The sequence below is a fragment of the Thamnophis elegans genome, chromosome 11 (genome assembly GCF_009769535.1).
Source record: "Thamnophis elegans isolate rThaEle1 chromosome 11, rThaEle1.pri, whole genome shotgun sequence".
Taxonomy (NCBI): domain Eukaryota; kingdom Metazoa; phylum Chordata; class Lepidosauria; order Squamata; family Colubridae; genus Thamnophis; species Thamnophis elegans.
In genome coordinates, this window is record NC_045551.1 from 71014956 (window position 1) to 71085050 (window position 70095).

General features: G+C 49.8%; 3 protein-coding genes across 4 annotated transcripts in view; 2 read left to right on the forward strand and 1 right to left on the reverse strand.

Moving 5' to 3' along the window:
* The first annotated feature begins 241 nt into the window (after nucleotides 1-241).
* DRGX (dorsal root ganglia homeobox) lies at nucleotides 242-21012 on the forward strand. The gene is made up of 6 exons (XM_032226093.1): nucleotides 242-275; nucleotides 2095-2192; nucleotides 2296-2397; nucleotides 5458-5630; nucleotides 7361-7473; nucleotides 20741-21012. The coding sequence occupies exons 1-6, from the start codon at nucleotides 242-244 to the stop codon at nucleotides 21010-21012; spliced, it is 792 nt and encodes a 263-aa protein (XP_032081984.1).
* Nucleotides 21013-28794: 7782 nt separating this feature from the next.
* Nucleotides 28795-33086, reverse strand: C11H10orf71 (chromosome 11 C10orf71 homolog). The gene has a single exon (XM_032226280.1). It carries the CDS (start codon nucleotides 33084-33086, stop codon nucleotides 28869-28871), a length of 4218 nt encoding a protein of 1405 aa, XP_032082171.1. The 3' UTR covers nucleotides 28795-28868.
* A 36105-nt stretch (nucleotides 33087-69191) lies between these two features.
* Nucleotides 69192-70095, forward strand: part of VSTM4 (V-set and transmembrane domain containing 4) — an 18229-nt gene continuing 17325 nt past the window's right edge. For both annotated transcript variants that reach the window (XM_032226149.1, XM_032226150.1), the window contains exon 1: nucleotides 69192-69401. In XM_032226149.1, coding sequence (XP_032082040.1) covers nucleotides 69353-69401 — 49 coding nt within the window. In that variant the 5' untranslated portion in view covers nucleotides 69192-69352. The remainder of the gene's footprint in view (nucleotides 69402-70095) is intronic.

A 70095-nucleotide genomic window follows, 5' to 3' on the forward strand; every position in this document is an offset into this window, starting at 1 on the left:
TCTCGGGCCACGGTTTCTGGAGCGAGGGCCCGGCGGAGGCGAGGCGGAGGGGAGCGGGCGCGAGGGCCGAGGAGCTGCGGGGAACGGCTAGCCCTCTGCTGCCGGCAGGGTCGCCTTGCCGAGCGAGCCCGGCCCGCAAGGAGCGGCGCCGTCCCGTCGGGCCAACCTCCCTCGTTTCTTCCGCAGTTCCAGCCACTTCGGCCGCCGCCGCCGCCGCCTGCAGCTCCCAGACCCGCTCGGCATGTTCTACTTCCATTGTCCGCCGCCGCTGGAGGGTGAGTGTTCGCGTGCGATCCCAACCGTAAGTAGGCGCGCAACTTTCTCGGGTGGGCGAAGCGCTGCTGGGCAGCAGCTGGGCTCCCTCGGCCGAGCCCAGGAGGCGAGCAGGCCGGGGCTGCGCTCAGGCTCCCGGCCTCAAGAGAAGCGAGCTGGGCCGCTGGGCCCGAGGCCGTTGGGGAAGCTCGACCGAACGGGGCTCGCCTGCCGCTCCGGCCCGGCCTCGCACGTGTCTGGCGGCCAGCGGCCCACCTGCTTCCGCTGCAGCCGGAGAGCGGCGCGCGGGCACCGAGAGGCCAAGCCCGGAGGCTCCGGCCGCCTCCTGCCGCCCAGATGCTCCCGCTTCGCCTGTCATCGGGAGGCGGCGGGGTTGGGGCGGCTGTCCCGGGGGCGACATAAATCTGCCCTTCTGGGGCCGGCTGGGAAGGAGCCGGAGAGGGGAGGGAGGCTTCCCGCGGGAGGAAGGCGAGCCCTCCGGCTCTCTCTTGGCGGCAGAGGGACGGGGAAGAGTCCGAGGGGAAAACTTGCAGGCTCTGAAGCCTGGCGGGCGCAGGCAGGAAGGAAGGAAGGAAGGAAGGAGGGAGGGAGGGAGGGAGGGAGGGAGGGAGGGAGGAAGGAAGGAAGGAAGGAAGGAATGGGCAGGCGGGGCCGCTGGCTTCCAGCCATCCCGAAAATCATGGCCGGTGGGAAAGGCTGGCGGGGGTCTCCGGGAAGGAGCCTGGGGCTCTAAGTGCCTCGTCTCCCGAGAGGCGTCGGCCGGAGTGGGGAGGCTTCTCCTGGGAGGGGCAAACGGCACTTCTGTTGCCCGGGTAGGCGAGCCGCGCGGAGAGAAGGGGACGCCGGGGTCAAGCCCAGCCTAGCCGCTCCGTCCGCTTAGACTTGGCGGCTGGACAGATGTGAGCGTGGGGAGCTCAAGGGCTCCCCGGACCAGCGCTGGGCCCGGCCTTCTAAGCGGGCGCTCGGCGTCCCCTCCTCCCCGCGCGACCCCTTTGGGCCGGGCCTCCTTCGTAGGCCCCGCTGGAGCGTCCGCAAAGGAGGCCGGAGGCCGCCCCGAGGACCCTTCCGCATCTGCGGCCGCTGCAGTGGCGCCTGGGGGGGCGGGCAGACCTTGGGCTCCCCTGGAAGAGGCGAAAGAAATGTGGCTCCTCCGCGGTTTGTAAGAGCCCAGAGGAGGCGGGAGAAAAACCCCGAGGGAAGTCGGAAAGAGGCCGAAGGGCGACTCCGATGGGCTTGCAGGGCATCTCCAGGCTAACCGGGGCCTTTCCTCGGAACCCGGGCAAGAGCCAGGCCCCCTGCGGGAAGCTCCCCTCGGCCTGTGGGATCGCTCGTCGGAGGGCCGCGGGGACTTTCTCCCGCACGGAGGACAGGAAGGAGCGGTGCTGGCCTGGACGGGGTCCCGGGGCTTCCCTCCGACCGCCCCCAGCGCCGCGGCTCTGCTGGTGGGGCTTCGGCCATCGCCCCAGGGCGCCCAGCGTGGAAGCTCGGCCCTCCCCCCGCGGCCCTTCCCCCTGGCCCTTCCCTGGCTCCCCTGGCCCGAGGATCGGCCACCCGCCCTGGGCCGGAGCGCAGCCCGTTTGACCATTCCTCCCGGGAAAGAATCGCGGAGCTCCGGCTTCCTTCCCGGGCGATTTCAGCCCTGTCGGTCCTTCCCAAAGGCGCCCAGCGGAGAGGCCGGCCCCGCCGCCTCTTTCTGGGTGCGGCTCCTTTGCCGGGACCTCGACCGCGAAAGGCCGGGCTTCCCTGCTCGCTTCCCTGGGGCGAAGCGCTCCGTTGCGCGCCCGGGAGCCTCCCTCTGAGCGGCCCTTTCTCCTGGCGCAGGTGCCACGGCCTTCGGCGGGCCCTCCACGGCGGACTTCGAGGACGGCTTCCTCCGTCGGAAGCAGCGTCGGAACCGGACCACCTTCACGCTCCAGCAGGTACCGGCCCGCTCCGCCCTTCCGCGGGGGCCGCCGTGGGCCGAGGTGGGTCGGGGGCCGCCCGGGAGCCCCGCCCGACGCACTGCTTGTCTCCCCCCCACAGCTGGAGGCGCTGGAGGCGGTCTTCGCCCAGACTCACTACCCGGACGTCTTCACCCGGGAAGAGCTGGCCATGAAGATCAACCTGACCGAGGCCCGCGTGCAGGTAGAGGCGCCCCGGCCTTTCCCCCCTTTCCCCGCCGCCTCCGCCCGCCAGGGGCCCCCTCGGCCCATTTGGCCCAAGGAAAGAAATGAAGCCGATCTGTCATTTTCACGATGCACTTTAATAACATCAACATAATGTGGAATATTAGATTAGGTTGATTAATCGGTCATTCATAATTAAGCAGGGATAATGTTCTACACTAATTTGTCCGTGTCTCTCAGGCACTAAATTACATCAGCGCCCCCCCCCCCCATTTCCCTGCCGGGGAGGGGGAGGGGAGGGGCGGCCCCGGGGAACGGGGGGAGGGGGCAGAGGCTCTGGGGGCTCCGGCGGAGCTGCTATCCGGGGAGGGGACCGCGTGGCAAAAGCCCCTGGCCTTCATCTGGACGAAGGGGGCACCGAGAAGGCCCTCCGGAGCCGCCCCGGGTCCGTTTCCCGCCCAGCGAGGCTTTCGGGCTTCGCTCGGTCCGGTCCGTTTCCTGCGCCTCTGGGCTCCTCCGCTCCCCTCCATCCTTTTGGGGGGAAGGGGCGAATATTTTTTTCCACACCCAGAAGAGACACCCAGAGAGAGGCTGTTTCCCTATCAATTCTGCGGAAGTTTCCTGGCTTTCCCTCCTTTCTGGGTGTCAGAAGGAACGAGGTGCGTTGAAATAGAGCCCCGTTTAGCCAAAGGTCTCCGGCAGCAGCTGGTCGACTAGCGGAATTGCGCGTGTTTTTTTCGTTGGATTGGGCTTTGGCTGCGGCGGACTTGCCGCTTTCTCTCCTGGATGCGGGAAGAAGCCTTTTCTCTGCATGACTCGTACGGATCCCTTCTCGGGAGCCTCCCGCCGCAGAGACGCCCGCTCTTCAGGAGCGCTTCGGGTCTTCGCTTGCGGGGAAAAGGTGGCCGCGTCCTGGGCGACACGCAGAGACCGAGGGTGTGTGCAGGCTTCCCTTTAAGGCCTGTGCGGAAATGGGTCCCTTGGTTTCCGGCTGTCCCGCTCTCAGAAAACCTGGGCGGACAGAAGGGCCCGGGGTCTTTCCAAGGTACGAGGGGGGGGGGGTTGCGGGGGCGGGGAGAACGGTTTCATTCATTCCAGCGGGTGGGGCAGAGTCTTCCTAGGGACGGAGCCACAGGGGCCCCATTGCCTCTGGGGGCCTAATGTCGTTTTTTCCCTTCAGGGAAACCAGGGATGGAATTGCAGCAAGAACATGGCAGGAAACCCCCCCCCCCCCGTTTTCTTAGTGCAAAATTCCAGAGTTTGGGTAGCCTTCCCTTTAACTCCCCCACCTCTGAGATCAAGGCACCAAGGAGCCTGGATACCAGGGAAGGCTTTCCCCAGGAGAGCCCGTGTTTCTTTCTGCCTTTTCTGGAGGCCAAAAGGTGCCACGTAGCCTTCTCCTTTCTAACCCTGGAGCTGAAGAGGTAGAGCCTTGCTTAAGAGGGTGCCCCCTCCCTCCCCTGGACACCCATCTGGTTGGGCCTTCGCTCTCAGGGGGGAGGACATCTCCATTTGCAAAGACCCCGGAAGAGGGAACCAGGTGCCTAATAGCTCCACATCTGCAGGCGCGTGCGCACAAATGCACAAATGCACACACGCACACACACACACACACCTCTTATTTAGCAAGAGCCAAGTTTTTTTTAATGCCCACATATGTTATTTATGGGGCTTTTCCTGCCTGCTGTTTCTGTCTTCTTTTTATGTAGGTGCTTGGGGTTAGGATTATGCAAAGATCTAATTGTAGGAAATATAATAGCATGCCTCTCCTTCCCCTGGGTCATGTTAGTATCTCTTAAAACCCAATGGCTGAGGAGAGATAATGGAATTCACTGCAGTAAATTGGGGATTGTAAACAAATTATTTCTTCCATAATCAGATTATGCAACCATGATTATTAAATCTGAACCTGAATCACTGGTCATGTGCAGGGAAATTAAACTTATTATTATTATTATTATTATTATTATTATTATTATTACTATGATTTGGACATTGAAATCTCCCTTTTGCCAGTACACAGGAGCTACGTTGGTTTGAAGTTTTCCCTCCCACCATTTTAGCAATTGGTGCCTAAAGACTGTGCTGCAAATTGAGATAAATGGGACAATTACGGAGCATTCGGAAGATCATAACTTCTCCCTGAAAGGTGCAAGGGCGAGATAGGGGCGGTGACAATTACCGCGTTTAGCCTTGTTGCCGAGTCTTAGGAAAGCAGACAATGGAGCTGGGTGTCTGCTTTCATGCCGGGACACCCGGAGAGGAAGCTCTGTTTACACGCCTGCCCTCTGCTCATTCAAATGTGATTAATGCGCTGAAAGACCCTGCCTTAATCGAAGATGATGTTGTCAAACAAAAACTAAATACGAAAATAAACGACTTCATCAGGCCTTTTCTTCAGAAGCCGGCAAACTGTCATTGCAAAGTCATTAAAATATGATAATGAAAAATAGCTCAATTAAATGTTGTTATAGCTGTGACCTTCATTCAATTAAGGCACAAGGAAGTGTCTGCAATTGGCTTTGCGTTTAACTCCTAAATTTGGAATGCAGATAAAATCATTATTCAGCCTTTGCTGATACATGCAATTAAAAGCAGGCTAAATAAAAATGGAGTGATAATAAGAACAATGATACTCAGCACACTGTAATCATCTTTTAAATGGTGGCTTTCCTTGGCCAGTAGCTAAGAAAGCTCCACTGCCACTAATAAATGCAAAAATGCACAACCGAGTTAAGCCAAATTCTCCGTTTAAAATAATCACACTCTGATTTGCGGGACCGGTTCTTTTAGTAGCAAGGGATTCAAACTACATTTCAGCCTGCTTTTTGCAGACATTTTAAATAATTTTGCAGTTGTGGTGGCCTTACAATTGCATAGACACATGTACGCACATACACGCCCAAATGCTCTTTGTTTTCCTCCTGTTCTTTGGAGATGACTAGGGCACATGAACTCGACCTTTTCCTAGAACCTCATTTGTCTTAGAAGATTGTCAAAAGAAGACAAATCCACAAGTGTGGTTTGTTTTTTAATGTTCACACAAGGATCCTCGGTGCTTCTCTCCCACCTGATTCAGGTCTGGTTCCAGAACAGGAGAGCTAAGTGGAGGAAAACAGAGAGAGGGTCTTCAGATCCAGAAGGTTCTAAGGAGGCCGTGACCGAAGTGACACCCCCTGGAAGAAATTTAAGCTCCCCCTCCCCCGTTGACCAACCTAGGAATAAGAAGGAGAGCCTGGAGATTCAGCAGAGGTAAGCTTTGCTGCCAGTTCCCCCTTCCAGCCCTTCCGGAGGGCTCCTAGGCAGAGCAGGACAGGCGGGGAGCTGTCCAAGGTCCTTCTAGTCTTCCTGGGTCCCAAACCTCAAATTAAATCTAAGGGAGGCAAGTAATGTGAATGAATTGATGTTATGTAGATTTAAAAGGAGGGGTGTCCTATAACAGAGGAGAAGATGTTCAGATGGCTCCAACACAAGGTTATACTCAGTGGGCAACACTAATGAAGACATAACCCTCTATTGTCTGCTGAGCTTTTTAGTCCTGGAAACATAGAAGAAATTGAGCCCCCGTGCTTCTATGGGGCAAGGGAGGAAAGGAGGGCAGCATTCATGCAAAGAGGGATCTAGGCAGAAATGGAAGGAGAAATGGGGTGGGGGCTTCTGAGCCCTTTCTCCAAGCACCACGGATGGGTTCTCTCCTGGCTTCCCTATAAGACGACTTGCAATTGTGTTGCACGAGTCTTTTGTGGTTGCACAGAGGGGAGAAATCGATGAGGCTCAACATACTTTCTCATCCTTCCCATGTTCCTACAAAGGTGGAAAGTGGGAGGCAGGACCAGTCCTCCTCCTCCTCCTCCTCCTCCTCCTCCTCCTTCTGGAATTTCTTTTAAAGTTGAACTTCATGTTGTTGTCATTGCTGTTGCTCCCCTCCTGACAACAGCCTTCTCTCTCCTTACTTTCCTTCTTTTTCCTTAAGAACCGTCCTTCTTAAGTCAGATGCTTCTGCCCCTTCTCATCAGTGCTTCTCACAACTTCCGTCTCAACTTTTACACCGGGCCCGTGCCTGTCTCTCTGTCTGTCTTGGAGTGTTTGGTGCTTTTGCAACACCTGGCGGGCTTTTTACCTGGTTCGCCATGGGGACAAATTGGCTGGTTACTTTATGCCCCATGGGGAGATGCCAAAGGCGTATAAAGTACATGGATGCCACAGGGCCTCATGTAGTTGTCCTAACATGAAAACGGTGGTTTTTACAGCTGATAACCGAGAGGAGATCGGAATGAAAGGGACAATGGCCTCTTTCAGAGTTGCACAGAAAAAATAAGCCCCCGTTCTGACTGGGGAATTCTGGGAACTGAAGTTTTAAAGCCCTGCTCTAGCTCCCCCGTGCTACAGTGAAACTGCTCTTGGGGACACTCCAGCACGGGAATCCGCCATCCTGTAAATTCAGTCCATTACTCCATATCCCGCACTCTGGAGAGAAAGGGAGCCTCTTAGTAGATCCCCCTGCAAACATATAAATAGGCCGAACAATTAAGCACTAGATTAGTAGCAACAGGCAACCCAAAGAAGAGGAATTAGCCGGTTATCTTCCAAAAGCTTAATGGAATTGGTAAGTTACCATTTGGCTTTGAAAGTCCAGCTCTTGGAGAGGAGGAGGACCTGCCGTCTGGAGTGATGGGACCTGGAGAAGAAGAACTTAATGGTTGGCCATGAAGCCCCAAGGGAGACCTAATGGAGGCGCTCTGGTTCTGGGCCACTGAGCGTTGAAAGGTCAACACCTCGAGTGAAATTCCAACCCACGCTAGCAAGTGGCCGCTTTGGGTCTTCAAAGGAACGTGGTGGTCAACCTCCGTCCAGGGACAGGCCACCATTTCTCAGGCTCTTGCTGTTCCTGAAGGCGGGTGGATGATGCTGAGAGGACAGGGGATCGATCCATCCTTGAACTGCTTGCTTGTCATCTTCCCTCCCCCCTCCCCCCACTGCAGCCTCAGCAGAGCGGTTGGTCCTTCTGGATCCTTCTTCCCTTCCTGCCTGCCTGGGACCCTCCTCAACACGGCCACCTATGCCCAGGCCTTGTCCCAAGTAGCGTCCCTCAAAGGTAAGAGGCTCTATGCGCAGCCGGGCACCGTCTGCCCCTTCGGCTGAGCCGGAGTTCGCTCCTGGAGTGCCACGGAGCTGGCCGGGCTTTCTTGGCAGAGCCGGTGTTTCTGAACATCAGCCTCTGACTTCACGGTTAAATGTTCAATTTTATTATTGTATGTTTGGGACCCAACTCTAAATGAAATTAAATTTTATTAATTTTTTAAGATGCAATCTTACTTGGGAGGAGATACAATTAAAATCGATGGAACTATTCCTTCTGAGTCAACGTTCGTGCTGTTACTATATTTGGCTAAGTGCCTTCAGAGAAAATGGGTTCTTGGAAACGGAGGCCTGGTTTGAGATGCAACCGGTTGAACCCTGGGCTGGAAAGGAGAAATCCTATCAAGCCTTGGGAGGACAATTCACCTGCCCCGCCGGGCTTAGAAGTTTTAGGCTGCTGTTTAAAATTTGCTGAGAAAGGACCAATATCCTTTGTGCTGAACTGAAAAGGCCGAGGGGGCCTCTCTGAATCCATGCTCCCCCTCAGAATGACAGAGCTGGGAAGGGCCTTGGGGGCGGGGGGGGGGCTATCCTCTTCCCCTCTATACCATTCCAGACAAATCCTGTCCAAAGTTCCCCTCTATCAAAAATGGATTTCCGTGATGAGGGTTCTCTGGCCGAGCTCATCTCCCTCTGCCCGCCTGCCGCCCTCTCTTTGGGCAACGCTGGACGTGCAGAAGGAAGAAACGAAGGCCAAAGGGCTAGCCAAGCGCAGAACACGTGCACACACACACCCGTGGCCTCAAGAGGCTCTTTGATTCAGTGAAACGTTATTTCCCCCCCAAAGGAACGTGGCCCTCCGTGGCCTGTTTCTGGTGGACGTCTTTCCCCTGCTTCTTTCCTGCTTCTCTTCAAACTGTTTGAAAAGTCACCTTTCCCACCATTCCTCTAAGCAGCGTTTCTCAACCCTGCTAACTTTCAGATGTGGGGACTTCAACCTCCGGAATGCTGCCCATGCTGGCTGGGGAATTCTGGGAATTGAGGTTCCCGCAACTTATCATTGACAAGGGCTCTGAGGGAATTTCCCCCGGAGCTTCCATCCAGGAATTCACCTGACCCCTGGCCTTTCCCCCCCCAGCAGGCTTGTACAATAGATCCTCCAAAGGTCCTCAGTCTCCCATAACCTCTGGATGTTTTTTGAGTGGCTTCAGGTGGTTTTTATGGCTGGTGTCAGGCAGTTGGGGAAGGCCCCACCGACTCCGAATCTTTCATTGTTTTGCCCCTGTCAATAGGAGAGGGAAAACACAAAGGAAAGTAGCAGAGTAAGAAAAGGAAAAGAAAATTGAGCGAATGTGAAAGAAAATATACTGAGAGAAAGAAAAAAAATGATGATTTTAAGTAGGAAAATGTTTCCTCCCATTCGGAGGTTTCCAGAAAATGTCCGTTTGTTGAATGAAGGGAAACGTCCTTTGCAGCCGAAGAACAGCTTGCAAAAGACAGAGCTTCTCTGCTCCAGCAATGTCGAGCAGGGACTGCGGCCCCCGCAGGACAGGCCAGAGGGAGGAGGGCCTGAGCCTCCAGGGAAATGCCCAGCTGCCTTCCTAAGTGGGGACGGAGGGAGCTTCCAGCCTGTTTGAATCAGGAGAGTTTTTCATCTTGTTTGGTCGATGGAATAAATTGGCCTTCTTGTGACGTAAGGAACAGAAGGAACAATTTTTGTGAAGGACCCAAAAACCATAGTCTTAGGGTTCCCCCCCTCCCTATTGACGCCAGCTTAGCAGCATTCTTGATGGACTTTAATGGAAGTGCCTGTCCTGCCGGGTGGGGGGGGGGGCTGCTGAAAGTTGAAGCCCCTCCCTTCCAGCCGGCTCCCTGAGTCTCCCGCTGGCTGCTTCCCCTTTTCAGCATGGCCGGTGCAGCCCTGGGATTTGCCCTGGAGACGCCCCTTCCCTTATTTTGCCTCCACAGGATGCAACCCTCTCGGCCACCTTTCTGTGCCTGGGGAGGCGAGCTGCATCTCTGGCATCGTCAGGACGGAGGTTTGCAGGGCCTCTTCAGGCCGCTCGGCAGGATGGCCGGGCGGCTCTTTCATGCGCACGGCATTGTTGGGTTGCCCCTTTAACTTCCTTGTCTCATTCCTTGTGGACAGCTCGGAGTTCCTGGCTTGCCTTGCTTGTCTTTATAAACCTTTGCGCATGTGAGAGATAGAGGAGAGCCGCCTTTGCTCTTGGGAAGAGCTGGCTTTGGGTCTGGATGCTTCCTGTGTCAACATGGGAGATCCAGAGTTTTTCCACAGTTGATAAACCCCGGTGGGTCAGTTAAAGGTTAGATTGAAGGCGTTGCTAAAGTCCGATCAGGCGGGTCGTTGTTTGCATGAAAGTCTCTTGTGGATTTGATTCCCTTTTACGAACCCTTTTTGCAACGTGACAGGAGTTGCTTGTGCTTAGAGAACGCAGCCACAGGGCTCCAGTGTTTTGATTGGGAGATCTGCTTTCACTTTGAACACCTGAATTGAAGTGGCAAAGGGAGTCAAAGCGCTGGATCAAATTGGAGGCGGCTGGATCGATGGGGGTCGGCCTGATCCTGCTGCCTCGGTGCATCTGGACTGAGTCAGCCGGATTCAGAGGATGTGATTCAAATTGACTTCAAGGATGCGAGTAGAGAACTTCATCCAGGAAATTCTCTCTCTGGCCTCCAGTCTCGCTTCGGTGCCCTCTGGGGATCCAAGCCTCTAACTCCTATTAGCTGTGCTGGCTGCCTCTGACCGTCAATAGAGTTGATGGCTGTCCACAAGGAGAGAGAAGGCCGGGATTTAGACAGCGGCTGAAGGATGGACGCCAGCAGTGCTAGGAGTTCATGCTGGTTCTAGCTCAACCCCCCCCCCCCCTGTTCTCTTCTTTTCTGGGTACATAAAAGTAGGACAGCACACACTTTCTTCAAATGTAATTTTATGCACACAAGCAAGTCCTCCCAGCATTCTATTCATACTACGATGCAGCGTGGAGGTCGCATCTTTCAGTGGCACAGGGGACCGTGGCAGGAGAGGCAGCGTTTGATGCCGGGCAGTGTGCAGGCCAGTCTGGTTTTGTAGGATTGTTGTTATCCAACATTGACATAAAGAAAGAATGGAGAGAGGGATTCAGACTGTACTTTTAGACAAACTTCCCCAAGACTGGTGCATCTTGAACAAAGCTGGTATTTTAAAAATGTAAATATAGATAAAATGTTGCTGCAGATACATTTGCATGTAGCTGCTATTAAGGCTGACTCAGCTGAGTGGTGTTTTTAGCCAGGGCGGCTTTAGGGGCCACTCAGGGCCCTGGACCCTCATGCGGGGTGGGGGTGGAGAGATGGGGCAGACGAGAAGCCTTGTTGAAATGTCGACTGTTCAGAAAGAGTTTTAGAAGTTGATGGACTTCAGGAGTTGGCCTCCATTTATCTTCCTTTCCAACAAAAAATCCCTCAGTCAGAACTGAAGGTATCTTGTCTCTTTCATAGGCAGAGAGGCCTGGGAGGTACAGATATCGATGATGGTGGCAGAGGTGCTTACTTTGAAGTGGTGGGAGTAATTTGTGAGAAGGTTATATTTTCCCAAAGATTTATTTTAATATTTACATCAAGAATTTCCTTCTTTTTAGCCTAGAGGCGGATTAACGCTGGGAAGCAGGGCCAGGCTGGGATATTCCCATGACTATCATAGATGGTCCATTGCAGGGATCCAAGCAGGGCCAAAATAACCACATTTCTTAGCCCTTTTTAAAAACACAACCTAAAGTTGCAATCAGATGAGTTTCCAAGTTAGAAAAGAGCTAATTTGTGCATCCCCAGAATTTCACAAGAGCTGGACTGATGTTTCCCTAATTCCGGCCTTGTCCTTCCAAGGGATTGGCCAACCTAGAAGGCTCTGGAGGAGAGGCCTTCAGGGGAAGAGCTCCTTGGCCAGGGTTAGGCCCCAGGTTCACACCTGTCCAGGAATGGATTGGGTCTGGTTTCAAAAGCTCTGCTGGGAGGGGGGGGGGGGCAGCTGTGGGGGGGGCGTGGGGGGGTGTCTCCTGCTTAATCCTTCAGCCATCTGCTGCTTCTCTCGGCAGAGGCCCCCCCGGGGACTTCCCTCTGGGTAGACTGGAAACAGAGGATTTAATAAATGGGCTCTAAGGCTGCAATCCTTCACTTACGTAGCCCCAGGATGTCTCTTGGAAGGGGGTTTCCCCTCTGAGGAGACCAGGTGCCCTCCTCCTCTCTCTGTGACCACGCCCAGTTCAGGTTTCTCTTCCAAGTCAGGGTTGGCCTGGCCCTGCTGAGCTTCTGAGGCCAGCCACGGCGGTCCAGGCCCAACATTTTGGGGGCATCTGAGGAATGGGGGTGGGGCGATCAACAAAATCAAGACAGCAAGTGTGACTCCGCAAAGGGCCGCCCTTTGGTTACACGTGGGCGTTCCTTTTTCTCAGAAGGCCTGCCAGTGAAATGCAGAGGTGGGGGCCCAGTGGGAAGGGGCTCCATCCCATAGAAAGCCTGGATTGGGTTCAGATTGCAAAAGGAAGGAGGGGAAGGCTGAGAAAGGGGGCCAGTGTTGCGCCTGGTGGAAGGAAGGGCCCCGCGTGGATTCCAAAGCACGGGAGGCAGAGGGAAGGGTCCTGGGGGGCTCAGCAAGCAAAGCAAGGCCCCCTTTTCATATCTGAGACCACCCAGCTCCTCCTCTTAGCAGTTGACCTTCTTTGCCATCCCTTGTGTGACGTTGGCGCTCTCCCTGGAAAGGAACAGCCTGGCACGGAGAGCAGGTGGGTGCGTGGGGGCAAAGTGTTTGCTTAGCCTCCCAAAGCCACGGAGCCACGTCCCCCCTCTGCCAGGCAGCGTGGCTGTCGCCCCTCAAAGGGAGAATCCTTTGTGCCGATGTTTCTCTGCCCCTGGAAGACTTTGTGGGGTGGACTTTGAGTCCCAGAGTTCCCCGGCCGAGCAGGCTTCAACCCCACGCGCCTTCAGGTCGCTGAGGCTGAGGAACTTTGTCTCGCGCCCCTTGTTTTATTTATGCTCTAGGCAGAACAAACGATCAGGCTTAAAAGCTACTGCCCAGCGCACTTCCTGAATGGACAGAGGCAATTCATTAATTGCAAAATGATTAATGGAGGCCAACAGGAAACTTTGGTTTCCCAGCTCTCGGAGAATGGCCCTCTCCTCACCTGGAGCGAATCGGAGGGCAGAATTCCTGGCTCAGGGCAGGACTTCCACAGCCGTCCCCTCCCCCACCTCATGGCGGCTGCTCCCGTTCTTTTGCATGGCTGCTCCTTCCTGGGTAGAGCCGCCTCCTCCTCCTCCTCCTCCTCCTCCTCCTCCTCCTCCTCCTCCTCCATTGATGGGAAAGTAGCTTTTGCATTATACATCAAAGCAGCCGTGGGGATCGATCAGGGCCATTCAGGGATGGGGAGCTGCTGCTGGGGTTGCAAAAGGGCTGCTGGAGGCTCCATTGTGGGGCTTCCGAGGAAGAGGAAAGGCTGAGCTGTAAATTACCCCGGCTTAATAGAATTTGTCAACTCCTCCGACTCTTTGCAGGCGTCCTGGGGGCCTCCGGGTGATTTTGGGGGGGGCAAAACCAAGCAGGATATTTTTTTTTCTGGCCAGAGTTTTTGTGGTCTTCCAGCTGAGGCTTCCTTGAAGGCCGATTGATGCCCTCAGAGAAAGAAAATATTTGGGGTGGGAAGTTGTTTCACGATCTCATAGGCATTCCAGAATGCTTTTCCTTCGCACTCCTTGCTGCTCGGTTCAGAGCATCTTCAGGCCTTGGTTACGTTCTTGATCCTTATGGAGACGTCTTTTCTGAATGGATCCATTTCCCCCAGCTGGGCTGTTGCAAAAGCCGTTGATTCAGAGTCTTGGTCTGTTTTCAGGAGTCCCACTGAAACGACAGAGACGTAGAAAGGGAAGTTGTGTCAGTTTAAAAAAAACAGTATTTTATGAAGTGTGATGGCTCATATTTCTGTTTTACGAAAGAAAGTCAGTTATCTTAGCTATCTAATCCTGCCATAAATGGAAGCAAATTATAAAAATAGTAAGCCACAAGATGGCTTTCTACTTCACGCTAAGCCAGCATGTGGTTGCTTTGGTTTTGAACATCATGTTTCAGCCCAGCTGCTTGAACAGCTGTGCAGCTCTTGGCTTAGTGCAGGCAGAACATTTCCATTCAAATCAGCAGAGTTACACACGCTATATATACAATTTATAATATAAAATTAATAATACAAAATTAAATCGTAATGAAACATTGAATACCTTTATTTACATGCACATGTTTAATTAAGTAAATAGTTGAATACATTTCTAATAAAACAATTTCCAGTTCTATATACTGATCTGCATTTCTTTAACCTGGTAAATTTTGTATATTTGGCAGTTACCCTCTTTTTGTTTTGTTTTAAACTTCCTTGTAACTTCCTTTGTTGCAAAATAAAAAGAAAGAAAAACCCACACGCACAAAACATTCAGCCACTTTTGAAAAGAATATGTTACAAATCTTGACGTACTAAATGCTGTTCACCAGTTGTCTGCTGTGCATCTTCTTCATTCTGTAATCCCAGATTGAAGGTCTGTAATATCCTTTCTACTTTTGACTAATTATCTTCTTTGTTATCCCCTTGCTTGATATTAATTCTTCATTCAATGATGCATTCCAGAGTTTCACTGTGTAATTCGCATCTTTGCAATACCATAAAACATGTTTATGAATGTCAAACCAAAAAGGGATATTAATTGAACAAACTGATATCGTATGTTTTAAGTATTGCCTCATCCATATTGTCCTTCTACAAAATGGTGCATTTCCGACATTCTCTGAAAAGTTCAGTAGACGTGGAAGCTTTAGTTGAGTTAGTAGCATAATATACTTCCTGTTTTAAAAATGTATTGCCCTTATTTACTTGTATGGAATATTTTACCTCCTTATTCCAAAGTTTTAAAGGATAAATACTATCAATTGTAATAATAATGTATATTATAAAACATTTGGACACAACTAAACCACTTTTCCATATTGATGATATTCTAGGAACTGTGGATGTAGCCAAGGCTTCAGGACCAAACTGCAAATTCAGGAAGGGTTTAAATTGAATATACTGTTGTTTTGCAGTTTTAATTTAATTTTAAATTAGTTGGGTCTAATTTAGCATTGCAGAAAATATCCCACTTGGGTGGAATAAGAGGCAATCTTGAGTGAGAAGCCAGATTTGGGAAACTGAGTTTTTCCTCTTGACTAGAAGGAACCATCACAGAAAAATTTCAGAGCAGATGAAATCTCCAGGTAGAATGGGTGGAGATGGAACTGGGCCAATATCAGAAAAGGCAGAGGGTAATTTTGGAAGGAAGCGTCCAGTGGACGTCTGTTTGGGATAAAGTGAGTGGGCAGCCCTTCTGTGCCAGATGGATAAATACAAGGAGGAGCAACCGGAACGGAATGGTTTTCTTGACTGCCTAGTAGAGACACCCTGTGGTATGTGGCAGGAAGGACCCGGATCTCCTTTATATGACGTGGCTGTCGTTGTTTGGGCATAGGATCCCATCACTGGTGCCTTTGGGGGGGCCAAGTATTCAACTTCACATTCCCCAAGCATGACGGCAGGGGGGGGGGGGGCTCTGATCCACTAGGGCCTGAGGTGGAGGCTGCCTTTTGCCGATGTCCTCCTTGCCTGCCTTTTGCCAGAGTTGTGGGCTGAGTGACCCTCCAGCCCCTCCAGCTTCCCTCCAAAGAAATCCGGTTTCATCTCCTGAGGATGAGAGAGGCTGATCGGAAGCAGCTCGGTTCACTCTGAGGGAAGAGGGCAGCGCTTGGCTAACCAGCCATCCCCATGAAATACCAGTTTGGGGACCAGTTTGCTCCCTGCCTCTTTGGGCCTTGGGTGGAGATTGTAACCCCAGGAGGACTTTTGCCACTCAAAGCTCTCCTTATCCCAAGTGGCTTTAAGTCAGAGACGCAGAAATCCCACTGGCTCTTGAACCACCTGGGGGCTGGGCTCCCAAACTCATCGCTGCACAGACCCCCTTTAAAAACTCACCCTTCTAAGGCCTGTAGCGCCCCTCTTGCCGCCTGAAGCCCCCCTCCCTCTGAGCCTTCCCCCCCCTTTTTGAGAGCCAGAAAGGGCTTCTCTTGTCCTCCCGGCCCCAAACTCTCCAAAAGGAGAACTGAGGCCTCTTGAAATCCAGAGCTCACCTGCCTGAACGGCTCCCGTCCTCCTTGAGTGGTAACTGTATAAATGGGATCTTTTGTGAACCAAACTATAACCCAAGTACCTCGATTCAAAATGTGCTTTTGGCAGAAATGAGGCAGGACTAATTTAATTTTTCCTGTCAGTCTGTCTGTCGCAGATCAATTAAACTGTCAAGTGGATCAAATGTTTCAGACTGTATTTATTACATTAAGTATTTATGTCCGAGCTCTGCCTTTCAAGCATGATGTAATATAGCAACAGTAGGTGCTCCAGATCAATTCTGCAGAATTTGCTCTAACCTAATGGAAAACTAATTGTGTATTTGTAATTTAGAATATAGGAGATGGCAGATTCTTGGAATGGAGGAGCAAAGGCCCAGTTAAGAGACCGGGCCTCCAAATACGTTTTGTTCCAAGCGTTCCTGGGTGTGTTGAGAAGTTTGGTAGAAGATCCACCTGCTTATCAGGGGCATCTCTCAGTTGGGGAGGAGGGAGGAGGGGAACGGCAAAGTCATCTCTAGATTAGAGGCGCTCTTGGCGCTCTACTTGATGGATGGTGGGGGGATAGTTGGGATAAAAGAGGATGCTGGTTGTGTCTGTGGCACCCTGGCCAGAAGGACCACACGGAGGGCTTCGTTGCCTTATGCGTAGCAAGGAATGCGGCCTTGACAAGGGCCTGACTGGAGCCGGTGCACTAATCTTCTCTCTGTTGAGTAAAAGAAAGGTGATGTGAGAGTCTCAGCTGACCAAGGCCGTAGTGGGGCCATAGTCGTCAGTCCGTCGGTTATAAGGCAAAAGTAACAAAACGAAGTTAGGCTGTTAGTCTCACTAAAGTGGGTATTTTGTGTGTGGGTCCCTTCAGGTGTGTTTACTTGAAGTGGTGGCGGCACCTGACCAGCACAGTTGAGCTGAACTTATTGCCTTACCTTAGCATCCCACTGGACTTAAAAATGAAATACAAATATTGCTTAGGCTTTGCCTGACATGTGGTAGGATTTGATTTTCTTAATGCTTTCCTTATTTTTTTTTTGTCCCATGTTAACAATTTTCTGAAGCGATGCAACAGATCAATTAACATGCTTTCTAATCAGAAATCAACTCTCGAGAGTATCAAGTGCATGTAAATAAAAGGCCTCCTCGACACGGGGCCCAAAGCAGCGCCTGGAAAGCAGCTGAAATATTACCCGTCAGGCCAACCAGAGAGGCACCCGGCGTTATTGTGCCCAGGGGAGGGGAGGGGAGGCGACACGGGGCTGCTGTAGCCCAGATGGGTTGGATTTGGGGGGAGGAAAATGTAGCAGCTCAAATTGATGGTTGCAGTAACAGAAGATTTTAAAGACTGGAAAAATGACTGGTGTTCTTATGTCGCTATTTATCTCGCTCTCCTGTCCTCCTGCGCTGAAAGGGTCCCCTCCCTGTTTCTTAGGGTTCCCTGATGTACCATGGAAGTTAAAACAGGGCATTGTGAGGACGCTGAGCCCTTGGTACTAATCCTACAGGGCAGGGCTGAGGGCTACCAAAGCCATGGAAAGAATGTATTGGGGGTATTCAGAGGCTCATGGGAACCAGCAAGAGTAAAAATGGGGGAGGAAAAGAATTAAACAAACCAGTTAAAGAATGAAAATGCATTGATGAGAAGAGAAGAGAAGGTCCACCTTAGCAAACCGACCTCTGGTGGAAGTGGAGCCAAGCAAAGGTGCGGTTAGAGGTATCAGGAAGCAGCCCACTATGGAGGGAGGGAGCAGGATCTTAGGATGCCAGGTGAGGAAGGCAGACTCCCCGAGAAGACCCAGCCCTTGGCCTCAGTGCCCGGAGGATGCTCTCCGAGGACAACCGGAGAACATCTAGGCCTCAGCAATCGTCCTGGTCTTCTTCCTTAGTCTCCTTTGGGCTGACCAAGATGAAGCCTCTGTTTCTTTTCATCCATCCAATTTGTTATTTAAGTCAAGATTCAGACAACATGCCCTAAATACTCTGATGGCTGAAGATCCAGTCCGTCTGTCTGGGCAGATCTGGTTTGTGCTGCTCAGGCAGCAGAATCTCCAGAAGCCTCTTTCTGTGATGATATTAGCAGGTCATTTTTAATTAAATGTGCAACCAGACACAAAATCTGCCACTACAAGGGCATTTAGTCCCAAGAGTGCTTGGGCATTAATACAAAAGTTTGCTGGGCTAGCTCGTAGAAAAGACGTAGCTGATAAACCATGGGAAATTAAAATAATGGCCAATTCCCTGCCTAGTAGAAGCCGTTCTGTTTGGGCAGGAGGCAAAGGATGGAGCCCCAGACAGACCCACCGCTGAGCCCACCGGGGCCTTCCCTGTTGCTTTGAAGATGGAGGAAGAGACTTTCTGCTTTGCACGCAGGAAGGCTCAGTTGGGGGGGGGCTCTAAAGAGGGGCTAACAGGCTCCCCCAGGGTTGCTCTGGCTCAGCACAAGACGGCCAGGATTGGGCTTGAAGGGCAGCTCAAGAACTATGGCTATTATGAACCAGAGAACCATTAAGGCCGAGTCCCAAACGCAGCTCCAGCGCCTGTTGTCCTCCAGGACGGCCTTTCGGCCTTTTGCTTCCTACCCTTGCTCGGGTGCCACGGGGGCCTCTGCGCATCTTTTACATTTCAAATTTGGGGATTTGTAGCTACTAGCAGAATCCCGGAAGTCTGTTGCTTCTTGGATAAGTTTCCAAAGGGGGAAAGACCCCACGGAGGTCCTTTCGGAAAAAGCCGCTTTGGGTCAAGATGGCAGCCACAACCAGGTGGTGAAGCCTCGCTCCTTTACACCTGCCATGACCAGAAGCAGGTGCTTCCGTTGCACAGTTGTGCCCTGGACATCACGGGGCTGTGCCAAAGGCAGCTTTCCTTCCAAGCAAGGTGGAGGGCAGCTATGCCCCCCCCTCCAGGCACATTCCTTGATGCTGTAGCCAGAAAACTGGACATTCACTCCCCCTCATCACCAGCAGGAATGCCAAGGCTGAACGGTTCCTAAAACATCTCAGCAGAGAGAGGGAGGGAGGGAGAGAAGGCAGTGGAGTTCCCCCGCTAGCTTTCGTGGTCAGCCTCGTGAGCTCCCATGCAAATGGCTTAGCAGATAATAGTTGGCTGCTAGAGACTGAAGGGGCATCTGGGGAACAGGAGAAGTTGGAAGACTCCAGTATTAGCACTTCCAAGGCTGGAAGTTGTACAAGGGGATTTATTGGTAGGAGAGGTCTTTCGATCCACCCTATGTAAACCGAAGGCTACACGTTTTGTGTGACTTACTTCATCTCACCCCGGGAGTAATCCTAGTGAGGGACCAGGGCCAAGTCATTTGCTTGAGATCCCTTTCCCAGGGTTGGAGGTTGACTCTGTTAGCCAACTGGGTCAGTGCTGAAAGGAAGATCAGGAGCGAAGGGAAAGGGGCCCGTGGGCACCTTGGCCTCCTCTTTGTGGAGCTGCACTCGGAGGGGAGCCTGAGCTGCTCTTCTTCTCCGGAGACCGAAAGCTTTTCTGCAATTCAGTCCGTTCCAGGGGAGGCTCCACCCAGCGCAGACACCTTGTCTTGGGGATTCTCCCTGGAAAGGTTTCTATGCGGCCTCCTTGAAACTCGCGTCGCCCTCCTCAGTCCACAAAAGGGGTTTCAATCCACCAAGCGAGATCTATGAGTTCCACCGTGATGGGGACAGGTGTCTGTTAAGGGGTCGTCAGCATGTAGGTCTACATAAAAATGGAAAAGTTCTTGCTGGAAGAGGCTGCGGCCCGCCACGTGCTGCTTCTACCATGAACAGCCCCGGTTATGTCAGGGGACAGTGGCTTTTATAGGCACCCTATATGTCTCTATATATTCATTCGCCATCTTAGTGCGGTTGGTGCCTGGTGGTAATGCTTCCTCGGGGGATAGAGACGCCAGCCCTCCCTTTTCCAATTGTTTATTTATGTAGTTATCGGTTTTGAAGTAAAATACCTGCATTCGGCCTGTCAGAGGGACCATTCGCCTGTTTCCCTCTTCCGCAAGAGAAAGAAACGTCCAAGGAACATTTGTGCTGCCATTATTGATGGGTCTGAAACCAGATTCCAGCAGAGGAATCTCTGGCGTCTCCAAGCGCTTCCAAAAGAGGGCTGGGAGTTAGGTGTGGTATGTTCCTCTCCTCCCCCTGTGCCCTTCTGAACTGGGGGGATCTCGTGCCAGTCACTCCCCTTTTGCTACTCCTGTGGAAGCTGGATAGTTGGGGAGCTGAAGCAACGACTCAGAGCATAGAACAACTTGCAGGCCTTCTAGTCCAACCCCCTGTTGAGCAGGAGACCCTCGGCCATTTCAGCCCTTTTCCAGACTCTGTGGAGTGGCGCCCCCATTAACCTCTGGAGGCCAGCTGTTCCACTGCTTGATGGCTCTCACGATTCGGAAATTTCTCCTTATGGTGAGAAATTAAGTTACGTACTTCTTACTATTTACTTTTGTCCTAATAAAATTCAGAGGAGAGATCTTGGACTCAGGAACTGAAGGCATACTGTGGTTTATTATGAACACTTGTCATTGATTTTAAACTAACGTTTCTCCCATTTTAACATTTCCTAGCTGTTTCTGCACACGTTATCCCCGTGCTTCCCTGGTCTTAATCTGTAGCCAAGGAGCAGAGGGGCTTTCAGGTCCTGGCATCGAGGGCGAAGGAAATAAGTCCAGGACTGAGCCAGGTTGCGCTGCCAGTGAGGTCTTCCTTGTTTTAGGCAAAGGTTTTTGGAGGGAAGGAATGTCCCACTGCCTGGTGTTGCCTGTTGATGGTCCGTAGGGCATGGAGACAAAGGAGGAAGCCCCCAGCTCTGAGCCTTCAAAGGGCAGCTGCAATGGCTCCATGGTCTGAGGGAAATAGTCCAAAATGTCCTTGGTAGCCCTGGATTCCGCCCCTGCTTTGCAACTATTCCCCACCCCATTGGAGCTACGATCTCTGCCAGACTGGGATCCGCCCTCTGCGCGTCCCTGTTTAAAGTGGCCTCTGAACTGGACCAGCAGGTTCTGCTGCTTCTTCTGGCTGGTGTCCAGAGACGGTCTCTGCTCTCTCGCTGGTGGTCCTTCGGGCAGCCTCCTGGCGGTTTTGTCTGTTCACCCTTTTCTCTCCCTCAGGTAGCCCTCTGTGCTCCTGCTGTGTCCCTGACCACATGGGCCTCTCCTTCCTCCCCACGTACGGCTGTCAGAGCAACCGCACGGCTAGCGTGGCCGCCCTGCGCATGAAGGCACGGGAGCACTCGGAAGCCGTCCTGCAGTCAGCCAACCTCCTGGCCTCCGGCAGCCCCAGCCCCAGCCCGGCCTCCGGGCCGAAGCCGACCTCCGAGAATGCTTTGGACAACAAGCCCCCCTTGAGCCTGGAGCAGAAGGAGAGCGAGAAGAGCGTCTGAGAGCCCACCTCCCACCCACGGGGACCCCTCACATCCTCCAAAACCAAAATGAAGTCCAACTCCTCGGGTTGTTCTGCGACTGGGAGAAGACTCGGTTGCTGCAAATTAGCAAGACGCAGGCGCTCACTTCTTTTGGCCATCTCTGACTGGTAGCTCCCCTTCCCTCAGGTTCCTTATCGCTCTCACTAAATCTGTCGGCGCCTCCTGCCATTAGCTCAGTTGAAAGGAGATTTAGATCAGGGAATCTCCCCTGTGACGGAAGATGGAAGGATGTCTCCCAAGGCCTCCTGGACCCGTAGCACCTGTGAGCCTCTTCCTTAAGAAAAGCCGCATCTCAGAGGGCAGAACCTGAGATGATGAGAACATGATGAGCATGGTTCAGGAGGCTGGACTGTGCCGACTGACCCCGCCACTTCGGCAATGATCCGTAATGTGCAGAAAGGGAAGCCAAAATTACTTACCTGCTAATAGGCGTAGCCTCATTGTACTGATGATACTGAATTTCTGCCCATGTCAGGAGAGCAGGGGGGCCTACTGAGCCTGCATTATAGGAATCAGAAATAGTTTCATGAAATCATCTACCTTCCTTTAGAAGGTCCACAAGGGCATCAGCGGTGGCATCTAGGGGTTGTCCAGCCCGGTGATTTGGGTGATGACCCAGCCCTTCCATTTATAGTGCAATCTGTTTGAAAGGTTTTATGGGTCAAGGGACACTTTTTTTTAAGCTTGCAACATTGGAAAAACAAACACCTTAGGCCAGACAGTAAATGATATCTGATTTTGGGACATTGGCAGTACAATTCCGTAGATGTATTTCCAGAAATAAGTTTCCCTGAATCCGGTGGAGTTTCCTTCTAGGTAAATGTCTGAAGGATTATAACAAAAGGAGTTTTGCAAATGAATCCATTCTCAGATCCCCTCTTTGATGGAGAGGGATTGCTCTGTTCTCTCCCCATACCAAGAATCCTTTTTCAATTTGAATCTGATTCTTGCTGCGGCAAACTGTAAATTTCACACAAATGAACACCTCTAGTTCTGCCTCCAGATCCCCCTGAGAGGTTTAAGGCAAACATCCTCCCTTCCTTCCTTCTCGTCTGCAGAGCAGGAGGAAGAACGGCCACCGGAACAATCACTTTCAACCAAAGTTTGATTCACGATTGTAATTAATTAGAAGTTGTGGTGCTGCAGATTTTCCAGATCCAATTCCTGCCTTGTCCTAATTCCTCTCTGGGTGTCTTCTGAAACCAGTTGTGCTTAAACACACACACACACACACACACCGTTTTTTTAGGAGTCGCCCATTAATGCGAAGACGTGCTCCTCTTCTGCCCTGGCAAAGATCCCTTGGTGTCCGGAGGAGTCGCTCGGGAGCCCGTGGGTTCACTTACGGAGGCTTCGCACCTTAGCTACCCATCACAAATAGAGTCAGCGCCCTTCTGATTCCTATGGCAGTTTAGAGTAAGGGAAGCGGAAGTGTGTCTTATTGGGGGAACCTTTAACCTGTAGAATTATAGTCCTGGACCTGTAAACCAGAGATGAAGAGAGGCGCTGTAAGCAAGGGAGATGTTTTCCCAACTGACAGGATACCTGAATATTCCTTAAATAGCTTGGTGAGCCGAAGGGTGCCGAATACGCACCAACCACACAGGCCTAGAGCATTTCTCTGGCACGAAGGCAGAAGCCTCATTCTGCACTCTCTTCTTTAGGACGACAACAAACAACCTTGCAGTGTTGCCTTTTTCAGGGGGGCGAAGCCAGCGATCCCACCTATCTCCCCCCTCCTCAAATTACGAAAGGGTCATTTCTCCTCTGTACAATTGATCCGGATTGAGCTCCCCGGTGATCTCTCTGATTCCCTGGCATTCCCAAAAGAGAAGAGGCAGGAAACACAGCTGCCCTCCCCTCCCCTCCCCTCCCCACATTAGCCTGCAGCCAACTCCTCTCCCCCTCCGGCCATCACAGGGCGTTCATCTGAAGAGCAACAAGAGCAGCTCTCCCTGCCAAGGAAGCTGCTGCGCCAACAGCCCAGAAAGGAAGGGAGCCCACCCGGCCTCTTTCCGCCACCCTCCCAATCGCCACCGCGAGATGCTCGGTTTTTCATCCTCTTTCCTTCCAAAAGTTCCGCCACCAGAACGGTTTGCCAAACAGAAGCAATTTCGCTTCCGTTGCAGCATAATTACCGATCACTCAGGTGAATTTGCCCGTTACGTATACTAACTCTTCATTCTAATGGTTTGATTAAACTCATTTTTCCACCAGAAAGGTACATAAATAAGTGAACTGTTGAGCAAATTAAGAACACTTAACAGCATTGCATCTGAAAAGTAGTTATGCTGATTAAATTTTCTGTCCTTGAGGATTTTCAGGAAATTACTTTTGATCGTCAATAACACAATTAAGTAAACTACACACACATTAGCATGAATAATTGATAAGAAATTATGTATTACCACGAAGCACTGATTTAATAATTCATGGTGCGACACTCTAGTGACTGTGCAAAACTGAGGCCATCACAAAGTCTGCCTGATGGAAGGAGCTGCAGAAGCTGCCTGGCAGATTCGCTGTATAATAATAATAATATGAAATACTCCGCATGATGGATTTTCTGTGGCTTTAATAAAAAAAAGTAAACTCAGAAGAAAAAAAAAAAGGACTCCAAAGACAATTCTGTATTATTCGTAAGTCTGTTTTCGTTTCTCCCTGGCCTGGCTGATTTCGTATAGGTGAATGCAGGTGTGTGTGTGTGTGTGTGTGTGTGTAAGTGCACAGACACAGCTGCGTGCCAGAGTCCTCCAGAGCTGCTCCAATGTGATCCTAAAGGCCCCATTGACCCAAACCAGCTAAAGGATGGGACTGGTGCAGAATCTCGGCTGCCTCCCTGTGGAGGAGAGGTTTCTCAAAGGGAGGAGAAATAGGGAGGGCAAATGGATGCAAAGCCTATTTGAGTTTCTGACAAACTATTAATCTAAGAAGGCGAGTTGGAAAATCTTCACTCTGCCCGAATGAATTTCCTGCTTTGAATTGATCCACCCAGTCTTGGGCTGTTTGCTATAATTGACACTAATTCTTCAAGATCTCCGGCGGTGATTTATTTTCCATCTTTCCTCTGTGGGATCCTACAAACATTAACCGAAGAAGAAATCTTCTCTGGGACTAAGCTAAGCCATGCTTGCATGTTTCCATGTTTGTGGGTGTGCAACAATTACAGAAATGGGAAGGGAGGGGGGGGACAATGGTTCAGCTGACCGTCATCAGGTTGGACCTGGCTAAAAACAATTGTTTTCATGTGTTTTGGGGGCAGAAATCCACCCCCACCTCTGCTGCACCTGTGATAAATGCCTAAAACCAGACCGAACCGTCCCCAGCAACCGTCTTCTGACCGCATGGAATAAGTCTGTCCTGTGATCTCCTTCAGCTTTCCTAAGGAAGAAAGGTGGCTAATTTGGAAGAAGTGAGATTGCAGTGAAGGAAGGCTTCTGCTTCAAGGTTTTGGCTATCCCAATCCTCTCGGCTTGTCCGGATCAGACACAGGGATTTGATTTCTCTCATGTGCAAATGATGCACTCCAATTTATTTATTTCTTCCTTCCGATTTCCTGATCTGAGTTCCCTCTCTCTCCCCCCCTCCCCCCCTCTCAGACAAATCTCCTCCTCATTAATAAATGAGTAAGTCCAGGATTCAGAAAAGTATTTGAGTCGTATTATGACTGTACTTAGTCCAGGCTGGTGCTGGAATTAGATCCAATCAATGCCTTCAGTCAGAAGCTCTCAGGACTTAAATATTCAACCTGCAGCTGGATAATAGCTGGCGGGGGGGGGGTTGCCAACGAGAGGGACTTTTTCACCTCCATCACCCTGAAGACGGAGGAGCAAGACTTTGAGCTGCAAGCGAGAGAGAGCCCAGGGGACTTTAAGGCTTGGTCAAGGGCCTCCGGACTCAGAGACGAAGCTTCCTTTGCGGTGCCCAGAGGGCTCGGTCAGCAGCCTGCCCCGCAGGTCATGTAGCACGTGGTTTGACCCTGTGATCCCAACAGGTACAGATGGGAATTCCATATTTAATTGTTGGTTCCATGTGCCTAACTATGTTTTCTAATTAAGTTAGATCTGCTTTGTTGCATCTGAACTTGTTTCCCTATGAATCCTTCTGCCTGTGAAATATTCTTTATTAAATGTCAGCATTCTCCTCCCACCAGAGATTTCCTCTCTCAAATGGCAGCTGTGGCCCCAGGATTGGTTTCTCCCACCCGCCGGCCCAGCAGAGCCTCGGCTCCCGGGAGGTCCCCCCCCCCCGGTCAGGCTGCAAATAAAGAGGGAGCCTCATGTTGGGCAGCAGCCCACCCGGCCCACCGCTCTGCCCTCCAGAAGAGAGACTTCACATCAGGATGGAGTTCACACCATGATGAGCTTGGCTAACCATGGTTTAAAGAATAAATCACAATCAAGCAAACCAGATTTTGGATTAATGCGCTGTGTAAATTTAGCTTATGTTATATATAATATAACATTAAATTATAATTGCAGGTTATAATAAGGATTTATCAATGGCTCTATCATATCTTCACCTTACTCTGTTTTCCCACCTTTAATTTGTTCTACTACACATCTTTGCTTTCCTTAAGTCTCAAAGATAACATAACTGGCTGGAATATGGGAATAGATGCAGAATAGCACAGACGCTAACAGAACACATTGACTTTTATTAAATAACTGAAATGGGTTTGAAACAGGTTCATTTATTCCTATAAATTATCTGTATCAACTCAGTTATAAGACTACCCTGGCCCTAAAATTATTCCTAATCTTGATTGTTTGAAAGGGGACGATATTCCCAGATTTGGGATTGTATTTAAAACTGGAACATGGTAGAGGGTATTTTTTCAAGGGTTCAAATATATAGTAGCAATCATATAGCTTTATCTGAACTGCTTTTTAGCTAGGTTTGACAAAGGATATGCTAATTTACTAAAATTATTTTTAATAATTTTAAATGAAATGAAATTTAAAGGAATGCCTATATAGAAGACCTATATATTACACAGGTCAGAAGGAGGGCCGAGAAGAGATCTGCAGGCTCCTCACATCCTGGTCATAAACGGTTTCATCTCCTCCCCTTGGGATGGCGCTATAGGGCACTGCATGCTAAGACAAGAAGACAGAGGAGGCGGCTTCTTCCCTCGAGCCACCGCTCTGCTGGTTTCTAGCCTTAAGCTCTACACCGACTCAGATAATGGGAGATAATTTGAAAGCATGCAAAGGTGAGTAGATAAATAGGTACCACTTCCCTGGGAAGGTAAGAGTGTTCCATGTGCCTTTGGCATAGAGCCATGCTGGTCACATGACCATGGAAATGGTCTTTGGATAACGCAGGCTCCCCCGGCCAAGAAACGGAGATGAGCACTGGGCCCTGGAGTCGGACACAATTGGACAGGAGAATCCTTTGATTCCCCCCCCCCGGGGGCTCCTTCGGGAAGAATAACGAACTGAATGTGGTGGGAACGTCCCGCCTTATGTGATCACCCTCTCCGTCTTCTTCCTTCTCCGCTTCTGGGTATTCAGCCGGATGCAGGATAATATATCGCCTGCATCAGTTCTGCATCTTCGGTTTAAAGTCTATTTTTCCCTGTTTCCATAAGCGACAAAATTCTTAAAAATAAAATATGCTTTAATGATCTTTTTAAAAGGTAGTAGTCATATTGGGCATGAGAAATAAAAACCCAAATTCCGTGGAGGCAATACGTTTATTTGGCTTATTGAAGTGTTATAAAATCTGCACGCTTTTAAAATCCAAGAACTTTTCACCAGCCAAGATTAGTCAAGAAAGAAGGCAGACAAGCGAAGGTAACGTTGCCCCATTTGTGAGAAGTCGCAACTGACCCGTCTGCAGGATCCCCTTCTGATGCCTCTGGGATCAGCTCTGCCCTTGTGCCCTTCCCATTGGAAGCACTGCGGGGGGGGGGGGGCTGAAAACGATGGCTTAAAATAAGACCCATGTGCACACAAGGAGCTCCCCCAACCTAATGTTTTTTAACAGCCAATAGATATTCAAAACAATGATCTAGATCTCTTTGCTCTGGTGGGGACCAGATTCCTGGGATGTCCTTCTTTCCAACAACAGAAGGAAAAGAGCCGTTTTTATTGCGCTGATTTCCCCCCCCCCCCCCCACACACACACACTTACTCCTAGGCTCCTGAACGGCAGCATGTGGCTAATAGGATTCAAACTGATTTCACCCCGAGAAGAAACCTCTTGGGAGAATGCTAGCTATTTCAGTCAGATGTAGAAGCAGTATTTGAGGCCATGTTGATTTCACTACCTGAGGAATCTCCTAAAGGGAAGACAGGCCTGCAGAGTTACAAACAAGACCCTCAGCAGGACACTCAGCGCTATAAAAAACACTATTTTGTTTAACTCAACTTTTCTGTTGTTTGAAGGCAAAACCTCCCAGAAATGTGGCCAGCAATTAACAGAAGCTCTGAGTTGTTATAATGTGGAGCTCATCACAAGAGCTGATTTCAGTCGCGAACCCCCCCTCCCCCTCCCCAAAGGGCCATTGGGGACCATTGCAGGAGGGGATTCCTAGCCTCTTGGAAACCAGTTTTCCTGATCCGGGGAAAGGGAGGAGGGCAAATGGAGAGAGATGGGAGAGGTTCGACTGAGAGAGTTTCAGCCCTCCAGTCCTGTTTGCTGAGATGGATCTTATCTCCATCTTTTTTTGGGGGGGGAGGGGAATTGGGCTGGTTGATGGTATAAGGGATTTAAACAGGGACAGGTGGAGGAGGGAAGAGATCAATATTCTCCAGTCTTCTTTCCGTCTTGCTACTTTACCCCTGGCAGAAAACTAACGGCTGCAAATTATCTTTATAGATTTGGGAAAGTATCCTTTGGAGAGGGGGGCGCGGAAAGGTCCGGTTCACAAGATGGTGATGTAAAGGGGCCAGTTCTAGAATTTTCCTGTGCCGGTATGTATCTGAGTTTACATAAAGTCTATATTAAAGTGACATAGTAGAACGTGTGGGTTTTATTTGCATAAAGTCTATTTTAAGCTGATACGATACAAGCTGTGGATTTCCTGTCTTAAAACAGCCAGAAAGCTCACAACTGATTTTTGTCAATGGCCTTTGGAAGGCTAGGGAGGGGCCCCGTGGCCACCCAGAGTCACCTCTGCTCCTCTTTCTTGACCTCCAGCTTCATCAGCAGAGGCTGAGCACCTAGCGTCCTCCTGGGGGTTTAGATCAAAACCTATCAGATGGCAGATCACGGCCAATCAGAGGTGAGCTAGATCTCTTGCCTGGTCTTTCTTTTTCTTTTTTTTGACACTTTTGCAAACGTACAGATAAACTTTTTTAAAAAAAATGCTAGCTTTTCTCCACCACTGTGTGTGCCATCCTAATAAGCAATGGAAAACAGAAATGTGAAATGTGGACATATTTCATTTCAAATATATTAACCAAATATAATTCAATCACTCGGTTTCAAAACCTGATGTTATATTCCAATTTCTCTTCAAATCATATAAAACCTGATGTCTGAACTCAGAATTACATTTTTGAATAACTGAGCCGTGAGGTATGAATCCAGATCGCTCCAACCCAACCCTCAGGTAGTCAGGTTGAAGCATTTCTGTGTCGTACATCAAATGTACAGAAAGGTCATTAATAGATTAGAATTGTTCAGAGTAAACAAAAAAGTGAATTCTCATTAATATATTTTCTTATTCTACATTTGATCTTAGCAAGAAGGCCGAGAGGTGATATTATTTTGTTATAATTGCTGTGCAAGTAGAAATCCTCACCATTTGTGCTTTCAGGTACGCTTAGTCATTCTTCTAAAATTATAGCAAAGACCAAAGATTCTCACAATACGCCTTCGGCCACAAACTCTTCAGCCGAACCCATGGAGACGTTCTCCGTAGCAGCAGAGGGGCTCATATCCTTTTCAAAGTTTGAGGGGGATCCATCGACATTTTGGCCACCGATATCAAGCAGAGGTGGATCTGGGCAGGGAGAGCCATCTAAAGGCCCCGGAGAGGAGGCCCCCCCCGGCTGCTCGTCTGAAACCGACCCCGAGGCCTTTGTGAACATTTCAGAAAGCTGAGCTGAGGACGGGAGGGCCGGAACAGAGGCTACCCTGGGTGGGAGAGTGCTGGGACCCCAGGCACAAGGAGGAAAGGACATTTCTGGAGAGGGTGTTTGAGACACGTTCCTCTTGCAGGAAGGAGCTGGCACTTGGATATAACTACCACTTTCTGGGTCATAGAATGTCTTTAACCGAAGCGGTAAATCTACAATGAAGAACTCCCCTGAATCCGGGTCCTGGAGCAGCTTCCGCTGAGTGGCAGGCAAAGAGGGGGTGGGACTTACGGAGAGCAGCGGTTGGTGCTTTATCGGATCGCATTTTGGGGCAGTCAAGGGAGAATCGGGGCAGACAAGAGGCCGCATAGGTTGGACGGGTGTCAGGGATGAAGCATCTTCATTCTGGGCCAGAGTTTCATCCTGAAGCTTTTTCTGTTGAGCTTCCATCTTTTTCCTCCTACTTGCCAGCTTCTTTGCCCGCCGTAACGCCTTCTCTGTCTTGGGTGGCACCGTTGGGGGTTTGGCTGTTGTCCTTCCCATTTGACTCACCAGCTGGAGTCTTTCATCCGTCCCCAAAGGGCCGTCAGCATCTCCAGGGAGCTGACCCCTTCGCTCTGGATCAAGCGTGGGTGTCGCGGAAGGCTGATCTGGGCTTCCTGTCGCTCTGTGTGGTGGGTGATCTGCTGCTTTCTCACTCTGTGATATGTTTGCAGTCGTATCTGACAATGGACCCACGGAAGCTGACCTGGGACTCTGTAGGGAAGAACCTGCTGAATTACTCAATGGAGACGATGCGTAACCGAAGGCGTCACTGGAAACGGGAGAACAAGCAAGATTTTCTGCTGCTATGGGGGACTTTCCCGCTTGGCTTATTATTTTTTTAATGCAAGGACCCCCTCTTGGTCTAGTTAAGGCACGGTTCTTCACACAATGTACCCTTTCTCTTACAGGGGGCCTCTCCTCCCTTTCGAAGCCTAGATGTGGCTGAATGGCAGAACTGGACCTCCCTTTTCTAATCCTGATCTTCTCTTTGGAAGTAGCTAATTTCTCAGGGCCTTTTAACTCCTTCTCTGGTGAGACTGATACGCAACCAGTTTCTTCGGAATCTGCCCCCACAGAAGGAAAAGGGTCTAACCCTTCGCTGAAGCTGCCCTTGGTTGCTGGACTACTTTTGTCAGCCCCTTGAGAGCCCCCGTTCCCTTGGGGAGACCCCCACCCGTCCTCCTGGGCATCCCTGGGATTCTCTTGGGGGGCCGGAGGGGCTTCTTCACAGGACAAAGACCGGAGCAGAGGCAGCTTGATGGCTTTAGTCACAGGGGGAGACTTAAACGTGTTGTCTTTAATCATGAACAAAGTGGGCTTCAGGACGCTTGATAAGGTTGGGGTGAGGGGCTCTCCCGGCCTGCTCTCAGCTTCGCGGTCTGTGTTCTTCCAGCCGTCTTCTTCCTTCTCCTCCAATGCAGCCTCCTGCAGGACCTCCTCCTTTCCCTTCTTCTCCTTGTGGGCTTCATCCATAGCAGAGTCACAGTTGCTCAGAAGGTGGCCGTGCAAATCCTCTTTCTTGGCTTTCTTCTCTCCCTCTCTGTCGCTCTTCTCTTCTCTTCCATCCGCGTCGTTCCTCCTTCGCTGGCTCTCCTGGAGACAGGCTTTCTGGAAAAGCTGCATGAGAGAACAGGCTGTCTCGGGAAGCGGTTGGTCTGCCGTGGTAACAAAAGATTGCTCAGAAGAATCATGGGGGCTTCTTCTGCCCTGGGGGTCGTTCCCAGCTGAGGAGCAGGCCTGAGGTCCCTGGTTACCTGCCTTTCCTTCAGCCGGATAAAAGAGATTTCCAGAAGCTCCATCGGCATCTTGACCCAAAGTGACTTTTTTATATTTGTGTTCCTGCACGACCTCTGGCCGTGCGGCTGCTACACCTGCCAGGTGAGGTTTGGGTGAAGGAGCAGGTTGAGCTTCACTCTGTTCCTGCACAGAAATCATCTCAGCCTCCTCCGTGTGCACGGAATCGCTTTGCTGCAAATGATTCTTATTTTGGTACTTTAAAACACCTGCCCTTGACTTAGATAAGCTCAAGAGTACATCATCGCTGATAAAATTCTCATTTAGACTGGTGAAACTGTCCTTTTCCTGGATGTAGTCCATCTGGTCAAATATATTAACTTTATCAGTGCCACCAAGCGTTTTTTCACTGTCGTCACCCAATACGTCGGTTGCCATAGCAGCTGCTTTCAGGTGGCCCTCCCTCTTGCCCTTGTCCTCCAGGGCTCTCAGGAGAGGAGAGGGGCTGTAGGTGCTTTTCACGCGTTTTCGGATGTCCTTCAAGTTAAATAGCAAACGTGGCGCTTTAGACTTGTAATCGTTCTGAGAATAGAAGGCCTTCTCCTCGGTCTCCTTGGCTGCTCCGGCTTCCAACATGAATGGAGTCACCACTAGAAGCCGGTTTCCTGGTGGTCCTTCATTCTGAGGCTCGAGGGGTGGGACCGGAGTCAGGAGGGCCGAGATGCCGAAGGGAGGATCGGGCAAGGTCACCCGTGACTCGGGCGCAGCTCTTCCGACCAAAGGGCCGACCTCAGGGGGCTTTCCGTACGGGGAATCTTTCAGGTCTAACGCTTCTGCCGCTTTCATTCTACCAAGAGTAGCTTTTTGTTTCCTCCAGGGTGGAGGGCCGCCATTTCCTGCCCTAAGTGCAAATTCTGGCTTGGTGGGTTTCTCTGCTAGTCCAGTCATGTGGGGCATCAGCATTCCCTGCGTATCAGTGGGGTGGAATGCGGCTTCTGGAGGGGGAGAGAGTTGAGGGAAAGGCGATGGGGGGAGTGGCGCCTTGGACACTGGGATGGAGAGGGACATTCTTGGTGGGAAAAGCGTGGTAGACGTTGGGGAGGTTGGAGAAGGACCCTCGTACACAGGTGCAAGTCCCTGGGCTGAGAGCTGTGGGGCAACGGTGCATGTTGCATTGGCCGGAGAAGGGAAATACCCGTCTGCCGGAGGCACCGAAGAAAGGGAGGCTTTGGAGAGAGACTGTGGCGAAGAGCCGCCAGAGAAGTTTCCTTCTAGCATGAAGGCACCTATTGGCTTCGGCTCAGAAACGCGAGGCCTCGTGAAGAAAGGCGCTTCCTCAAAGCAACCGAGGCTGCCCTCTGCGGGCATCGCCTCTCCCATTCCAGTTATTTTTTTGTGGTGTGCCTTCCATGACTCAAAAGCGCTGTTTTCACTGTGGAGAAAGCTGCTTTTTCTGGCTGCTTCTTTCGCCTTTTCACTTCTGGATTTCACCGTCTTGTTAGAGATGCTGAACTTGGGTGTATTCGAAACGTTTGCTTGGGAAGGATGGGAGGCAGGCGGGCTTCGATAGACCAGATCTATTTCGCTAAATCCTTTGCGCTTGTCGCTTGGATTTCCTTGGTTTGGGTCGGGAAGTTCAGGGATCCCCTTTGGGATGTTTACAACTCTTCTGCCACTCCAGAAAGCCACATCGTCCCCACATATCAATGGACCTTCTGCCAAACTATGGTTGACTGGCTGCCTGGTTAGCAGAAGGGAGACCTGATTGTCAACCTTATCGAAGGTCTTGATCAAAGAAGACACTTTTGAGATATGGGTACAGTTGTGCAGATCAGACAGTGGCGGCAGATCCAGTTTCCTTCTTATGCTTGGGTTGACTAGATAATACTTCTTATCTTCGTGAGTTTTGGAGTTGGTAGAAACCTTGGAAAGTAGGAATGTTGCGTGATCCTTTTTCGAGAGTTGCTTGTGGAAGTTGGTGTTTCTCCTGAGGGCATAATCCCAGGGGCCGTGAAAGAATTTGCTAGAGAACTGATGGGAGATGTTGGGTGGCCCCACAACAGCATCTACATCTGTGTAAGGTGCTTGAAGCTCAGCCACGCACAGGCTTTTGAACGCTCGGTCGGTGAGGCTGCACACCTCTCTGTCGGTGTCGTCCAGCAGGCTCCCGATGCTCGAGGCGTCACTCTGCCCGTCTGCAGCGTGTTTCTTATTCCCCTGCATGGTCCATAGGAGTCATGAATGAAACGGGAGGTTGACTTCTGGAGCTATCTGCAATTTCATATTCATTTCTCGTAAGGAAGCACAGCCTGCAAATTGAACACATATAAGTTTACGTAATTGTATTATAATACAATCCAATCGCACATAAACCTTTGCTGTTTAATTTCCCATTGATCCCCAATTTAACCTAATATTCTAGAATTACTTGGTACTAAAATATTTATACATGATATATACTTAAAATAGTTTTGAACTAGAACAGCTCCCAGAAATATAATTAAGAGAGAAATGAAGAGTTTTAAAAAATGGTGCTTCAACTTTCATAACTCTCCCCCCTTCCCTTCTCCGGGAATTCTTTTTTAAAAGCCAATTTTTCTTTTCCCCTCTGAAAACCCGAGTTGTATTGTTATTAGTCCCCTTGGTTTGGCCTTGTAGAATCTCCTCCTCATTTAGCTCAGCCATGGGGAGAACCCCAGAGGGGGTGCAGAGCCCAGGATGGGCTTTGCAGGTTTCTATATATACTTTTATGCTCCGGATTCTGTAATAGGAACCGTGTCATGACTCAACAATGATGATGCCATGTCTCCTTTGAATGTCTCATCCCCCCCCTCCCTCCCTCCCTCCCTCCCCCCGGATGCTTGGCCTCTTTCTTTGGGAAAAGTCGTTTGTGATTGACGTGTATAATAAAAACCTCCGTCCAAGAGTCTGTTCTGCACCTGAATTTGTTTTTATTGCCTAAAGTGTTCTGTCTTTAACTCTGTATTCTGAAGAAGGTCTGATGGTAAGATAAAGTTGCTGGGACTAGCTGGGAGTTGGGCTCTAATTTAGCAAGTCCTTCCAGGTGAACGGAAGCAGGATCTTGAGTGATTGCCTGGGGCAACTTTGACGCTGGACCCCCTGAAGGAGTGGACAGGATACTGAAGTCTGCTATGGCTTCCACCTGCTTACCCGGCCCTTCCTGGCTGGTGAAGGCCACCTACTGTTGGGTCCAACTAGCCAGACCTGCTTGGCCAAGAGAAGGATGGGGGCAGCGTTGCCTCCTTCCTCAAAAGCTTTCACAGTCCTTCATTTCGTTGTAGTTTTTTCAGTGTCACGCAAACGTGGCCTTTGGTGGCTCTTAAAACTTGTGGGCTCTTTCCCACAGACAGTGGGCTGGAGGGCATGTGTGAAACAAGTGGTTTGTTGTTCGTTTTCCTGATGTTTGTTTACTTGTATTATCTATCACATTGATTAAAAAAGAATCATGTGGGAGGTACAATGAGAATAAAACTTCATGTTTTCTGCAATGTCCTAAAATTTTGGGGAAAAGTTATTACATATTTGAATTTGCCTGATATATCAGGCTTAATATTTTTGACATCTACATTCTTTGGAACTAGGTAGCTACCCTGGACAACAGGAAGAGGTTCTCCCTCGGGAGCCTCCCTTTTGCCCTTCAACACAGGAGAGATAAAATCATAGCGCCCCCCCCCCCCGTTCCTCAGTGGATCGAAGACCTGAGGTTACTTTGACTTACAAATGAGTTGGTTACAGAGGTAGATTACATATAGATGATTACGGTTACTATAAATAATGGCCATCCTTTATTGAAATTGTAATACCGAACCTATATTCATTCATAAGAAGTCACTACAAGCATAATTTTTATAACTTATTTCTCTTACTTCCCTTTCTCTTTCCTTTTGTTATTCTTTTGTCTTTGTTCTGTTTTATAAAGGCAAAATTGTACAAACGAAAAAAGCCACCACGCCAACATGGGACGCATTGCGAACCTCCATTATCTCCTTTAATATTTAATTTGGTGCTGGAACCCCTGGAGTGTTTAATAAGATGAACTGGTGATGCCCAGGAAAAGCCCAGGCCTGAACCGCAATACAAATTGTCCCCATCATGTGATACTTGGGTGCTTCTTAAAGGGATTATAAAAACATGGCACTGGTTGAGATTGTATAGTTATATGGGAAATATGCCAGGTATACAAAAATCAAACGTTATGCCGATTGGCAATAAGGTTCCTAAAGATGTGAATTTTGTCTTTGTTGCTTGTTCAGAATCTATTAAATAGTGATTATAATTCCTATGAATTATAATTTTAGAAGATATAAACAATTTAAACTATATTGACCAAATGAAAGGAGACATCAAGAGATAGAGGAAGATGCACCTATGCTTGTAGGAAAGGAAATATTACAATATACGTCTGTCTCCCTCTCTATATTGATTTCATTTGTTAATCACATTAATATGGTTACCTATCTCACAAAAAGTGACTGTGTGACTTTAATAAAATGACAAATACCTATAAATCATTATAAAAATATTTTCAGAACATTGCTACTTAAATGTTTTTAGCTGACTGGCAAATGAATGATTATTTTCTAATGGAAAGAGCAAAAACAAAGACTTCTCTTTTCTCGCTAGCTTTGGCTTCATCTGCAGTCAGGATAGAAATGCTGACTGGGAGATGAAGTCCATCAGCCTTCCACTCGCCCTGGTTCCGACACCCCCCTCCCTCCTGCCCCCCCAGCCCGCTCTGGACAGTTGCTGTCTTCAAAAGGATGAGCTTTGCAGGTCAGCTGGTCAGTTCAGCCTTCCAATGGATTGCAAGACAATGGAGGGTGCAGAGAAATAACGTTGAACAAAGGTGGCTGTTGTCACATTTCAACAAATTGTATAGACTCCCTTTGTGTGGCATTTGTCTTTATTAGGAATAATAAATAATTGCTGATCTATTAATTTTTGCAGTTTATCATTTCCGTCCATGTTCATTCTCATTCTCATCCTTCCCCATTAGTTTCACGTTCTCTCTTTCTATTGGACCTGTTTCCCATTATTTCAAAATACTCATTTAAAACAATGTTTATATTTTATTTTTAAATGTTATAGTGTAATTTCTCAACTTCTCATTTGTCAATTGTGACTAAGGGTGAAGTAAATCTTGCGTTATTTAGTCTATTTGCTAAAATTCCTAATTATGCCGCAAATTAGCCTCGGTCTTCAGCATTTTGAAGATATATTGAAGGTCCCATAATTCTTCAGTGATCATGGCTAAGGAATTCTGGGAGTTGAAGTCCACAAACCTTCCGGTTGCCCAGACTGAGAACCACCGGTCCAAGAAGCTACATTTACTGGATTCCTCTCCTCCCCCTCCCCCTCCTCCTCCTCCTCCTCCTCCTCCTCCTCCTCCTCCGACTTAGTAGTGTTTTTGTTTACTTTCTTGTGTTGATGTACACCTACTAAAAGTTTAGTACCTGCATTAAATCCTGATGTAATTTTTCTAATTCTAAACTAATAACATCTTGTTTCTCCATATTTTCAAAATATTTTTGTTTTAAACAGAGATTATTTAATTGTTAATTGGTTTATTAAACCAATTAAATCAGTATTGTTTTTCATCTGTCATTAATTATACATACATGCTTCCTAACCACTGTTCTTTTACTTATATCATTCCTTTTATCAATATGTTTATACCTTATTTTCCCTGTCACAATATTTGTACTTGAAGGAACTCACTGCCATTGTAACACTTTTTAGTGGTTTTAATATTTCTTGCAATAATATAGCGCACTTACAAGGATTGAATACGCTATTGAAATAATCTGTCATTACCATTTCCTAACTGTTTTTATTTCCTTAATCAGGTTAATTAAAAGTTGGTGATAGATCTAGTGCATAAAGCAATAGCATTGCTGAAACAAGAGAATAATCTGTAATTGTTACATAAAACATTTTTATTGGATACTGCAGAGAATGTTTCACAAGAAATGACTTTTCTTGCTACAGGATGTGAGGTGGGAACAGGAATGCTTACATTTGCCTCCTGTTTCTAGGTTTCACTTTTAAAAGAATTGCCAAGGTGAGATTTTTATTTATTTTCTCTGAGTTGTATCTCCTCCCAACTACAGAAGGCAAAGTAGGCTGGGTTGAGAGAGGAGGGAAATTTTGTGCAGGGAGGAGACTTAAAACTCGGTTCTTCCAGCACCTTCACCCGCTTAAGGAATCTGGTTAAGAATATACACACATCCTTTAATATATGTATTTAAAAGCACTTCAAAAATTATTTTTAAAAATAATAGCCTGCATTTCTGATTATTCCAACTTTGAAGATAGCTTATAACAGTAAAAATGCAGAGTATTAAAAACAAAACAAAATTAATGCAGTTAAATGAATCATTAAAATAATCAGCAATTAAAAGCTTGGACTAAAAATATTGGCAAATGTTCTGGAGAAGTGGGAGTGAGCACGTTCCTATAGTTGAGAGTGAGGAGGGACAAGGCCCTTCCTTCTCCATGACAGAGAAGCTTCCGGCTATGAGCATCTTGGGACCCCCCCCCTCCCTCCCCCCCATGATCAGGGAGGTTCCTAGTGAGAGGCTTTCCCACAAATGAGCAGCTCCGGAGCCCTGCAGGGGACAACGGCAGCATCTGAAATTGGCCAGGTAAAGGTTGGTCTCGAATGCCAATCTTTTGTGGCAGGCCTTCTACGATTCCCGTTCCTTGTTCAGGAGCCTTTGCACTTTCTGCCCTGCCTTCTACGTGATGCCCCGCTGTAGGGAGGCCCGGTTTATAGGAAGGCCCTGGGGGCAGAGACCTCCGAACCGAGGGCCAGGAGAGAGCCAGGAAGGCTCCTGAAGTCCTGGAGTCTTTCTGGGCAAATGCAGCCCCATCCAGAGCCCAAGGGCAGCGACCTCAGACTTCATTTGACTTGTGGTCCCTCAATTAGCTCTCCTGACTGAGATTGGGAAACAGGTGAAGGTATTGACGGTGGTGTCTTTGGGCAGCAGGGAGCAGTAGAGCTCAGCGTCCCAAGCCTACGTCCAGGGCTTCCCACTCCTAGTTCTGAATCCTCTCCCGCAGCAGTTGCTGGCTGTGTTGTGGAGCCCAGAAGAAGACAAGGACCCGGGCACTGAACAGTGGGCCTCTGGCACCACCTCCTGGGCTGGGAAGTCCCAACAGGAAGGGCCAGGAGTCCCGCAAAAGAGGGACTCAGTCCGGAAAGAAGATGCGAGTGCTCTGAAGACTGCTGAGAGGTTGAGGAGAACCATCTGTGTCCCCCTGGGAGTCATCGTCTGCCAATCTATCCCTTTGCCCTGAACAAAACCTGGCTTGAAACCGGCCCAGCGGCATCCAGATGTACCTGGACCTCAGAGGTCACCCCTTCCTCACCCAGTTCACTCCAAAACACCTAATGCTGGTTTTTAATTAGAAGGAACTTCCAATTACACGCATAGCACGTTTACCCAGGGGATACTGTATAGGGTGGCCAACCTTGCATGAGGGCGTAACAGAGCAGGGAAAGTTGCAGCAGAGGCCTGAGGAAATGACCAGGGGCCCCAACAGTTTCCCCAGGAGAAAAGGAGGCCTCTTCATCCTGGACCGAAGGCACCTGGGTGACTGGGGAGGGGTATAAAACCAGGCACGGCAAAGACGAAGGAAGGAGGGAAAGAAAACCAGGGCCAGGAGCCCTTCCAGTCATTCAGAACTGGGGGGGGGGGGGAGAAGTTGAACAGATTGGAGGGGGGGAGAATTCTTTGGGGGGGGCTACTTCTCTGGCTTTGCAGGGTCCTTTGGGGCTCTCTCAGCAGTCTGTCTAGCCTGCTTTTGGGACCATGCTTGAAGGGGTCACTCTGACACCTGGGACACCACGAGCATTTTGGCCTCAAAATCTTTGCAAGAAAAGGAAGTGACGGTTCCCTGGCATAGAACATAAGACTCTGCCACATTTCCCCCCATATTACTAACCAGGATAGGCTTAATGAAACGTCCTCTACTCTTTATCTGTATGTCTGGATGTTTTGTTGGATACGGAAAACATGGGCTGGATGAGATTCATGCCTAATTCCTAAGATGGTTTTTGGCCAAAACCAAAGCTGGTAGTAGGGAAGTTTAATAGGGAAAAGTGCTAAAATTAATTTCTATAATTGAAAATTAATCTTGCCCGCCACGAATTGCTCAATGCATTTGCTTTGCTTGAAAGTGGTCCCTGCAGTGAAGGGCCCCTTCCCCCTCACTTGCCTCCCTCGGAGAAGTTCATGGTTCAACTTCGCATATTGTTGGAAGAATCCGACCGTCTCCTACGAACTGAGAACTTTCACTTTCTTAGGCAAAGTTATGTTTGTACCCAGGTCGCTCTTACCTGTTGTGTTAACAGACCCCGTGGAAGTTTTGATCTTCTCGTATTCCGATTGCCCCTTTGAGGCTCACCAGCAAGGAGGAGTGAAAATGATTTTTTGGGAAAGCCTTTCCAGGCTACATATTTCATTATGTTCTGTAGGTCCTTTTAGTCTGCAACTGAATAAAGAAAAGAAATAGATGAAGTTGTAGGAAATAAGGCTTGTTATTTTTTAAAAAAACACCTTCATTCTTCTCATCCTGCTTTGATTGCCAGTAATCCTCATCTGTTTTCTTAAGTTGTCAACGTGTCTGAGCTTCTTTTTTAAAGCCAGATATCCTCAAAGGGTGCCAATTTCACATAAAAAGCCCATCAACTCCGCGAAGCTGTTTTTCAAAGCAACCTGGCCACCACAGGAAGCCACAGGGAGGATAGGTGGCTGCGTCTCTTGCTCTGGCCGGCATCGCTCCCTCAGCCTCCATAAGTGGTTGCAAAAGCTCAGCGCTTCCTACCCAGCCACAGAGTCCCCTTCTTAAACGCTCTGAGCCTGGCAAAGCTAGGTGGGAAGGTGTCGTGTGGGAGCGATGGGTTGCTGAGTTGAGAACTAGGCCCAGAGGGGGAAGAGGCTGGAGACCACCTGCATGGCAATTGTGTCTCCTGGGGGTCTCATCAGTTGACTGCAATTCATTCATCCTGGCATCCCCCCCTGCAAGGGCTCCCTGCCCAGGGCTTAACCTGTGCTCCAAACAGCAGCCCCCCCCCCCCAGCAGCTCAGTCTCGGTCATGGCCAAAGAGGCTCAGCATGCGGACCCCCAGCACCAACCACACTTTCTGCCCAGGTAAAAGAAAGGACCCTCCGGGGGCTGATCAGAGCTCTTTCCCTTTGGGAGGAGTTTCAGGTTCTCCTTGTAGGCTTGGATGGCTGGGCGGAGAGCTTAGAGGTGGGGACCAGGCTAGGCAGGACTGGGGTGGGCTGGGCAAATCTAATTGGGGGGGGTCCCCTGGGAAAGCTAGATCTACTCCTGCAGGCGCCCTGCCGGTTCCGCCACGGGAGGACAACATGCAGGACTCCGGTTTCACAGGAGGTGGAGCCACCTGGAGGCGTCTCCCACTGTAGCTACTAGATGCTGGCGGGGGTGGAGGGGGACGTTATAGGTGACCATCTCTGGGGTAGGAAAGGCGAAGGATCTGGGTATCAAGGCCCCACCCTTCCTTAGGCAGCCTCCTTCTCTTGGCCAAGGGATTTTCAGCTGGAAAGCAGCCTCCCGCTGCGTCACCCTCCTTTCTGATCTCTCACTGATTGCTTGCAGTGGACTCTGCTTCTACAGAAACAGCGGAAGAAACTCCTACGACTGCACAAACAGAGAAACAGGCGAATGGACGTTGTGGTCTGACCTCTTGGCCCATCTTCATCCTGCATTTCTGTTTCTGATGCTTCTGAGATAGCTGCACGCAGGACCCATCCACAAGTGACTTTTCTTTATCATAGTCCATGCGCGCACACATGCAGCTGCTGCAGGAGTAATTGCTAGCAACGGCTGCCGTGGGGCACGACCTTATTAATTCGGGTGCTGCTTTGGACCCCCGGACCTTTCGCTAAACCCACTGAAGCAGCCCAGCTCCTCTCAGGCGTCTGCAGGTCACAAACCCTGGTCTAAGAAGAGAAAGATCCCGCTGAAAGCCTCTCCCTGTGGCTCAGCATTCCTTGATCCCCTTGATCCCGAGGCGGTTGGAGGCGAGCGAGTGGGATGGAAGCAAGGGAGCCTCCTGGTTGAATGTGCCACTCGGAGCATGAGTGGTGGGGTTGGGGCCATTTGCCCCGGGGCTGCGGAAGAGGCTCTTGGATGGATCCTCTTTCTAAGCTGCCTGTAATGGGAGACGGGGGTGTGACGGCCGACCATTTTAAAGCTTAGGAGGGCTTACAGTTAAGAATACACCAGGGGATACATAAAAGCCAGATCGCCTCATCCACAAATACTGGAAAGGGAAAGCAGCCCAGATGCTCTCCGGAACAATTGCCACAAAGCCCACTCGGCAGCTCTCTGGCCAATCACGTTGTGGGGGAATACGGAGGCCCTGAAGGACAGGCAGAAGATAAAATCTAACAAATAAGTCAACGCAATATTGGTAAACGGCCCCAAAAGAGACATTGTCACCTCACTTCAGGGAACACAAATGTCCTTCTTAAAACTCTCAACATCTTCTGGGTATCTCTGAGCTGAACTAAAGTTTTCTTTCCAGATAAACTCACGTTACTGAAAATATTATATAGATGACCTGGAAGTGTGTCTCCATTACGGTTTCTTTTTGGGGAATTGTGTGCCAAATCTTGATTGTTGTCAATGAGAAGTTCAGGTTGGTTCACCCTTTCATGAGCTTCCACTCATGCTTCTCTGGGGCTTTGGAGAAGAGGTTGACCCCCCCTCTTTTCTGTAACAGCCCCCCCAAGTATTGGAAAGCTGCTCTCATGCCCCCCCCAATTCTTCTCTTCGGTAGGGTAGACATTCCCAGCCCCCTTAACTGGGCATTGTTCAGTTTAGCCTCCCGCCCTTTCCCCAAGGTCTCAGCATCCTCTTGACCTCTGGAGATTCATGGGACATTCAAGCTCCAACCACTCCGAATATTCCCCAAGAGGAGTTTTCAGCAGATGCAACTGGGATGAAGACCCCCCCTCCCACCCCCTCCCCTTTTCCTTCCTGCTCTCCGTCCCCCAGGGTAGACTTTCCACGGGGATCGAAGCTGCCTGCTCAGCCATATTCACTCTGGACTTTTGCCTCCAGCACTTTAGGCATCTGCCAGCCAGTTTCGCGGCCTGAACAGGCTCAGGGAACCTGTGAGCTTGACAAGGTGGCAGAGGCTACCCTGCAGCAACGGAGGCTGGGAGTGTGGGAAAACAGGGAATGCCAGTCTGGCACCAAAGCCTCCAGTCTGGAGCAACAGAAACCGACCCGCCAAAAAATTCTGGGATTCCACCAACTCCAGAAGACCCCCCAAAGCCAGGCCGAAGCTCCTGCTGTGACATTTTTGTTTTTCTAAGACGTTTTTCAATAAAAATGGTAAATGCTGACTAGCAGATGATGACAAATCTTGCTGATCAAAGCAGGGGACTTGAAAGCTTCATGCTTAGCCATTTTGGGCATCTCCACTTGTGTGAACAGATGAAATGTGGTGGATGGAAATTATGCTTCGTGTGCTATAATTATTTTCCTTAACACCTGATATTCCCTCCATATAGAGTAGAAGGTCAGTCAGTCTGCAGCACCTTGGCGAGGCTGCTGGCAACGACCCGGCTGGGACAGGGGATCTCTCCGTGACAACTTCACTCTACAGCCCTCCGCATCTAGGAGGCGGGTGGTGCCTTGTGCAGACATCTTGGCCAGGACTGCGGCTGGGTAAAAATAAATCTCCACTTGACCCTTAAACTCTGACCACTGTCTCTCCTTGTAGGCAGGGACAGGTAGAAGGTAGGTTGGGCTGTGGCTGTGTAGACCTGGCCCGCCAGATTCTCTATACAGTGGAACCTCTGTGCCAGAAAACGTAATACTTTGAAAAGAAATCAATTGGTAGTTTCTGGAGGCCACACTGCCTTTTCTCTGCTGTATTTCAAGCCTTGGCAGATAGAAAACAAGTTCTTAAAGATGAAATAAATTCCCTTTGAGGAATTGGGGACCATTTACCCCCTGCCTCCTTATTCAGGGCTGGGGGTCGCGGAGGAAGAAAACCACTCTAACCCCCCCCCCCGTGCACCCCTTATGGAAGAGAGTGCCTGGCACAGCCCCTTGCCTGGCCTTCCTTTCTCAGCCCCTCCCTCTTCCCTCCCAGTCACGTGACCTGGAGTAGAGCAAATTTAAAGAGGTTGAAAGAATCCCTGCGCTCCTGTTCTGCCTGCTTCCCCCCAACTTATGCCATGCAAAGCCCATGGTCCTCTGCCCCTCAGTGGGCCTGATGCCCAACACTCAGCTTACGCCCAGCAGCGCGTTCTGGTCAGGGGAAAGTAACGGCAGATGTAGTGGGGTTTGCAGTGGCATGTTGCACAACACAACAGCATTTCACAAGCATCCAATTTCCTTTTTCTCCACCTGGTTGGTAGTAGGGTCACCTCAGATTTTTGAGCAAAACTGGTTTTCTGGAGGCCCGCAGAGGGAAGGCACCAACCGTCCCAGAATAAACCAAATCCCTCGCTGTCTTGAAAAGAAACGCGCAAGGGAGAGAAGGGCAAAGCACAGCTCTGCTCTTTCTCCTTCAGGAGCCAGGATGGCGGCCTTCCCCTGGGCCGCCTTTTCCCTTCCCAAGCCTGCTTCCCATTTCCCTCCCGCCGGCCATAAAGCCCTTTCTGCCTGGCGACCTCCATGCGATGGGAAGTTTCAAGATCTCTTTGTGTGTGTGTGAAAAGTTACACAGAGAAATGAGCAGATTCCAACTTCCGGGCGGGCACAGCGCCTGACTAACCTTGATCTGCTGCCTGGGCCCCCTTCCCAAGAGGGGAGACGTGTGCAGAACAGAACGGAGGAAAGGGGGGTTGGGAAAGTGGGGGGGGGACAAGAAAAGCTGCACCCTGCTGGATTTTAGGAAAATAAGTGAAACAAGATGAGGGGGGGGGGGGAAAGGACCAGTAGAAGTTTCTGGGAAAAGTGAAAGAGTGCAGGTGGTTGCGGGTTAGAAAGATGTAGAAAGATGGGGAGAAGCTGGGGACTCACAAAGAAAAGGGGTTCCGAGAGAGAAGCAGGAAAGTCCCGTGCTGTCGGATGCATGGAAGGTAGCTTAGCAATTTGGGGCAGGAGGCAAAACACCCCAAGGAAGAAGATCTCAAGTCCAGCGGGACACGGTTTATGGGCTGCATGCAATCACAATGTATTTCAAGCGGATCTAACCGGCCGGTTCTAGCTGGTGAGGAGAGTGTCCTTCCGGGGGAATTCTGGGCCAAGATCCAAGGCAAGTGCAAGTTTGCTTGCTCTGTGAAACAAGGCCTCTCTCTCCCTGCTGCCTGGACTGCTGGTCATCCGAGGGCCGGCCGTCTCACCCTTGAGTGCCGCCACCAAGGAGGACCAGGCGTTTTCCACTGGGAGGTGGACATCCCCTACCCAGGGAGCTAAACTCGGCCCTTTTTGGCCCGGCAGGTGGCCTGTAAAACTTCTCTGGTTTCATTTAATTTCTTCTTAAAGCCAGCTCTTAGATATTTTAAGATTGTTCTGTTCTGCTTTAAATTGGTAGTTTTGAGATGGTTCTTAAAATTGTATATGGCCTTGGGGGAATGAAAGGCAATTAAAATATTTTATTCGGTACTTTTTATTTGTCTCAGTCCTACTCTCTTCATTTATTGCTGTTATAAACCTTTACTTGGTTTTCTCTGGTGTTAGACTTAAAGATTTGCATGTCCAACTCCATAGACTAGATACCCTTAGGGTACCAACACAATCAAAAAGCCCCAGCAACAATCCCCAGCGCAGTTTGCAGGGTTTAAATTCAGAGCCCCCCCCCCCCGGTGACATTTCTCTGGAGGGTGAATGATGCCTCCCTCCCTCCCTCCCTCCCTCCCTCGTTTTTCTCTCTGCTGCGTGGAGTCACTTTGTCCTGGAAAGAGGCAAACGGGAGGAGCCACTCCTCCTTCCTTCGCAGGTCAGGAAGCCCCCCCCCCCCAGAGCCAGCTTCGCTCCGCCATCACATTCTCCAAAGCTTGGGGGTGGATGGACCCTTGAGGGAAGGGTGGCTTTAAGGCAGCATTGCACTTTTGAGTCGCTGGAGCTTCTCCATCCTTTATCTTCCCCATGTAATAATAATAAAATGCAAATGATCCTTCCTTCACGAATGACACGGGGACGGATACTGCAAGGATTTTCTCAGCACTGAGAAAAGTTCAACTGTGAGCGAGTTCAAGGTCTCCTAGTGGGCCACCACTTCAGTATGAAACCAGCTGTTAAGATTATCTCCTTTTGGAGACGAGAGTTGAGTAGCAGAAGGTAGCAAGGGATGTGCCGCTGAATAGTCACACTATCAATCACAGCCACCGAAGTTAAAACAAGGATAACTTTACTCCAGTTAACAAAAATAAAGTAGGATAAACATTCTCCAAAACAAGCCATAAGTAGTCTTGAATTATATATACAGTCTACGATACAACACGTTGGTTTACAGATGCTCAACTCACGATTCCCCATGTAGACAGGTAACTAACATACAGAGCAGCCACCATCCAATATACAGTATTCAACTCCAATAACAATCACAGAGAACATACAGGAACAACCAGGAACAAACAGTAGTAGTTCCTACTCCCTCTTATGGCTGATTAAAGCAACAGCATCCAATCGCATCTCACTTGAGCATTTAAAGTGACAGATACATTATTTCAATCATGGTATGTATATATAGCCAACCCAAGACTAGGATTACATCCCTAACATTCTCCCCCTTGGGTTGCCAATGTGTATACACATACCTCACATTCTTAGTCCATAGTCATCACAACACTTTTTGTGTTTTGTAGCCCCTTGTGCCTTAGTGAAATGGTCAGCTATATTGTGTTCAGACATACAATGTTCCAATACAATCATTTTACTCCGAATACTCTGTCGCACATTCAGATGTCGCAAGTCCGTATGTTTAGTTCTGTTTTTTACTGCAAGATTTGTAGCCAGCTGTACAGCTGCCTGATTGTCCTCATGAACAATGATCGGCCCTATTTCAGTCATCCCCATATCTATTAACAATTGTTTATAACAAATTATGTCTGTACATAAGAATGATAAACAGGAAAATTCAGCCTCCACTGTTGATAGGCTAAGGTGTTTTTGCCTAATAGACCTCCATCCAATTACTGCTTTACCTAAAAACACAGCAATACCAGAAGTTGACTTCCATGTATTAAGATCTGTGGCGAAACTTGCATCGGCATAGGCTGACAGCCCAAAATCATCGGTATGTTCTAGATACAACACATAATGCATTGTGTGTTTCAAATATCTTAATATTCTTTTCACAGCTTGCCAGTGTCTTTCAGTTGGTTCTGCGTTGAACGTGGCTAGCTGGTTCACGCTATATGATATATCAGGTCTTGACCAGTTGCTGAGATAGGACAAACCACCAATCAATGATTGATACAATCCTTTATCAAAAATAGGACTCTTTACATCAACATTGCCAAACTCCTGACTCATCGGGGTTCTTGATGCTTTACATAATTCCATCCTAAAATTCTTAAGTAACTGATTAATCTTCTCTGTTTGTGATATTTTAAATCCTCCCCTTGTTTTTACTATTCTCAATCCGAGATACTGCTGAATCTCTCCAAGATTTTTAATATTAAATTGCTTCTGTAAAAGTGAAATGATTCTTATAGCTTCTTGTTCAGTTTTTGTTATTACGGCTATATCGCCAGTAAATAATAGTAATAATGAAACTATGCCACTGTTATCATTTTTAAACAAACAAGGATCAGCCATATCAGCCTTAAACCCTATTTTAGTCAATACTTTAACTATAGACTGATTCCACTCGAATCCTGATTGCTTCAAGCCAGAAAGACTCTTTTTCAATCTCCAGCAATCAGTGGTTTCTTCGGCTTTCAACCCCAATGGCCTTTTCATGTATATGGTATCCTGCAGCGGTGCATGCAGCTATGCAGTTTCCACATCCAAATGGTACACTACATACTTCTGCTTCGCTGCCCATACGAATGATGCACGCAATATGGTTGCTTTCAAACTAGGAGCAAAGACTTCATCGTAGTCATCAGCCGACTGATCAAATCCCTGAGCAACCAACCTAGCTTTATATGTTACGATCCCATCCACTCCAGTTTTAAGTTTATATATCCATTTGCAGCCTATTGTGTGTTTACCTGAAGGTAATTGAGCATTTTCAAACACTCCTAGATCCTGCAATGACTTAAATTACCTACCATTGCAGATTGCCATACCGTTTGATCCTCAGTGGGATATGTAGTCATTTCATGATAGGTAGCAGGCATCTTGTCCACCTGACAAGCAATAGATGCCTGATATCCGTCAGGTGGCCGAGTTACTCGAGTTGAATGTCTGGGTAACTCAGGGCTTATAGGTGGACTATCCTGTTGAACGTCCTCCTGCTTTATTACCTCCTCCTCCTGAGTAGACACCTTCCCTTCATCACTTGATTGTGATATTTCTGTCCTATTCTCATGGTCTACTTGGGTGTCAATGACTTGGTTTCTAGTCTATTCCACCCAACATTTTGTAGAAATTTAGCGTTAGCACTATGGTACACCTTAGTTGTGCCTTGCTCCCAAAACCTATATGATCTGTGGTTAGAGTTATAACCCACGAATATTAATTGCCAAGCTCGATGTTGTCCCTTTAGTCTAACTTGTGCGGGAATATGAACCCATGCAGGAGCTCCGAACGTGTGTAGGTAGCTAAGGTGAGGTTTCTTGCCATGCCACGTAGTAAATGGTAATTCACCAGTAGATGCATTAACTACATTGTTAAGAATATGGTTACCACACATCATTGCCTCCCCCTATAGTTTGTCCGGTAAACCTGAATCTGACAACATTGTCCGTACCATTGCCTGTAATGACTGTCCTCTCCATTCCATAAACGCATTATATTGTGGCCTATAAGGAGCGGCAAGTTTATGCTCAATTCCAGTTTGCTTAACCATAGTTTGAAAACTCTGGTTTATAAATTCAGTTCCATTATCAGTTACAATGGTAACTACTTTAAGTTTTGTTTTCCTCTCAGCAAATTTCATCCAGTTATAAAATTGCTGGAACTTTTCTGTTTTGTCCTTTAGTAAACAGCAGAAACCATATCTAGAATAGTGGTCCATAATACTTACAGTAATACATAACGGGCACCTCCGATACTTTGTTTCAAAGGACCAATTAAATCGGCAAATACAACCTCTAAAGGTTTCTTAGTTTTAAAACCATTTAGCATGTTTGCAGGAGTAGCCTTACTTTTTTCCTTATTGCAAACATTACAGTTTAAATATTTATTACATGGCTTTAATTTGACTGCAGCTGCCAAAAAAGCCAGCGTAGTCCTGGGCTGCATCAGCAAGGGATCGTATCAAGATCTCCCTGTCTCTGGAGATGCTCAATCATCCAGGTCACGGTTGTCCCAAAGGGGCTTTTTCAAGAGACAACTGGACTTGGTTTTCTTGGAAGACGTTTTGCTTCTCATCCAATAGATGAAGAAGCTTCTTGGATGAAAGGTGAAACATCTTCAAAGAAAAATCAGAAAGTCCAGTTACCTTTTGAAAAAAGCGCCTTTGGGATCGAGCTCACAAGAGGTGTTAGTCTTGTTTCATACTGCACTTGTCAGGCCACACTCGGACTCCTGTGTCCCATTCTGGTTATCAGTTCTGGTTACCAAAGAAAGATGCAGAGTCCCTAGAAAGAGTGCAGAGAAGAGCAACAAAGCTGATCCGGGGCCTGGAGGATGAATGGTTGTGGGAGCTAGATGTGTCTAATCTAAGCCTAAGAGATGGCAGTTTTCCAATACTTCAGGGGCTGTCACAAAAGAGCGGGTCCTATTCTCCAAAGCATCTGAAGGCAGGCCAAGAAGTGAAAGGAGGGAAGATCATCAGATGGAGATCTGACCTAGAACCAAGGAGAAATTTCCTGACCCTGAGAACCATCAACCAGTGGAAGGGAGGTTGCCTCCAGAGGTTGTGGGTCCTCCATCACTGGAGATTTTCAGGAAGAGATTGGACCCCCATGTGTCTGGGATGGAATAAGGGCTCCTGCTCAAGAAGGGGTTGGACCACAAATCCTCCAAGGTCCCTTCCAACCCCGTTATTCGATCTTCTATTTTTCAGCATTTCTTTCTAGGAAGAGAATTTGCTGGGAAGGCACAGCAAAGCCCTGGGAAAGACGACATGGCCAAGGAGGGGGTGATTTGGATGGAGGCCACACTGCGAGGCGCCTGGTCGGACACAGTCAGCCTGAAAGCTGGAGGATTTCCCTTCCTGGGTTAGCCACTGTTTTGTCTTTGACTCACTGAATTTGCGGCTGGTGACAGCATTGTTTTGATGCCCACTGAACTAGATCTGATGAATGACGAAAGGCCATATGCACAGAGACGCAAATAGCATAAAGGCGTAAAAGGTGCACTGACTTATACTTGGAGGAATCTGCTCTACCAATTAAGCTAAGCTGTGAGTGGGCCGTGCTTTGCAGCTCTTAATATCACCGGGTCCTGGCAGGAACCGACTTTCCTTCTCGGCAGACCTTCACTCAGCTGTCATTGGCACCAACCAAAGCGGACGCAGACAGGAGACTAATAACCTCTAGTAGGAGACGGGAGCATTCATGGATTCGGTTTCTCAAGTGTGGTTCCCACTTCAAAGATTTCCCTCCTCGGTTGCTACCACGACTTTGGTGGACCGCAGTCCCTCCGGGCGGGTTGTTTGACGGCTAGTTTTGTGGCATTTTGTTTGCTCTTATTCTGTGCAATAACATCAAGTTCATTGGTAGGTAGACTTAAACAGGCCATAAACGCAGGGAATAAATCACGACAAAAGTTAATTGAGGAACAAACGATGTTCATCTAATTAAATTAATAATATATTATTCTTGAGAGGCTGGAAGGAAACTTTCTTGGGATCGGAGTTTCCTCCCACTGAGCCCCTGCAAAGGGCTCCGCTTGGTGGGCATCAGGACTTGGTGCCTCATTCACTGCCTTCAAGAGAGGCTTTCCCTGGGGACGCTGGCTGGGGAAGGGTGGCAGGCCCCACCAGAAAGCCTGCCCGGGACTGTGAGCAGGAGGGGCAGAAGAAGGGAGGGCTTGCTGGAGGCCCGACCCGTGGGCTCATGGCTGAGGTGCTGGGCGAGCAAGGGCAGAGGACTCAGAAGGGCCCTGCGGTGGATCCAGTGAACTCACAAAAGCCCCAAGGGGTTTATTTAGTTAGGTGGGGATGCAGTCTCAGGAAAGCAAACAGCATCTCCATTTTCAGTTCACTTATTTTGCCCTAAATAAAGCAATTCCTAAGGCAGCACACAAGTGGACGATATTAGTGCGTATAATGTTTCATAGAGCATGTTTCAAAACCATGAGAAATTGTTCATTTACTTCTATATTAAACTGTTTCAGGACATAACTAAATAAAATCATTGACAATTGGATTTGAGAAATTCAATCTATTGAGAATACTTTTACTGATATGTGATAATTAACAGTCTCATAATTTTTTTCCTTCACATTATTTGTGAATTAGAGTATTTTAGTGAAAATAAGTTTCTGTTCTGACAAAAATGTTTGTCAAATAGGTCCCTCAACCTCAGAGATAAACAGCATTTAGGACAGGACACTAAATAAAATATATTTTAATAAACGGAAGAATCCGTTTTGTACATGCTTTTGAGAAATGGGTTCTCTTGATCTCCAAGATCCCAAGGGACCGTGCATAGATCTATTTACCAATACTTGGCTTAATTGGAGGAGAAATATGTATGGAAAATCAAAGTTTCGGTGCCGTTTAGAGAGTGGAATCAGGATAGAGATAAGGATAATTCAGAGGCCTTGTGCTGCCTAAAAAACATACAATGGTTTATCTTCCCTATTCCATTATAGGCTTCCCTGTTATTCTTGTGAGCGCAGCCCTCAACCCTCAGGCTCCATGCTGGTTTTGTCTTACCTTTGGTGATTCGTACAGTCAGGGCCCGGAGAGCATGGTGTGTTGCCTTCAGCCAATCCAGTTTTCCCAGGGACGGTCAATTTCTCTGTAGTTTGCTTAACCACGACACTTCCTGTGATTTATATCCTGGGGGGGCTTCTTTCTTTTGAGTAGGAAGGAGAGCTGTGGTTGTCAAAGTTGTAGGAACCAAACCTTTCCCTGCCAAGATCTGCCCAAAGAGGCAAAAAGGAGATGAAGGAGAAACCCAAAGTGTCCGTAAAACGCACTTAAATCTCTCTTAGGCGAGCAGAAGCCCAGTGGGGGGGGGAGTTGGGGTGGGGGGGAAGGAGCAGAGCTACGTAGGAGAAGAACCACGCAGTGTCGAGTAACAGGCAGCCTCTCATGGGCTATTTTTACTCCCAACTTGGCTACTGGCAGCGCTTCAAACAAAGCCGAGGAGGACAGAAGACGAAGTTCGGTGACTGGCCAGAGCCCGGGGCTGATTCAGATGATAATCCCCGCATTTTCATTCCGTTAGCCACAGCTTGAAAAGGGTTGGACGAAAGTCACCATGAAAAATGATGGCCAAAGATGCGCCCAGTGACTTCTACACATGGTTGTCTTCATGGTGACATGGTCCATAAATAGCGCATGTCATCACTGGGAGGGCTGGACAGACGCAGGTCATGCTTCTTCTCAAAGGGAAGAGGGGGGCCCTCCCCCTCCCCTGCTCTGGGAGCCAATAGAAGCAGAACGGCCCATGGCCCAGACAAGTAAACTCCGGGTCCCAATTCCAATAATACAATAATATATCCGTTAACTGGCAGGCAGGCGCCTCTCCCCCGAGTTCTGCTTTGTTATTAAAGAAGATTCACCAGGAGAGACGCAATCGGGGGTCAAAGGGAAGCCCCTCCCTCTCCGAGCAATAAGGGGACATTCTTGCATGGGATCCGATGACCTTGTGCCAGTCCTATAGTGCCCTTTGTCATGTGCCTCTGGAGCTGCCTCTTTCCTGCCAAAGAGTGACAGGAGGAAAAACAACAACTGACGAAAGAGGATCCAGCGGCAGCAAAACATGGAAGGCAGCAGAAGACGGGGTGATTTTGTTTGAAAAGAAAAGCCGAAATTTTCAGCCCAAATCACTTCCGTAGACGAGTGTGGAATCTGCAGACGGCCTTGGAGAGCCTGGTCTTAGAGCCAGGGTGGCCGGCCAGGTCCCTGCCTGTGCAGAATTAGGCTCTAGCAAGTGGAGCCCCTCAAATCCTTTGGCCACCTGATGAGAAGGAAGGAAGGAAGGACTCCCTGGAGAAGAGCCTCGTGCTGGGAAGGATGGAGGGCAAAAGAAGAAGGAGGGGACGGCAGGGAAGGAGGTGGCTGGATGGGGTCACCAAAGCAGCCGGCCTGAGCTTAAATGGGCTCCGGGGGATGGTAGAGGACAGGAAGGCCTGGAGGAACGTGGTCCATGGGGTCGTGATGGGTTGGACACGATTTCGCGACTAACAACAATAAAATGGAGTCTGCTTCTGAAAGCAAAGTGAGAAGAACTGAACCGTTCCTCTTCCTTGTTTGGATAGCAGCTCCCTTATTCAGATGGAACCATTGGTACAAAAATTCTGACTATCGCCAAAATAGCCTCCTGAGACCCGGGAGAACCAAGGAAACCGCCCAAAGCCCAGATGACTTGGTGGGTTTCTTGTTCAGAACTGAGCTCCTTTATTTAAGACGCCCAGCTCCCCACGTCCCATCTACACCAATGGGGATTCAGCTGCTGTGGGGCAGGGACCTCCTAACCTCTGCAGTAGGTGCTACTGTATGATTCGATTGGCCTTTATATTTGCTTCAGATGGAGAAAGTGACGTCTGCTGGATAAACAAAGGATTAATTTAGAGCAAAATCCTGATCTCTCAAAAGCTGGATATCGTCTCCATTTTATTTTATTATTTGCAGTATTTTGCTACTGTCTGCATTTCTATCCCGTCACAATCGAAATGACTCTTGGTGGCTGGAATTTTGCTCAGGTGGGATGAAAAAGCACTGGAATCCTTGAAGAATGTTAACTTCAACGCTGTGTCCCAGAGACCACCCCTCATAAATGTCGGTCCTATCAATATTGCCCCAGCGAAATCACGGACATCATGGCTGGTATGTCGTCGTCGTCCTCATCATTATCACCGTCATCCGTCAAGGAATGTTTTGCTCTCTCTTGACCATCACTCAGGGGCAGGACGTGCAGAGCAGGACGTGGTACCAGAAGATAAACAGAGCTTCCCAAGAGAGAGAATGGGGGGGGGAGTCTGTGATGGCCCCTCTGCTCCTGGGAAGGTCCCCAGAGGCCGTCCTTTCTTCTGCCCCGGAGGGAGGGAGGGAGGGAGGGAGGACTGAGGCAGGACCTGTCATCTACCTCTCTACTCCTGAGGAGATTTGTGCCAGAGGATCAGGGGCAACCTGGGACGTCCCTGAGAATCTCCATTTTGAGACCCACAATAAGACGGTGCTTTTCAGCGCCCGAGAGGATAAAGATGGTGGCAGATGACAGACTCAACAGGCTTATTGCGCTGTTGATTGAGAAATGGAGGGCTAAGTAATCCCACACTTCAGTCCAGGTCCCATTGTGCCGTTTGTGAGGCCAGGAGGGTCTGGATCGCTTCTTTGCACAGGTCTCAAGAAGATCCATCCTGTCTCTGGACGTTCCGGAGGCCTCAGGCCAGGCTCTCAAAGCAAAGGAGCTTGGCTTCCCTCGGCCTCAGTCGCAGCCGCAGGAAACCCACAAGCAATCACGGGGTTCTTAAAAGAAAACACACACACACACACACACACAGTATTGTGAACATGACAATCCTGGAGTGCATCTTTTTAAAGGCCTAAGGGCAAATGATCAGTAACCCTCAAGGTGCTTTCCCCGTGGCTCCCAGGCCTTCGCTGGGCCAGCCGCTCGATTGTCCCTGTCGAAGCCACCGAGGAGGGCCTGGCATTCAGCTGGTTCACAAGAGTGGGGAAAGGAGGCGCTGGGACGGTCCCGTGGCATCAGAGATGAGCCAGAACAGCGGCTTCCCCCTTCCGGAGCCTGGTCCTGGGTCAAGGCCAGGAAGGCCCGCCTGCTCCCCGTTGCCCAGGGAAGGTGAGGCTTCCAAAGCTGATCCCATCAGGAGCCATCAGGAGCCTTCACTGAAACGCCTCCTCTTGGCTCAGAAGTTGGAATTACTCCTAGTATAATGACACCGGCAATAATTTTACCCAGGGCATGTTTGTGTATATCATAATTTATATTTCAAAAGTCACCCAACCTCTTGGCGTCTCTGGTTGAAATATACATTTAAAGCCAGAGAAATGGAAGACAAGAAGGCAAAAAAGGAAGACGGTTATCTTAGTGGAACAGGCATGAAGGAGCCCCCCTCCCCCCCAGGAACGCCATGTCCCAAGCTGGCCTGGAGACTGGAGACCGAGCCGGGACCCCAAGACCGACCCAAAGGAAAAGAGGGTGGGCTGCTCCTATGAGACAGATGAAGATCAGCCTTCCTGGGTCCCCTCAGAGGATGCTCATTGGGTGGGAACCAGGTCGTGCTGACTGTGGGATCGGAGCAGAAACACCAGAAGCCCTTCAAATAATCAGCCCTCTGGCCTTTAAAGTTTGGTAGGTGATAATCCGCCACGAATTGCTCCCGGGAGCTCATTGTGCAGTTTGCAAAGTGGAGGCATTACATCAGCAGCTCATAGCAGGTGTCCTCAAACGCCATTACCGCTTTCTGGGCCAGCTGAGGCTTCAGAACAGTCTTCAAGGGCAGACATACCTGCAGTACATGCCGGTAGTCCATACATGAAATGACCAAGGCATGAGTGATGGGTGAGATTCCAGCCCTCCCCAGCTGAGCATCGTCAGCCCATCAGTGATGACAGCTGACCCCATGCCAGCCCATGGCCTCATCCCACGGCCTTCTCCTGCGACAGTCAGCGGGAGGGGTGGAAGGATGAAGTAAACAAAAAAAAACCCCTTCTCTACCCTAATTCAGGGGCTCCAGGAAAGCGGCCACCTTCGACTCGGGTCCAGCTCCGGCTGGAGTGCAGCGCCTGGGCCTGAAAGAGCAGCTGGCCTTGAGGGAAGCAGGCAAAGGGGGGTTCAGCTCAGCTAGGAGACAGACAGGCCTGGTGGGGAATGAAGGAGGGGGCGGGGGTTCCTTGCAGATGGTCAGTCTGAGCTTCAGTCCGAGCTTGGAGGCTGCCCACAGGGGCTCTGCTTCTGCCAGGGGTCATTGGTGAAGGCTACATCCGCACTCCACCTCCTGACTCTGCCTGTGTATTTGATAACGGAGTTATTCCCATGAATTCCGGGCAGACGCTTGGCCTCTGGACTCTTTCTGGAATTCGTTCGGGCTGTTTATCTTTCTCATTAGGGAACATTTACAACAAACCCTGGTTTGTTTTAAGACAACGGCCCTGATACGTAATTATGAGCTGGTTTCATTGTGGACAAGGTGCAAAATACTGAATTCCTTGAGACTTTTATTCAGCTAGTTGGTACAACAGGAGGAGAGAAAAGGTTAAGATTTAGACGAGGACAATTTTTTCAGATGGGGACAAATTAGAGTGACTTTCACCATTCGTTATATCCGTCTGTTTTAGGAGTTTGGGATATTGAGTTACCTCTAGCATTTTGGAATGTGTAATCATACAGATGTGGTCGTCCCACACCACCATACATTCTTTAAAGGGAACACGATGCATCACAATTCACAGGTGCAGGTTGGCCTCAAGGAGAACAGGAGCCCAGATCCAAATGTGGCCCTTTGCATCATTGTGACAAAAATCAAAGCCATCCTGAAACCGGAGCCAAACCGTGTTATCGATGGTTTGAGACAATTACATCCATTAGATCTCACTAAATCTTGCGCTATTTCTTACAATCCAAAGTCAAAACTATTGTGCTGTCATTTTTCTCCATAGAAAGTAATCTCTCATAATGGGCAAACATTGAAGAAATGTGTGTATGTGCCTTTGAGCCCGCAGCTTTCTTGGCAAGGTTTTCCAGAAACCTAGGGCTGAGAGAAGGTGACTGGCCCAAGCTCACCCAGTGGGCTTTGATGCCTCAGGTGGGACCAGAACTCCCAGCGTTGTGTTTTCTGGACTGATGCCTTAACCACTACTCCCAAATGGATCTCTTGATAAATATTGAAGACACTTTTCTAGAAAATATAGGTGTCGCCTTTTAACACAAAAGATTGTGTGCACTGATGTGGTGTACATGTGTACTACACAACAGAAATAGCTCACAGGAGATTTAAAATTACAGAAGAAATAAAAAATGTTACTTTGGAAACCCTCTTACACCACGTGATAAAAATATTTTTAAATTAGATAAATTACACTTTTATTCCAAGCTTCTTTCTTCATGGAAAATCCCGTTGAAAGCCCCCTGCAGAGAGAGAGGGGGGGGAGGGAGGGAGGGAGGGAAGGAGGGAGGGAAGGAGGGAGAAAGGGGGGGGGAGGCAGCAGCCAAGATCCAAAGACGCCCGTAGCCTTTTTCCTCCGGCCTGAAAGTGCAGCCAGCGAGGGGGAGGCTATAATTGGAGCCAAACACGTTGGATGTTTTCCCAGGGCCCACTTGACACAAGCAGCAACCGCTGCGCAGATTGTTGTCATGATGGACGGACCCATCTGTCTTCTGCTCGGAGGCAGGCAGCCATGACCGACAACTTTGCAGGAATGTCCGCTCCTCTTGTGGCAGAGACAAACTACGGGCTGTTCCCTCCCTCAGCCGTCCTACTCTGGAGGGCAGAATTGTAAGTCTGGCAGGGACCATTTCAAGCTGGATCTGTTCCTTTAAAAGCATTACTTTTAGAATTTTAGCATTGGGTGTTTTTCTCCTTTTTTTATCATGACCTTTCTAAGCATTCCTTTAAGATCCCCCCAAGGGGAGGCTAAGTCTGTCTTGTAAGATTTCCTTCTGAAACGAACAGGGTCTTTCGGCTCCCATTTGCCTATCAGAAAAGGTATGTTGGGTAGAGAGAAGCAGAAAGCCACCATCATTTCCAGGGATCTGGAGTTTGATTTTTTTTTTTAAAAATAAAACCGGCTGCATCACACTTTAGCTCATGTTTAACTTGTGGTCCACAAGAATACTGAGATCTTTGGATTCTATAATTGCACATTGTATATAAATAATTCCTTTTGTGTGTCCAGCTACTTGGCTGTCTCTCCATAAAGCCTCCGCCAGTTAAGTTGAGCTGGAGAGAGACTTTGTTAATAAGATATAAGAAATAATAACAACTTTTGCAAAATAATCTCTCTTTTTATGTTGGAAAAGCAAGAGTGCTCCAAAATAATTTATTTCTGGGACAATTTTCAACTTTTCTTCTAAATCTTAAGACGGGTACAAGAAGCATCTGCAAAGCCTCCGTCTCTCACGCACCACTGAGTAGTCAGTCTGTTCCACCAGCCGGATCCCTTTTGCTCTCTTGCCCCTTGGCTGCTCTCGGGGAACTTGGCAGCCGACTCCGGAGACTCCCCCGGCCAGCAGGGTCCCCCTTGCTTTATGGCGCCTGTCTGTAGCCGAACCCCAGGAGGGAAGCCATTTGGCCTCAGGAGATCCCTAGCAGGGCTAACGGGACACAGTAAGTTTGCCTCCTTTAATTGCCTCCGGTTTTAACTTAAACTTCAGACTAAAAAAATTATTCCAGCGCCTGGGCAAAGGGGAGCAGGACTTACTCAAACTGTCAAGAGTTCATCAGCCTTGACCCGTCGGCCTGGTCCTGGGAACTCCGTTCTCGACGTCTCCTCCAGGCCGTGTGAAGAGAGCCAGCGATCTAAGCCTTTCTATCCATGGCCCCCCATGACGGAGGATGGGGGGGGGCTTTTCTGCTCCGGGGGGGGGGCTTTTTCAACCACCAGCAAAAACCACCAATGACCACCCAGCTTCTTAGCTTTTTTGATAGCATTCCTTGGACTTCAGTGAGCCCTGCAATCTCTATACTACATGTTCGATGTCAGTTTTTTCCCCTCTCTCTCTGTCTCTCTAGCTCTCAGTGTGCGTGATCTTGAGTACTATGGTGGAAACCTCAGTAAAGTATGCAGATTTCGTGGCTCTACAAATAATGAAATTCCCTGGACGAAACTTTTCTGGACTTTGGAATGGACACCTGTGTGTCTTTGGCTTCCATGTGGTCTGTAAAACTGATGTTTTTGTGGCTACAATCTTATCCAGGTTTATTCAAGAGTAAGTCACATTGTTCCAGTTCCCCCATCAAGAGCAAATCCATGAAAAGTAAAAATATCAGCTGTCTACATTCATCAGCAAAAAGTTTTCCTAAATAGTTTTGAAACTAGAATGACAGGGGTAAACCACAAGATTCAATATGTTACAACATTATGAGGTATTATAAGGTTTAGTGGAGAACTGAAATGGTTATTTTAAAAGATTTCAGATTTGCCTTAAAGGTTGAAAGCCATTCGCATTTTTACTGCTAGCATTTTTCTAAAAGACAGCTTTATTTTTATTCTTGCCAGTCAGCTGTCCGTATGCTGCAAATATTAGCTTCCTATATGAGCCCTGTTTAATTAATAAAGAACCGTATGCGCTACTATTTTGGGAGAGACGGCATGAATGCTTTAAAACTTTTCTTTGCTTTGCAAGAGTTCTTTCACAGAATCTATGCTAGAATGCTTTAAAAAATGATTTTAATGCATATTTGTGAAACAATGTAGGGAAAAGCAAGTTCTTCCTTTCTAATTCCCTTGTAGGAAGAGAATGCTAAATAAGAGAATTCCAGCTGTGCAACAGGAATGTTACAATGGGTTATGCAAGCCATTAATATTGCAATGAAAACTAATTAAACCTAGAGCTATGAAGAAGAACTCAACAGAGATTTGACTATTGGAAACACAGGATTAGAGGGCCTTTATAAAACTTTATCTTAGCCCTTGGAGTAGAATTGCAAACAGAATAACACAACCAACTTGATTTAAAAGAAATTAAGTGCAGGCCCTTCCTGGGGCTTTGCTCTTCGCATGTGGATGACTTGCCCAGCTTCCCCCCCTCCCCCCTTGTGTTGATTTTCTGGGTACGCACAACAGGACACTCAACTCTGAGGATGGGGGTCTTTGCTCCACCAACAGTCCCAGGTGAGCATTCAGAGCCCCCCCCCCATCTAGAAACTCTGCCCTGAGAAGTCCTGAGGAGGGTGGAGCAGACGCAGCCGCAGAGGTGAGGGTGCTCAGGCCAGCAGCGTCTTTGCCCCGCTGAGAAGGACGACTTGCCAGAGAAAATGAGCCCTGTTGAAAAAAGAAGAGGCTTAAATAGGTGGAGGTCTCCCTCTCAGGCCACCTTCCCTCGGAGCGGCAGCAGCCGTCCCCATTGGCACACTCCCCCGCCTCTCACCCCCCCCCCCGCCCTCCGCTCAGCCCTGGGAGGATCAGGGGGGCCTCCGGGCTCTGAGTGGGCGTGGGGGCTTCAGCTCTTTGGAGTGGGCTGTGCGGGAGTGCCATGGCCAGCTGCAGAGGGGGGGGCGACCTTTGCCCCCGCACCTGTCAGCGCCTCCTTCTCCTTCTGCTGCTGGTGGGTCCAGATCCCAACAAGGCCTCTCACAAAAGCACCGAGAGATTTACTCCTAGACGTTTATTTACACATTTGTCCCACAAAGCTGCCTCTATTTATTTTTTTCAAAAAGGTCAATGATGCAGATCAAGACTGACTTCTCAGTAGACAGGCACTGCCCACCTGCCGGCCTCCAATGCCCACTCACAGCTGCCCCCAATGATGCCACGATGAACCGCTTCGCCCTCAGGGGGCTTCAGAAGACATTTTTATTGTACAGATTCTTCAAAATGGGTGTTACTGTTGTCTCTCATTGTAACCTCCGTATCCCACCATCCATGAGCCCCAATTAGGAGCCATTCGGGGGCTGGAGGGTTTCAAAGGGGCTTTTGTGGATATGACTCAGGTAATTTCTAACCTTCCAGAAAAGGGAAGTTGCGGCACCAATGACTGGATGAGGAACTGGTGCCGTTTCTGAACCGGCGAGGGAAAGGCCTGTGAGAAGAGAAAGGAGCCAAGCGCCTGGGGGGGGACCAGGTGGAGGAAAGAGGCTGGTACCCGGCGCAGCCCTCGGACGGGCCAACAGGCATGGAGAGTGACCCTTCCTGGTTGCCTCAGTCCTGCCTGCCCCCCCAAGAGTGACAGCCCTGCTCCCCAAGACTTCTGGGCCACTTCCCGGACCTCAGAGTGTGCATCAGTGCCAAAAAAGGGGCACAAAGGAATAGAAGCATTAAAATATTGGGTGGCCTGGGCTGATGTTTGCTCCTCTTCCCCTTTAGCAACAGATGTGTTGTATTTCCAAAACCACAGCGTTGTTCCTGGAAGGAAAGGCATTCAAACTCTTTCCCGTGAGGCTCAGGGGAAAATGCCCTTTGGGGTTCCCAGTCCTGCATGTCAGAAGGACACAAGGAGACGGCCTGATCCAAGGTCGGCTCCTCCGCCTTTTCCCCACTGCTGGGAGTTTGGGAGGCCTGAAGTGAGTCAAAAGGCAACCCAGTTCCCACCGTCTTCACCCTGAGAGGGGGGGGGGAGGGAGGGGGGACTTTCCTGGCCCAGGAGATGCGGCTGCTCTTCTGACTGCCCAGGGAAGCGCTCGGGTTACAGCCCGCAGGGCCAGCGCCCCAACTGTCTTCTGGGGACTGTCCTTGGACAGAGGAAACCTGATCTAAACCTAGACAGCTGTAACCACACGGATCCCAGCTGATGAGCAGGAGGCTAGGAGGGGAGGGGAGCCCACCACCCAATGGGGGTGGGGTGGGGGGATGTTTCAGCTCCATCACAACATTCTTTCCTTTCTAAGCCGGCTTCTGTTTTGTGGCATTCCCAAGGTTTCCTATTCGATGCGTCCGAAGGCTGGTGATTCTAGGATTGCAGTCCCTAACAAGCTCCCCCAGAGGATGCTTCCTGCCTCCTGGGCATCCCGTTGAATTCCTGTGAAAAGCAATTGGCGTCTTTCCCCTCCAGATCTAGGGCACCAGATCCAAACACAGGCAGGACTCCCCCAAAGGGAACTTGACAAGTGACCTACGTGGAAGCACCCAAGTGTGAATCCCTTGCCCCCACCCGCCCATTTCCGGACACAAAGCCCATTAAGCCACTGGTTTGATTAGAGCCCAGGCATCCTTGTGGGCAGCCGGGTGCAGCGGAAGTGACCAAGAGGCTCAGATTATGCATGTGCTTTCCTTGTACTTCCTGTAGTAGCTGTTGAAATTATGAAAAAGAAATCAGAGAATTTTAAGTAATGCCATGCAGAGAATTTTCATTGGGTATTGGATTTCTGGTCTCGTCTATCCGGGCGGGGCTGGAAAAGGCTTCAGGTGTGAAGACTTGGCAGAGAGGGATGCCCACTGGTGCCAATGAGAGGTTTTTTCTGCCGTGAGCGACTGTAGCTGGGAGGCTTTACCCTCTTCTGCCCACCCCATTCCTTGCACCTGACCCCCCCCAACCCCAATAAGGAAGCCGAGGAAAGAGCTCGCCCCAAGGCATAGAGACCCTCATTGCCACTAAGCCTTCCCTCTTCAGGAAGGGTCCCAGTCGGTCAACCGTTGGCCAGAGACGGTCACTACGGAGGCACCTTTATGGGTGACCCCCTCAGTGCCTGCCCAGGAGCCTCTCCGCATCCTGAACATGGAGGACATTAGACAAATAAACAGAGGCATCCAATCTTGGTCATAAAACATGAGATCCGAGTTGTGTATTGAGATGCAGGTCTCTCTCTCTCTCCGCTCATTTTCCTCCTATCAGGCAATTTTGTGGAGCAGCTTGGAGTTATGAAGCTCAGTCCTGAAACTGGTCTTGATACTAACGGAGCTTCGCCCTGGCTGGGAGACGCCTCCCCATCCGCTTCGGCCTCCCCTCCTTCCCTCCCAGTTCTGCTCTTGGTGTGGCAAGGAAACAAAGGCCGAAGGACCCCTTCCGTCCGTGGGGAGGGCCTGGGGCTGCTCTGCTCTCTGAACCTTTGCGCAGCCCAACTCCCCAGCCAGCGGCAGGATATATATTTGCAATTAATTCTAGTTTTACCTTCACTCTGTAAATTCGAGCGAATGGCGCTGGATTTATTTGTGGTCAGAAGAGCCAGGCGCTCTCTGGGGACCTTCTCTTGGTGAAAGAGGCCAGCAGTAATTTTCAGCCATGAGTAATTGTGCATAATATAGTCCTAAATGATTTTTCTACTGTAATTTCATTAGAGTTTAGAAATTTAATTAGATTTTGAATCGCTCTGAAATAAAGTAGCGAAGTACCCAGAGACTAAGAGCAGTGGTTATATTGTCTTTGGAGGCCAGAATTCTTGCTCTCAAATTGGCATGTGTTCATTAGGAGGAACTTTGTAGAACTTTGTGATATATTGTTGTCTTCCAGAATGGACTCCGAATAGGCCTTCGGAGAGCATTAGAGGAAGACACAATTATTATGCACTCTCTTCTTGATGTTTAAGATCATCCTCTTACATGCACTTAATAAAAATATGCTTCCAAAGTTGAGAGAGAAACTGTGGAGACAGAAAAGCTGCTCTTTAAGTGCCCCTACGCTCTTCCGCCTTTATTAGTCACCCCAGTATTTGCGCATGATGTTCCAAGGAGGAATTCTTTGCTTCGCTTTAATGATGAGGTAGGTTTATAGTTCCTTTTATTACTGCAACGTATGAAGTTTCATGGCAGCTGAAATTAGAGGCTTCGGAAACTTCCCGGTGTCCCTTTTGCCCAAGGCAGGGGAAATATTTCTCTTCCCAACTGCAGCCAACGACTTACAAGTCTTCTCGCCATCAGGTAAATGGAGGCTCAGTTCGGGGGTGGCACAAGAGGGCTGGCAGCTGAAGGCCCCCTGCGCTCTGAGCTTGCCGCGGGGCACTCTCGGTTCCTTCGAAACAGGCTCCTATAACCATTGACTGCCCACAAGAGACCTGGTGGCGCAGGGGATAGAATGCAGCATTGCAGGCTAGCTGCCCACTGCCGGACGTTCGATCCTGACCGGCTCGAGGTTCACTCAGCCTTCCATCCTTCTGGAGGTGGGTCAAATGCGGAGCCCGATTGTCAGGGGCAAGAGGCTGACTCTGTAAACGGTAAAAGCACCACTGTGAAGCGGTATGTAAGTCTAAGGGCTATTGCTATCGACAGATTTCCCCCCCCCCATAAAACCTGGGCTTGTTTCCATGGTGGGGAGGCGAGGGGCATTCTTTCTTTGATAATGTCCGCCCAAGGTTTGAAGGAAGTGTGGTGGCAACATCACAGGAAGAGATCTTATTATTTTGTGACCTTTTTTTTAGTCAAAGTGTTGAATCTGTGCAAATTGGCAACAATTCATTCCTGCCATGCGGTGAGGAGGAATCTATGGAATCCATAACGACGGGTCAAGAGCCAGAGTTGCGCCTTCAGTTACTTGCCCATAATCCACACATGCCCACATGCCCACCTGATGTTGGACCACACTTGAGGAAGACGAGTGAGGACCTGGAAAGGGTGCAGGGAAGAACCAGAAGGGGCTGGGAGGCTGACTCCTATGAAGGACACAATAGCAACCTTCCAAGACATGAAGGACCGTCATATATCAATGCTCATTCTGAAGCCCAAATGTGCTCTTCCTACAGTTCACGAAAGACTGAAATGGTGGTTATGTTGTTGATTCATCCTGTGTCCTTTTTGCTCTTCGTTTCATTACAGTAGAGGTCGGTTTGCTTGAATGATAGACAGTAAAGTCTATCCAGCAAAGTCCCGGCTGACAGTCTTTCAAGATAGTTCACAATTACTGACCGTGATCAGGCTGGGAGAGTGGCCAGGGAGATATCTTTCAGACGCTGCCGCAATACTTGGCAAGAATGCAGGAGTGAACCTGCAAACTCCACTCCCCTTTCACTCCTCTTTTATTTCCTTTACCTACTTGGCCACTTTGGGGTTCACCTGGATAGAATGTACAAGTGCTCATCTTTACTCAAACAGCTTTTGGTCCTGCAGGCCAAATCGATTTGCTCGTCCAGCCGAGAAACTTGCTAAGCAGGCTTTAAACAGCAGGATTAGGTGATCCACTGTTTGCCCAGAACCTGCCCCAAGGCAAGCCAGTGATGGGGGCGGATGGAGGCCTTGTGTGCCCCCACACGAAGTGCAGCAGACCGGCTGCCCAGCACTTGGAGCTGGAAAACGTCGGGAGGCATTTGGTGTGGAGCACAGAAAAGAGAGATGGAGGCTGCGGTTGTGATAGACAAGAATTGGGCTGGGAGCTTCTCTCCTCATGCCAGCTCAAGCAGGAAGCCTGGAGGAGCCCTGGATCATCAAGGAAGCAATCTGTGCTTCCACAACAAGGCAATAGCGCTCCCTAATCAATCAATCATCCACTTTATACATTGAGGCCAAGGAAATGGTGGAGCCAATCTATGGTCATCCTCCTTTGCAGACGTTGGGAGGGGCAGTCAATGATAAAGACCCTCCTTCCTGCCTGGAGACCCCTTTCCTGCCCCCAGCCTAACTCTGACCCAGCCTGAAGGTTTGTGCCCACTTTGGCAGGCCACTTCAGCAGAGTCCGGCCAGCACCGTCCGACACATCTGTTCCTTAAAACAAGCGGCCTGCAGCCGCTCTTCCCCGTCCTCCCTCCCTCCGAGGAAGGGATGACCTGGGCAAAGGCTGACCGGTGCTGCTGCTTTTCTCCCTCCAGCCCAGACCCCAGAGGACCCCACGAGCAACAGGCACCCTGGGGGCTGTGAGGCAGGTGACTCTCCTGTCCTCACCTGGGCCCCAGGAATCCTGGGGGGGGGCCAAGGTGACCTTCAGGGGTCCCTATCTTCCTGAGTCACAAGCGCTGGACGATCTGGGGAACCACTGGAGGGCCCTTCACCAGGTGAAGGAGAACTTTGGGCCAAGGACCCCAGCCGGCTGGCATCAGCGGCAGGAGACTAATTAAAATAGCCGCAGCCATCTTCATATTTTACAGGGAGACGGTTTCACGGCGATTCCCTTGGAACTGAGGCAAATGCGTCAGGCGTAAGGAACGTTCTGAGGAGACGCACGACCGGCGGGGTGGGGGATGGGGGGTGGGGGGTGGGGGGGAATGACGACCCATTGAGACTTTTTTTGTCTGCATGACACTTCACCCTTCCCTCCTCTGAAAAGGGAAGTGCTGTGCTAGTCTGAGTTGCAGGGATTCCCAGTTCAATTATACGGGAGCTTATTAGTATCGTGGGCTAACTAATGTATTAAATTACCAAAGTTAAGCAATTCCGAGGGCTCGTAGTGAAGGCTGACCTCTGCCTATTAATGGGCTTCTTTCTATGCCTGCATTTTCATTAAGGTTTCCATTCTGGAAGTTGAGGGAAGATGCACATATATAAAAGACCCCCAGCCACTTCTGCCTCTAAGTGCTCCTTCCTTCCCAGGGAGGAAAAAGAAAGCAGAAACAGCCACTCCGGTGGGATCCTGTCACTTCTGTCACAGCTAGGAAGGTCAGGGGAAAGAGGGAGTTTATGTTGCAGTCCTGCGATGCTGCTGAAGTCTCTCTCTCTCTCTCTCTCTCTCCCTCTCACACACACACACACACACACTCTCCTTTGGATGCTACTGGGCAGAAATAACAATCTGTGTGTCCCAGGATAACATTGCAAGGATCCACTCCGGGTCGGTCACCGGGACCTCTGAGCTTTTGGACTCTGCCCATCCTCAGGAGAAAATCCCTCCAGCAGAGGGAGAAATGAAGAGATTAAACTAGGCAGCGATTTTGAGGCTGCAGTTGGAAGAGGACAGACAGGACTTCTCTGCTGTCCTTCTCTGAGATCTGAATGGAGATGAATCCTCTTTGATACACGGCCAAAAAAGGTTTCAAAATTCTATTTTGAAGAGGAACATCGTGAATTAGGGGAAGCGTGCAAAGGATTTATGGAATTCTTTCCAACCTCTTTACCAGCAGTGAACACATCTGGTACATGCAATGAAATGATGGCTTGTGTCTGCGGAGATGTGTGTTTGCTCTTTTCTTGCATCTGTGTATATTTACATGCGTGCATCACAAGGATTGTGTGTTCCACAGCAGCTGCCATCCCCCTGCTGCCTGCCCTCTGTACTGTGAACCCCCCCCCCAATCTGTGACTTGCGGCCCTCACTTGCCTGTCGGTGCTCTTGGCACCCACCACAACCCCCCCCCCAACTCAGGTATATTTCAAACAGGCTTCAGTTGATTTGAGCACCACCTCCACCCTTTAAGGACACTGTTCTAGTGGTGTGATTGAGCCCCCGTTGGCAGAAGCTTTCTAAAGATGGTTTTAAAGAAGGAAGCTTATTTTAGCTTCATAGGGTCTCAGTGAGACCCAGGAACCAGAAACACTGGAGAAAAAGAAAAAAGTTGGTGAAGACTTCACTGGTCATCTCTAAGCAAAAGGACAGATGTTTAACTCCTGTTCCTTGGGGCCGAATGCCTTAAAGACCGAAAGGCTTGGAGCTGAACTCCTTCCAGGAGATGAAGTCTTGTAAGAGGACAGACTTGCAGAGAATCTGGGCGATGACCTTGGCCAGGAAAACCTTGCAATCTGCAGGGATAAAGTGGACTCTTTTCCAATGGAAAAACCTCAGAATAGCCGAGGAGTTACACCGAGGAGTAACAATTGCCAGATATAAAACCCTTCTCCGAAATCTGGAACAGCCCTCCGAGGTATTTGTAAGCACACGCTTGTTCCACAGCATTCCCATTAAACTGGCAATTATGGAAGTTAGGATGCTGTTAGGCAAATACTAGGACTTTAGGTTTTGCTACCCGTTATTCCTAGTTTTCCCTTTGAACAGAAGGTGAGAGAGGTGGGGGGCTGGATCCACGTGGGAATTAAAAAGAAGAGGTGCCACAACACGCTCTAACACAGCAGAGACCCTGAGGGTCTTCCAAGGGGAATTCTTTTTGAATGAAGCAAGTTTTAAATCTGTGGCCTTCTGGCTGGGCAACCAAAATTTCTAAAATAGGAACCTTCTTTTAAAAGATGGCAGCCAGTTGATTGGCCCTCCCTGCATCTTTGCCTTTGGGGTGGGGCCTCAGCAGCCAATCCATTCCGTGGCTGGTTGCAGAGTCAGCCGGTTGTTCAGACTAGATTTGGCTTTTTTGTCTGCCTTTGGAGTCCTTCCCCAGGATCTGGTGGTGTTACAGGATGTACAGCTGCCTTTCTCAATCGGCCAAGGGGGAGGCTGTCAAGGCCGAAGGTGTTCAAGTGATGCTCCAGTTGTTCTGGAATTGCACTCAAGGCGCCTATTATCCTTGGTGCCATTGTTGAATGTTGATTTTGTTGAATGTTGATTTTATTTATATGCCGCCCTTTTGCTTCCTTCTGCCTTCTGCTTTCATGTGTGGCTCTTTCTTCAAAAGCAGGCTGGGTGATCCAAACTCCTCCCCCTGGGCTTCCTCCTCTCTTCCAGATGGATTTGGCCTAGCTAGCCTGAGAAAAGCATCTCCCACATCTAATGGCATCCTGCATAATTTGGTGAGTCAGTCATTTAAGCATGGAGTTAATGGGCCCTCCTGCCAGATTTCACTGAATGCTGGAAACAGCCCAGTCCAAAACAGAGCCATGATGAGAAACACATGTGTGTTCTGCAGTTGCTGAAACAAACTCTCCGACTACTATTTTTACTCCCATTCCTCCTCTCTACGGTGCTTTCCTACCCTGAAGTAGCATTAAGTAATTGATTGTAAAGCATGCTCCAGATTTTTAAGAAAGCAGTGAAGCTTCCCAGCCCTTGTCATCAGCATATGTATGAGGCAAGTGGTGATGTGATAATAATATCAATCAATGATATATCAGGCGTGCTAAGCAGAAGCCTCTGAGCACAACCAAAAACTGTGCAACGCTCACCGACAGCCCTCTTTAGACACACAGAAAACCAGGTCCTTCTTTACTAATAGCATCTCTTCTCTGACAGCTCAAGCTGGGTCCATGTGGGTCTCCCCATATTTTATTCCTTAGCCAACTGGTGAAATAAATTGTGCTGAGAGACACTGGCCCCAAATCAACCAGAATGGAATTTGATACCTCTGGTTCCAATCAACGCTTTAACAATCACATACTGTATGTTTTCTAGGAAATACTCTTTTCCTTCCGCATGTGATATTGTTCAGACAGATTTATGCGGGCCATTCAGTCCAACTTTGTATTTTGTAAGAAAAATGCAGACTCCAAAATCTCCAAAAGGTAAGCATTCATACTGCCTTCCCCAATATAAATATTAGCTCAGCTAAAAGCATTGCGATGGCTTTGAACAGAAGCATTTGTTTGGCACAGTTGAAATAAAACTGGCACTATATTTGATAAACTCTGGACGGGTAGAAGAATCGGATGAAGCTCTGAAAGGCAGATTCAGGAAATAGAAACAAGACTTGAAGGAAGATAGGAAGAGTACAGAGCAAAAACTCAGGTGAACTCAGTCAGATATGCTCAAAGCAAACGGACAAAGCAATTAATATACCATCTGCACAGTCAGGAAGGTAAAATGCTAACAAGGGACAAAGAAACGGTGGAAATAGACAATTAGGGTTCTGTTTTGTCTGTGAAGGAAATTGCATCCTAGGAAATTATGAAAGGCAAGAGAAGTTGGAGCATCTGCAGTGGGTGCCACGAAAGCCAGGTGGGCAGCGGTGACCAAGATTCACCGCCTCCATCACGTGTAAGGAACCGGGGGTCCGATTCTGGGCCGCTTCAGACCAGGACCCAGGGCAGCCCAGAGCAACAGGGGAGCTTTCTGCCTCCGGGCACACAGGGAGGCTCTCCTGGAACTGCTTGGGCAATGCCCTGGGCCTGGGAGCGCCCCTTGGCTGCTCCTCTCTTTTCCAAGGGCCCTGGAGCCGCACCTGGGCGGGGGCCACCTGGGCCTCGGCTTTGGCTGCCCTGGAACCGCCCCTTCCCGCCCCGGAGGCTTTCGAGGGGGACCGCAGAGGGAGGGCGGCCTTCCCCTCTCAGAAGCCACCAGAGGCTCAGCCAAGGAGGGCAGAGGCGCCCAGAGCTGACGGGGCTTCGGAATCCCCACAGGGCCAAAATCAGGGCAGCCGCAGCGGGAGGGCAGAGCTTTGACCGCCGCTCTCCGCCACCCCCACCTCCCCCCCCCCCATTGGAGCGGAGCGGAGGGGCCCAATCTGGTCGCCGGAGCCGCCCCTGGCAGCGGCCGCCGCATCCCCGGCGTGGAGGGAGCGGCGCATCCCTGGCTCCCGGCCAGCCAATCCGCCTGCCCAAAAGAGCCCCCGAGCCCCGCCTTGCCCCGCCAGGACAGCCGGCGGCCGCGGCTGCCACCTTCGGCCGCCCTTGGCGGAGCCTCGCTCGGCTTGTGCGGCGGGACGCGGGATGCCGCCCGCCGGCCGGCCGGCGCGGGGGAGGCTCGGAAGGCGGCGTCTGCCGGCTTTGCCCTCCCTCCGCCCGGCCCCCGCAGCCGCCCGGCCCGCCTTCCCCGAGAGCGCGGCGGCGGTGGGCGCAGCCGGGCCGGCGGGGTCCTCCGGCGAGGCTGTCGGGGGCGGCGCGGCCGGGCAGGGAGGCCGCTTCGTGGCGAGAGACGGTCGGGAACCCGGCAGCCGCCCGCCCGTCGGCGATGCCGCTGCTGGCGCTGCTGGCGCTGCTGGCCGGCGCGCCCTGGGCAGGTAAGCGGGAGCGGAGCGGCGGGGCGGAGGGCGCGGGAGCCCCGCGGCCGTCCTGGCAGCGCCCCGCCGGAGAGGGCCGGGGGTCCGGCTCTCGGAGCTCTTCCCCGGGGAGCAGCGCTGGCCTCCGCCCGCCGCCCCGGAGGCGCTTTGGGGAAGGAGAGAGCCTTCTGCCGGGGCCCCAAAGACCCCCCGGGCCCTCCGGAGGAGAAGGGCGGCGCGGCTGAGCCTGGAGCGGCTGCCCGGGAAGAGCCCCTCTTGGAGGCGCCTCTGGAGGCAAAGGCTTGGGGGACGTCCGGGGAGCGTCGCTCGCAGCCTCCGAATGGGAAGAAATGGGCGAGCGCCTTCAAGCCCCGGTGCCGAATGGTCCTCCGGGGAAAAGCTCCGAGGCGCCACGGAAAAGGGCCTCGCGGGCTCCCGAGCGCTGCTGCCAAGGGCCCGGGGACGCTGCCGGCCAGGGAGCCACGGAACTTTCCAAGCCCAGGAAGCGAAGGCCCGGCGGCCGGTTGGAGGCGAAGGTGCTGGGCTGTTAAACAGGAGACAGGAGACGGGGGAGGGGTTGTGCCCCCTCCTCCTCCTCCTCCCAGGTCCAGCCCTCCCCTCCTTTTAATGGGGAACCGAGGCAAGGGGGGGGAGGGGAGGGTTGGGAAACAGGGGGAGGGTCTCTGGGGCAGAGGGGGGGCCAGCAGAGCTTTCC

Coding starts and splice junctions, on each gene's coding strand:
- DRGX (XM_032226093.1), top strand. CDS start 242: ATGTTCTACTTCCATTGTCCGCCGCCGCTGGAGG. Junction 276..2,094: donor TTGTCCGCCGCCGCTGGAGG/GTGAGTGTTCGC, acceptor CTCCTGGCGCAG/GTGCCACGGCCTTCGGCGGG. Junction 2,398..5,457: donor TGACCGAGGCCCGCGTGCAG/GTAGAGGCGCCC, acceptor CACCTGATTCAG/GTCTGGTTCCAGAACAGGAG.
- C11H10orf71 (XM_032226280.1), bottom strand. CDS start 33,086: ATGCAGGGGAATAAGAAACACGCTGCAGACGGGCAGAGTGACGCCTCG.